We start from the raw sequence: 71,142 nt of genomic DNA, 5'->3' as shown, positions 1-71,142 counted from the left end.
AGAAGCATATTTGGCTCACACTTGGAGAAACCAAAGGAAGGTTTGTTGCAAGTGGGGCGCCTGAGCAGTTCAGTCGGCTAAGCGTCCGACCCTCGATTTTGGCTCAGGTCATGATCTATAGTTTGTGGCACCAAGCCCCTCCTCATCACATTATCAGCGAGGAGCCTGCTTGGGATTCTGTCTCTCCCTTTCCCTCTGCCCACCCCCCACTCTCTCTCTCTCTCTCTCTCTCTCTCTCTCTCTCTCTCTCTCAAAATAAACAAACATTTTAAAAAATAGGTTTGGTGCCAATAACAAAAGGACAAGGAATCGCCTAGACTGAGATGTTAATGTCAACTTGGTGATTTAACTTGCTGTCTACCCTGAGGGCAAAGTAAACTGTTTCTTTGCGCTGTCTTTGATTTCTTAACCTATAGGCTTAAAACAATAGCGTGGAAAGAGGTTAAGGGAACGAAGCTTAGCAAAGACCTCCAGCTTGGCTGCTTTCGGAGCTGCGAGGATATTGGAGCTAATGACTCAGAACGGTTTGGAACTCTCTGTGGGGTTCATGCCTCCACAGTTTGCCCTGCATTTGGCACAGATAATAACCAAGCATTGGCTGAAATAACCATTATGATAATATGGTGGAGAAGTCCCATGTCTTTCTAGTGTTTGCCCTTACGGTGAAATGGAGACAAAACCTTCGATTGGTGAACGCTCTGATGTGGATTTTAATGCATCTATAAATAATTAAATTGGACAAATTCCAAAGTTGAAAAGTCATAAATAGAATTTAAGATTTTTTCCCCTTCTTTTCTTTTCTCTTTTCTTTCTCTTTTTCTTTCTGTCTCTCTTTCCTCTCCTTGCTTACCTTACTTTACACTTCTCTTTCTCCTTCTTCTCCTTCCTCTTCTTCTTCCTCTCCCTCCTCTCCTCCTCCTCCTTGTCCTTCTTCTCCTTCATCTTCTTCTTCTTCTGTTATGCTGTTAAGGAAACACTATACGGATCTTTCATAACATTGAACTTTATTAAAGAAACTTATGAGCTATTTTCTCAAACCTTCCATTTGTGCTGTAGTCAAAAGACCTGGGGTAAAAAGGCCTGGATTGTAGTCTAAGTTCCACCACCTACTAGGCGTATATCCTGGGTGAATACATAATCTTTTTGAACCCCAGTTTTCTCATCTGTAAACTAGAACTCCTAGCCAGGAACAGAATTCAGCTCTGCTGACTCTCAGCTCAGTGCTTCATGGCTTTACCCCAGGATCCTATTGGTGCCTTCCTATTTGCCTCCATTATCCTCACCCAGGTGTCTTTCCTGAAGACCCCTTAATCTCCCTCCTTTGCATTGTCTGCATCCCCTGTGATGCCAGAGAGTAACAACTCAGATGCCAGAAAAAGCGCTGGAACTTAGTTCTTCCAAATTCACACCAATAAATATCCTGATCCTGCAAGAGCATGAAATGAAACACAACAGAACAGATACCCTTTCCCACATGCCGCTTCCGTGTCATGCTTCACTCTCCAAGTGGTCAGCTGCCATCCTTGCAACCTCAGCCACAATATGAGTCATCAGGAAGACCTCGTTAACTCTCTGGGAAGTGGAGTCCCCCGCTCTGTGACCTGATAAAGTATTGCCCTTCAGAACACCTGTCACAATTTGCCATCAAGAACGCATGGTCCCTAGGGGCGCCTCAGTGGCTCAGTCAGTTAAGCATCCAACTCTTGATTTCTGCTCAGGTCATGAGCTTGCAGTTTCATGAGTCCGAGCCCCACGTCTGGCTCTGCATTGACAGTGTAGAGCCTGCCTGGAATTCTTTCTCTCTTCCTCTGTCTCTGCCCCTCCCCTGCTCATACTGTCTCTGTCTTTCTCAAAATAAACAAATAAAACTTAAAAAAAAAAAAAAAGAAGGTATGGCCCCTATACCTGAAACTAATAAATACTGTATGTTAATTATAATTCAATAAAAAAAAAATTTAGGGGCGCCTGGGTGATTCAGTCGGTTAAGCATCCTACTTCGGCTCAGGTCATGATCTCACAGTTTATGGGTTCAAGCCCTATGTTGGGCTCTGTGCTGACAGCTCAGAGCCTGGAGCCTATGCTTCAGATTCTGTGTCTCCTTCTCTCTCTGCCCCTCCCACGCTCGTGCTCTCTCTCTCTCTCTCAAAAGTAAATAAACAAAATTTTTTAAAGAAGGGTATATAATATTAAAAAAATGCATGGTTCTGTTTGGCTGTGTCATTGCCTCCCAGCCATTCCCACTATCCTGCCCAGTTCAGAAAGTCAGGAAGCATATCTGTTTAGCTCATCACTGTATCACCAGGCCTTGCTTAGAGCTTGGCACAGGGTGTGTCCTCAATAAAAATGTGCTGAATGAGTGAATGAATAGATTTAACTTTCTGATGAATGCTCTAACAACATCCATCCTTTATTGAGTGTAATGTTTTCCAGGTACTATAGACTAATGGTTTGGGTCACCCCAAAGTTTATATATTGAAACCTACCCCTAAGGTGATGGTATTAGGAGGTGGGATCTTTGGAAGCTGATTAGGTCCTAAGAGTGGAACACTCCTGAATGGGATGAGTGTCTTTATAAAATAGACCCCAGAGAGCTCCTTCACCCCTTCCACCATATGAAGACACAGCAAAAAGACAGTCTTTTATGAACCAGGAAGTGGGCTCTCACCAGACACTGAGTCTGCTGGTGCCTTGATCATAGACTTCCCAGCCTCCTGAACTGTGAGAAATAAATGTCTGTTGTTTATGGCACTCTGTTATAATAGCCCAAATGTAGTAAGACCGAAGACACCAGGTTCTGAACTAGGCATTTTACATAACTTAGCTTGCTTAATTTTTAAAGCAACCGCTTGAGGAAGGTATCACTAACTGTATTTTACAGACAAGGAAATTGAGGCCAGTGAAAGCTCTAAGTAGGAACATCCAACCCTGCTTCCAGAATCATGGTGGCAATGATGACTTTCCGAAGGTGGCAATGCTGATACTCCATTTAATTCCTTCCAAGTCTGGCTAAAGCCAAATTTAAATGGCTGACCTTCTTGGGCAAGTTAGTATCTCAATAGGGAGAGTTAGATATCAGATAGATAGATCTATGGATCATATCTATCTGTCTGTCTAATCACACAATTGGTTTTTATCAAGGAAGGCTTTATTAATTATAGGAAATATCAGTAAATATGAAACATAACCATCTGGTATAGAGCTGGGCTAAGCTGGTTGACTCTGGAAGGTATGGGGATTTTGTCCCTTTGCTCCTCCACCCCCACCACACTCAGAACAGCCCCTTGGAAATCAGGAACTGTCCCCTTCTGGCTTTCTTAAGATACTGATGCCAATCTGTCAAGCACAGGTGTTGCTTTATTGCAGCCCAAAAGATGTGGATCTCTTCATTATCTCCCCTGTCATACAATGACATTGTAATGCCTGTTCTTTAATTGAATTACAAACAAAGCAACACTATGCCCTGATTTGAAAAGTCACATTTATTTTCATTCTGGACACTAGCTCTGTGGGATCATGCAAGTGAATGCTGCTGTCATCCCCACTCGGACTCAGTCAGCTGAGTTGGAAGAGATTTTGTGTTTGTGGTTTTCTTTCTTTCTTTCTTGTCTTTCTTTCTCTCTCTCTCTCTCTCTCTCTTTTTTTTAAGAAAAGAGATTAGTGAATGCATGTCTGTTTGAAAGCAAATTCCTTTTTGAGGAAAACACCAGCACAGTGCCCTGGTGATGAGCCCTTTCTCCTCATCTTGTGAGCCTTGACCTACTGATGAGAATATTAGATAATAAAAGGTTTCTTTAGAGAAGAATCAGAGATAAAACTCTACAATTCCCTCATCTCACAAATGCACATTTTTTCTTTTTCCTTTTATGCCCTTGTGTTACATCTTTTTGGAAGCTGTTTTCTCATTCAAACAACCCCTACTGGGCAAGCAAGTCTAGAAGAGCTGCAGGTGTCCCCTGGCCACTGCTTAAAAAGCCTACTTGTTAATCAGCCCCATCACGTGTCTTTTGACCCCTTTCCTGCCCTGCTCTCTCCATGGCTCTCTCTGCCAGCCACCACTGCCACTTCTAAAAGGGGAAAAAACTGAACAGTCAAAAGAGCTATTATCCTAAAGCCTCCTTAACAAGGCCTGGGGCTTTCCAGTAAATTAGTTGGAGGTTTTCTCCCCTTCCCCTTTCTAGACACGGGGTGGTCGGTGGTCCCCTTCCCCCATTCATTGGTCACTGCAAAGCTTGGTGACTTTGCTACCTTCTGTGACCACAGGACATTCTACCAAGCATCCTTCTGGGAGCCTCTCAGCCACCATTTCTAGATGTCAGAAACCAGTTAGGGCTGTAAATCCACAAGCAGGTTACCCTGACTCCACAAAGTACAGCAAGGGCGATATTGTGGGCAATGCTGTCTGGGAGTTTAAACAGGGCATCCGAAAAATAAATAAGCCACTCCCTGCCCCCCACCCCCAGTCTTCTATACTTGATTATTGACTGTTCTGACTATGCAAGTCTTCCCCACGTGAAAATGCTAATTCTAGGACATTATGACTTGGGGAGAAGTAATTTGCTAATAAGAGCCAGTGTTTGTAGGACGCCATGGGGTTGGATAGTTAAGTTATAGATAATCCACATCAATTACATATCGCAGGTCTGAAATTGAAGGAAGGGGGCACGTATCTACAGGTCCTAGATGAGAAGGTTTATTTGCTCCCCCTTGTCATGCCGTCCCACCCCACCCAGCACAGAAATCACGCACCATCTGTCCTGTCACTCAATTCATGCTCTCAGAAACATGAAAGGAGGAAGTGGGTAAAAGTATTTTTGGTCTCACCACGTGGTAGAACATGGAGAGAAATAAGATGTCCTCAGAGTTACATCTTATACAGTTGTGCTGTATCCAAATGGGATTTTACTCCTAGAAAGGGCCAATGCTGGTTGTTAGTAAAATGCATTAAGAGTCCAAAAAATTGGCTTTCAATCCTCTTAGGGTATGTTTCCTATGAGAACCATAAAAAAAAAGGGGGGGGGGTAGAGAAAAGACCACTTTAAGGGGAATCGGCAAAGGAAACATTTTGTTTTTCAACATGCTTATAAAACTTTATAGCAGGTGGCAAATGACGCGTCCTTTTTAGATAAATAGAAGCTTTTTTTTTTTTCCTTCCATTGAACATTCCTCAGGCAAATTTGATTCAGAGCACTGGCTTACCTTTGCAAGTGACAGCCCCTAAGATACGATCCGTGTAATGACATTCACATGGCTGGGTTTGGAGAATGATTACTGGGTCCCAGAGGTAATGTCACAAAAACAACGCAGAGGTCAGGACATTCACAAGCCTACTGACCTAGTAAAAGGCAAACCCAAAGCTGCCTTGGGCAAGGCAAGGGGAGAAGGATGTCCAACGGTGAGATGGTTGAACAGGAAAGCATGTGATGTTTTCTCATCCATGATTTATCAGGCAGCAATAGGCCTGGAGTTTCTGTGACTTCATAGAATTATGAATCGATCTCTTTCCTACAGGAGTTTAAAAACTGATGGTCTTCTGAATGACTAAGGCTCATTGACTTAAAGATAACATGAGATGTTTCAGACCTGTTTCATCTTTCAGAAACAGGCAGTTTGCTTACAGAGACATAGGCGTTTCTCTCAATCTCTCTCTCAATTGTATAAAATATACACAACATAAAAGGTGCCATTTTAACTTTTTTAAAATGTGCAGTTCCCTGGCACTAAGCACATTCACATTATGAATCCATCACACCATCCATTTCCAGAACTTTTTCATCTTCCCAAAGGGAAACTGCACCCTCTAAACAATACTTCCCCACTCGCACCACTCCCCTCCTCAGCAACCACCATTCTGCTTGCTGTCTCTATGGATTTGACTAGGGACCTCAGCTAAAGTAGAATCCAGCAATTTTCCTTTTGTGACTGGCTTATTCCACTTGGCATAATGTCCTGAAGGTTCATCCGTGGTGTAGCAGGTGTTAGACTTTCCATCACTTTTCAGGCTCAATGATATTCCATTCTTTCTCTTTTCATGAACAGCTTCATTGAGGTATAGTTTACATACCATAAAGTTCAACCATTTTAAGCATGTAATTCAACAATTTTTACTCAGTGTTTCAAGTTGTGCAATCATGATTTACAGTTTAGTTTCAGAACACTTGCGTCATTGGAGTAAGATCCCCCCATACCCATTGACAGTGATCCCTCGCGCCCGTACCCCATTCCCACCCCCCACCCCAGGCAGCCGCTAGTCTACTTTCTGTCTCTATCAAGTTATTTCTTCTGGATATTTCATATAAATGGAATCACAGTAAGTAATCTTTTGTCTGGCTTCTTTCAGTTAGCATAACCTTTCTGAGGTCCATCCGTGTTGGCACATGTATCAGCATTTAGATTTTTTTTTACTGAATAGTATTTCACCATATGGACAGATTGCATATTTATTCATTCACCAGTTGATGGACATCTGGGTTGTTTCTACTCTTTAGCTGTTATGCAGTGTGAACATTTGTGCACCAGTTTTCATGTGTACCTTGTTCTACTTCGAGGTAGATATCTAAGAGTGGAATTCCTGGGCCACGTGACAAATTTATGGTTAACTTTGTAGGAAACCGTTAACCTGTTTTCCATAGTAGCTGTATCATTAGGAGGTTTTAACTAAGCAGGTCTTTCAAATGGGCTTGTTTTTTCCTTTGTGACCCTTCCTAATGTAGAATATTCTGCTTCTTTCTAACCCTGGCTCCAGCTCAGTCAGAAAGAGAAGCAGTGGGAGTTATGAATTAATTCCTCAAATAGTTCTCATTTTCACATCCTTAACTCACAATCCACATTAAAACCAAGCAACCTAGGGACGCCTGGGTGGCTCAGTCGGTTAAGCGTCCGACTTCGGCTCAGGTCATGATCTCACAGTCTGTGGGTTCGAGCCCCACGTCGGGCTCTGTGCTGACAGCTCAGATCCTGGAGCCTGTTTCGGATTCTGTGTCTCCCTCTTTCTCTGACCCTTCCTGTTCATGTTCTCTCTCTCTCCGTCTCAAAAATAAATAAATGTTAAAAAAAATTTTTTTTAAACCAAACAACCTTGAAAGTTCAGAAGAACAGTATTATGAAATGTCTTAGGAGACCTTGGGCAAGTCATGTTAGTCATTTAGGACCTCTGTGCCTCCATTTATCCTTGAAGGATTAGACATGGATTATCTCTCCTGTCCATTAATGACATCTCTGGAAGTGTATGTGGACCCAAAACACCCCCCTGATGGGCTTTGAGGTACATCTTCATTCACACTCCCTGGGTGCAGAGGTAACGAGTTTCTTAACCATGCAAACGCCAGCTCGGGTAAGGAACCAGGACTTTCTCCTAACCATAGAACCTGAAACCGGAGAAAGAGGGAGCCATCAATGAAAGAATGACCACTCTCTTCACAGGGCAGGTTGAACGAAAGGACACTGACCTTAATACAGAGAACTGTCTGGCATTACATATGTAGTGGGCATTAATTACCATGTCTCCCGTGTGTCATGCTTTCTGGAGCTGATTTTTGAAAAATCTTTCTCTTCCGTCTGGAAGCAGTAGTGTCTATCGTTCGTTCAGGGGAACGTTTTCATTTTGGTAACCGTATTATTTTCCTCAGGCTCTTGTAACAAAGTACCAAAAACCTGGAGGCTTAAAACAACGGAAGTTTATTGCCTAGAGGCTAGAAGTCTGAGATCAAGGTGGAGGCAAGAGCCAGTCTCTCTCTGACGGCTCTGGGGAAAAACCTTCCCTTGTCTCTTTTAGCTTCTGTTGTATGTTGCCAGTTCTTGGCCTCCCTCAGCTTCCAGATTCATCAACGTGGTCACATGGTCTCTTCTCCCATTGTGTTTTCACACTATCTTCCTTTTTTGGGAGCCTGTCTCTTTCCTCCTTTTTGTAAGGACATCGGTTACTTTGGGTTGGGAACCACCCTAATGACCTCACTTTGACTTGGTTACCTCTTTACGGACCCTACTTCCAAATAAGGTCACATTCTGAGAAACTGGGGTTAGGACTTCAATACATCTTTTTGGGGGGTGTGGGGGAACACATTTCAATCTGTAAGTGACATTTTGAAAAACTGAGGCTTGCAATAAGGTATCCGTCAATGGATGCACATCTAACTGTATTTATGTTAAAAAAGGCAAACAATAAAGTGTTTTCCTACTTCAACACCTGACATCTGAGCTCTGTGGCACTTGGGCACAAAGGAAGATCATAACAATCTTGTACCCTTGGCTCCCAGTCCCATGTGGTTTGAGATTCTGACATCCTGCAGTTATTTAAATAATAGCTTTCAATTTGGGGGGGGGGGAATCTATTCAGTGCTTGGAATATGATACTGTAAATTATTTAGAATGTTTTATCCTGTGGAGAGTTGCCTAGGACATTAGTCGGGGGAGAATGGGATGTTGGAAAAGGTTTTTTGAAAAAGCTGGGACACAAGGATGTGATGCCATAATCATAGGACAGGGGTTAACTGATAAGATTACTTGGATTTCCGCACTTCAGAGAAGAAAGAGGTTAAGTTGGGATGGCAACCCAAAGAGCTAATTGTAAGTCAGGGAGAACCAAGGGGTGGAGTGGGGTTGTGTATGCTTGCTAGACCAACCTTCGACTGGCTTGCTGAGAATATCATTTTCCAGCAGGATGAAGAGAACTTAGATGAGCTCCTCACAGCAAATTTCCAGAAGACCTTTTCCTTGCCTCCTTACCTTCCCAGTCTCCTCCATGGTGGTTTTGGGACCCCAGATACCACCGAGGCAGGCCCAGCACGTGCCCATGGTTCCCAGGGATTCCTCCCTACCTCATCTGCGGCCACCTTCTTCCCCCCAGTCCAATGCCCTTTTCCCTACTCAACAGCCCTCTCAAGCCCACCTTTCCCATCTCATTTTCCTCCCACCCGATTTTCTCCTTCCATGGGGTCCACTGGAAACTCCTGCTGTGACTAAGAGTTTAAGCTGGTCTCAGACACTCTCCAGCTCACACAATTTCCCGCAACCTGAATTCCTTTCACGTCATCTCCCTGGCTGTTCTCTCCAGGAGACATCTCTTCACACTGCCCTTGGTTTAAGAAAGTCTCAAAGAGAGGGTCCTTACTCCTTTCCTCCATAGCCTCTTCTAGATTACTGTGTTTGCCCACCCTTCACCTTTTCTTTTCTTTTCTTTTTTTTTTTTTTTAACATTTATTCATTTTTTGAGAGACAGAGAGAGACAGAGCGCGAGCAGGGGGAGGGGCAGAGAGAGAGGGAGACACAGATTCCGAAGCAGGCGCCAGGCTCCGAGCTGTCTGCACAGAGCCCGACGCGGGGCTCAAACTCACCAACTGAGGGATCGTGACCTGAGCCAAAGTCAGACGCTTAACCGACCGAGCCACCCAGGCGCCCCAGCCCTTCACCTTTTCAGATCATCTCTTCATATTCCTCCAACCTCCTTCAATTTTCCTGTGGCTGCAAACACCACAGCTGGCAGGATACCTTCTTTCACTGGATGGCTGCCACACGTGCCAGGGTCAAGAGACGGCAAACTCAATGTCCTGACTTCCCTAGCTGTCCTAGTGCTACCATTGGTCTACCAGTCTCTGGAGGCTACACTTCTGCTGCTTATCTTTGATTCCTTCCTCTCCCTTATAGCAACTCCTACCTGGGAGTTTCTGTGAGGTTTACACAAGAGAAGGCATGTAAACCATTTAGCACCCAGCGCCTGACATAGAATGAGTACTCCACAGCGTAAGCTATTATTATCAGCTAATATCTTATCATTCACAGTGAATCAATAAGTAACCCGCTCCTGTATCTCCCTCTTCATGTCTTTCAGAACTGTCCACCCCACATCCCTGCTTTCCATTCTCACTGCTGCCTCCCTTATCCAGGCCCCTTACCTCCCATTTGGACCAGAGATGGAAACTCCAAGCCAGTCTCCTCATCTCCAGCCTCTAGTCCCACTTCCTAATTTATCTGGGATAGAAGATCCAGGTAGAGCTAATGAAAAGCTAACTTGGATGATATCATTCGGTTCCTCAGAAAAGTCAGTGCTCTCCTCCTGGCTGGCTTGCAGGCCAAGCCTTCCTGCCGGCCCCACCCTGCATTTCCAGCCTTGTCTCCCATAACCGTAACCGTGCTCCAGCCAGACTGGATAGGAGATCTCTGCAAAGTCTCCCGCCTCTCCCATGACCATCCCTTTGTGGATACCATTCTCTCAGTCTGGGAAGTCCCCACTGGCCACACATGGAAATCCTGCTCATCCTCCTAAGCCCCCTTCTTCCCTGAAGCCACTTTTTTTGTTTCTGTCTTTTCCTTCTTTGAGCCCCCACCGCCCCTGCATTCTCTCCCTCTCATAGACCTTGTATTTTCCTCATAGGACCTCATCCGGTGCTAAGTAGAGGGCACTCAATAAATGTTTGTTGAACACCTTTCTGAACACCTTTCTCCCGTTAAGGGGAGAGACACCTCTCTGTTGTGTGGGGCCTATTCTCTGGCAGGGGAGAGATCAGGCACAGGATTACTTTGGTCCAATCTTCACACTGTCTCACCCCTTAAATTCCCCAGCTAGCATCTTCTCAGTATAATTTGACGGTGTGCACTTCCTCATTCTGCCTTTTTCCTTCTCTAATTCCAAGCGACTTTCACTTACCTACCCCAAAGCACTACCTGTCCCCGCCTTTGTCATTTCCCCAAATTTAACTGCTCTCTTGTACAGAACGGTGCTCCTGGACTAAAACCTTGAAAGGAATTGCTCTTCTTCAAGGTCTGATGTGTCTCAGGGCACACAAGCAAGCTCTGCAGTTAAAAGTGTCATGAAATGGACTGATAAGTAGCCAGAAGCAGAATGCTGTGTATACACAAATGGCCCTGCATTGCAGGATGCAGTTTGGGAGTTCGAGCAAGAATTGTTTATTAAAATGCATGAGCTTACCGCAGCTTTACCGAGGAGATAACATACTTAACAGTCACTGGTAGAGCACTGCATCAGAGAATAGGAATTTTATGTGGATCTAAGTGAGTCTTTTGAAGTATTTTTTGATTCTTTTCATTAGGCAGTTTGAAGCCATCTTTAAGGCCGTGTCGCTGGCATTAAAAGATGCACATTATATGTCAGCAACTACAGTGTAATGCATTCATTTTGTGTGAGCACAGTGAAAACACTTTGGAACACAGTTTATTTTGCAGAAAGACTGAATTAACCCTTCAACTGCTGTCCCATGCCACAGAACCGCCAATCCCGTCTCACGCCATTGCGTTTGCTTATCATTATGTTCTTCCGCCTGTTTATGTACTAAGGATAAATTAAGTAAACAGAAGAAAATAAAGTGGGAAAGCGAGTGGCTTCTATGTGCACTCAAGCCTGTGAGGTGGGTGTCCCCACCCAGGCCTTACAGAGGAAGAAGGGAAATATCTAGCCTGAATCATGGGATCCAGAAGCTTCTCAAACCCCAGGGGTGTGCCATCTCCCTCTGTAACTGAATTGCTTGGCCGGCCTTGTGCTATTTTTGTATTTCTCCAGTGCAGACCACTTTGTACCTGTCTGCTTATCAACACCCCGCCCACGTCTTAGTCAAGAGAGGCCTGGACCCTTCAGTTTTGTTGACTGCTGCTGGAGGCTAACCAGAGTTTTCCTTCCCTGTCTGTTCCAGTGGTTTCCCCTCACTTTGGGAAGAAAGAAAAATAGGGCTGGACTACCTGTACTTGGGGACAAGGAGGTAGCATGGCAGCATGGAATCGTCCATCAGCAGGGCCAGACAGCCTTTGCTTCGGCTCCCAGCATTACCACTTTTCAGCAAATGGGCCCGGGCAAGTTACGTGGTACTTCGTGGGTCGGTTTTCTTCTCTATGAAATAGCGGTGATGTCCCCGTCCTGGGGTGGCATGGCGCACGGTAGGTACTTAACCAGTGTTGGTTCCATCCCACTACACCTTCCCCCAAATGCTATTCACACTCAGGAGGAATCCAGACATTTGAGCACGAGGAAGCGTTCTCTATATCCCTCTACCTTTCTCCTTTCCTCACCCCCAAGCCAAGCCTCACAAACGTGTCTTCTCCCTCTCTCCTCTCTGCCAACCTCCTCACCCTCTCAGGGCTAGATCTCAAGAAAGCCCAGGAATCTCCAGGGGAACCAGTCTTCCTCCTCTCGTCTGGTGGAGGCTCACAGGCTCATCCCTGTGGGCTGAGGGCCGAGGACCCAACTGGAGTTACAATACATTATTACCTCTCTGGAGAGCAGGAGGGGCAGAGAGAGGAGCCCACAGGTGTTTTTCCCAGTCTTCTGCCTATTCCATTTCACCACATTGCCCCCACCCAGGCATTCTCAAGGTGGTGACCTGGGTGCTAACGTCTTGAGGAACCACCCAGGTCAAGGTGCAGAGCCTGTCAGAGGCAGGTGGGGGAAGGGACTGACTAGGTGTGGGCTGTGTGGTACTCTTTGTTAAAAGATATTTATTTAGCCGGAGGACTATCTCGAACTCGGTCTATCTCAGTGAGTGAGTCACTTACTGGAAACTGTAAACACAGGTGTAATATTGGCCTGCGTAAGACCTGGATGTCCGAGGGAGGTGGAAGACCAGCTCTGTCCAGTTCAACCGTTCATTCTATATCCAGAACACCGAAGTTCCTAGAGGTTAAGCCATTGGCCTGAGTGAGGCTTAGTCCAGGGACCGAGGGGATCTGGAATCCGAGGTCGGGATTCCCAGCCCGGCTCCCTCGCGCCCCACCCTCCTCCCGCCCGCTACAGCGATGGACAATCCCGGTGCCCACGCAGCTTTCGGGACCGGTCTGGGATCCCGACCTCATTATTCCCCTCCTGACCCCTGGCTTTCTAGGCTCCCCCTCGCCGGCTCTCGTGCCTTCCCCGCCCCCCGAGTCTCGCAGAGCCGGCTGGATGAAGGGATGCCGGACACCTATGATACCTCTACAGACATTGTAGTAAGAGCCAGGCTGCCGGCACCGAGAGTCGCCGTGGCAGAGGCGCGCACCGCGGTCTCCGGGGAGAGGGCAAGCCGGGGCCCCGCTCGCGGGTCGGACGGCGCCCAGTCCCGGGCCAGGGGCGGGGCCTCGCGGCCGGGAGCGGACGGGCGGGTGGGCGCGGGTGGGAGGGGCGGGGCGGGGAGAGTTTGGACGACTCGGGGCTGAGAGCCTCAGCCCGCCGGCGGGGAGCCGGAGGCGCGCGGGCCCGGGTAGGGGGTGGGGGCGCGGGGAGGTGGCGGGGACTGCGGAGGTGCGGCGGGAGCCTGGGCGGGCGGCGTAACCGGAGGCGGAGGGGGCGGAGCCGCGCTCGCAGCTGCCACCCGGCCTCCGGGCCCAGGCAGAGGACACCCGCCCGCGGCCGGGCACGCACTGCGCGCGCTCACTCTCCAAACAATGCTCCGAGGCGCCCGGCCGGGCGGCTGGCTTCTCGGCGACCGACGGCGAGGCCGGGGGAGCGCGGCCCCGAGGTGAGCCCGCGACGCTTTCTCCAAATCCGGCCTCTTTTTGTCTGGCAAACGTGGCCGCAGAGGGGAGCTCCGGGGGAGCGCTGCGGTCGCCGAGAGGGCGATTCCCTGTCGGCGTCCCCCGGGGTGACAGGCGGCCGCTCGGGGAGGGTGGAGCGTCCGGACCGCGTGCGCCGGGGCTTGTGCTCCAGGTGCAGGCACGGAGCCCGGAGCACACGGGAGCCGGAGGGCTGTTTTCGATTCATTCGAGCATCGCGCTTTTTAAAACGGGGAAACTTTCCTTCGAGTTCGGGGACGGGACACTGACTGTTGTGCTGGTCTTGCTGGTCTTGCTGTTCAGTCTGGGGCAGGGGACCCGAGCGCTTTGCGAGTTGCTAGGGGGGACACTTCATTTCCGCGGCAGCCGTATTGTCAAAGGAGCAGAGGGAGAGGCCGTTCAGGGATCCCGGGGGTGATGGTTTGGGGCCGCAGGATAGCGGCCGCTGGCGCTGCCCCGGGTTAGATGCCAGCCTCCGAGTCTCCGGAGGGAAGGAGATGATGCCTCTCTCCCGAGCCTTCTGAAAGAGGGCGTACCGTGGGCACGTTCTTAACCTTTGCGTGTGCTGCTCGTGTTCCCAGCCGGACACACACACACACACACACACACACACACACACACAAGCACACCAGGAGAAAATAGAACCTCTCCACCTCTCCGCTTTCAGGTCCTGTAAATGGGAATGGAGGCAGGGCCCGTTGTGTTTATTTTTCTCAGGTAAAGCTCAGCCAGCAAGGACATGGCTTTGCAGAACTGGATAGGAAAGCCCAAAGGTCTAGGGGCCAGGAATTTTGCAATGCCATCAGTGCAGAGTCAGGTTCCACGGACCTTACTGATCACTGGCCTGATCCGTGGTAGCAACCTTTTCCCGTTTTGAGAGGGACATTTGACAGGAAGCCCTGGGGAATTGTGCAGTGACTTTGCCATCCCGTTGTCCTGTGGAATTCGGCCATCCTCCTTACTGGTTTAGACTGTAGTAGGTCTAACCCATGAAAATCACATTGCTACCGCTGAGATGAGATTGCGTACGTAGCATTGGAGACGGAAAAAATAAAATGAAAAGTTGGGCGAATATCACGACTTACCCTCTGAGGGGTGGGGGAAGGAGGGTGTTAAGAGTGTCACTTTGTTCTTTCTGCCTGGGCAACCCTTGCCAGTGGAGTATTGAAAACCAGACACTTTCCGTACCTACTTTTCTTTTCCACTGTTGCATTAATTTAACGGTATGTATACATTTATCAGGTGAGTGTTTTTGGAATTCTGTCACTTCGGGGTGAGGCATGAACAGCCTTTGATGCAAGCATGAAGGGGTATTTAGAGCCAAAAGGTTTAATTTTACAGATCTGGCCGTCATTCTTCAGATTCTTTTGGAAATGGGATGGGAGTGTGTCTGACAACTTCAGTCTTGCAAATTGCAGCCACAAATCTAGTGCAGAAGTTTGCAGAGGCAAAGATGTTTTATCACGACTTGGATCAGAAAGAATGCTGGGATCTTTTTCTAATCTTGCCCTGCTACCTCCCACTGAACTGGGGGAATTTGCATAATTCTGGGGGCCGCCTCCCTTCGGAGGTAAGGAACGTGGGCAGGAAGGTACCATTCCCAGGCTGTGGAGAGTTGGCACAGGGAGGCGAAGCGACGTTCCTGGTTTGTGAGCGCCACTTGAGTTTTTCACCATCTTTCACAGAAAACAAATAGGGGATAATTCCAGGCATGGAGCTCCCCAGACAGAACTGGGAAAGCATCTTTTCTGGCTTGACAGGATGGTAAATTCTGTTTGCTGTGACTGAGAAACCAGTTGTAACAGGATGCAGTGAGTCAGTGATGGTGGAAGGCTAGCACTTCATTCTGTTCTCTTCTTCAAAGACTGCCCCTAAAAACCTTTGCGTCTCTGAGCAGTCGTGTCGGTGAGAGTTGTGCCCACATCAGAGAATTTCAGAGCTGGGCCTGGGAGCGAAGAGAGGGTGCACAGGCTGTGGCCAGGGTTCTGAGGGAAGCTTCCCACTCATCAGTAATCCAGAGCCTACCCGAAGTCCCAGGGCGGTGGTGGGCCATCGGCGACAAGGAGTGGGGACCTCTGGCACCAAGCAGACATGACAAGTTTGTGCTCGCAGTTGCCTGTTGGGGAGGAAATGAAATGTGACCTCCCCGGACTGCCTCTTTGTGAATCTGTGGTAGCCCCGAGGAAGTGGTTGGACACCCACCTCCACAGTTAACTCAGCCTTATAAGGAGCTGCAGGAACGCAGAAGGGACCACAGAGAACTGGTCTTTAAGCTTTCTTCCCTACTGTCATCAGGGTGGGGGGGGGGCGGGGCTCGGGAGCCTCTGACTGTAGTAAACGGGAGACTGTTTTTCTCTGTGGCCAGGAAGCCTGTCGGCTCCCTAAGAAAGGACCAGCTCCTCACCTTGGGGCAGGGATCTGGAGACTTGCTCTCCGAACACCACTGTGCTTCCTCCCCTTTTTCCTCCTTGCAAGATTTAGCAGCTGAGCCTAAAGCTCTCGGTGGCTCAAAATTATGGGAGGAAGAAAAATCCTTGCTATCCTCCTCTGCTTGTTGAAGCTTAGTGACCTCTTCTGGGGAACTTGGTGAGGAATGAACCTGCTACTGGGGTGTATTTAGGGGAGGAGAAGAACCTAACCCACAATCATCTTAAAGAGAGGGATGCATAGGACCCACCAACAGTTGCTGAAAGACAAATACTTGTGTATTTCAGAGTGTTCATTTAGCTTAGTGAGGCAGTGGCTTTGCGGGGAACTTTGGAGGGAAAGGAGGTGAATTTAGCGCCAGTGCTTGCTGAATAAGCACCCCTGTCTGTGAGTGCGTGTGGGACAACAGAAAGAGAGCACTTTCCAAAACGATTCAGGAGTGGGCTCCTGGCTCAGTCTACCTGGTTAGTCCTGTTGATAGTTTAAGTTTGTTTGTTTGTTTGTTTGTTTGTTTATTTATTTATTTATTTATTTATTTTTGAGAGAGAGAGAGCATGCGAGAGAGCGCACAAGCAGGGGAGAGGCAGAGGGAGAGGGAAACAGAATCTGAAGCAGGCTCTGGGCTCTGAGCCTTCAGCCCAGAGCCTGACGCAGGGCTCAGACTCACAAAGCATGAGATCATGACCTGAGCCGAAATCAAGAGTCGGATGCTTAATCAACTGAGCCACCCAGGTGCCCCTAAAGCTTTTTTTATTAAAAAGAATTTTTTTGTTGTTTTTAATGTTTATTTTTGAGTAAGAGAGACAGAGGGTGAGCAGGGGAGGGGCAGAGAGAGAGGGAGACACAGAATCCGAAGCAGGCTCCAGGCTCTGAACTGTCAGCACAGAGCCCGACGCAGGGCTTGAACCCACAAACCACGGGATCATGACCTGAGCCGAAGTCGGACACCTAACTGACTGAGCCACTCAGGCACCCCTGTCTTGGTAGTTTAGAAGGTATCAGCCTCAAAGCAAGTTCTCACTGGAGGACAGTGGAGAGCAAACCCTAGGGTAAAACTCCCTATTGGATGAGAATCTGTTCACCTTCGATTTATGAGGATTATTTTCTCATGAACACCCTCCTTATGAGGAGCTCAGTTCATTTAAGTGAGCAGAGAAGAGCAATGAGCAGCAAACAGATAATGGCCAGCAACTCTGTCTGATGAAGGACATGATGAGGTGAGGGGTTGCCCACACAGTTGGCCTCGCTTTCCGAAACCACCAACCCCCCCTATGTCTATGGATGAATCTTAGTTTATGCCATTGCCATTGTTTTTTTTCCATCTGTTTACTTATTTATGTAAGTAATCTCTACACCCAATGTGGGGCTCGAACTCACGACCCTGAGATCAGGAGTCGAATGCTCTTCGGCTGAGCCAGCCAGGCTCCCCTCTATCCGTAAATAGGGATAACAGCTACCTGCGGGGTGTTATTCAAGCTAATTGGTTAATATCTGCAAACTTCTGAGCTCATCTTGAATGGGCGAATTTGCTAGGTGCTAGGGGCAAACTCTGTGCTCAGTTTGACTGTCAGAGACACCTCTCTCAACAAGCTGACTGCCTTACCTCCTAGGGCTGTCATAGGGAAAAATAACTGTGATAATCTCTTCCCTCTGTTCTGTTCTACCAGCGACCCTTAGACCACAGGGCTGTGGTGGTCAGGCATTTCTTTTTCTGTTTTCCCCCCCTTGACCTGCAGCCCCTGCTCTGTTGACCTCACTGAGCACTGGGTTGAATAACTTATATTTAGTAAGGAGAGGAGGGCAGATTCCCCAGATGCCAGACCTCCTGACACAGTTCCCCCGAGGGGCAGGCCGGCACCACACCTCTCCCCTTTCTCCTGCATTTAGTCTCCACCTGCCCAGAAGCACCATTAGAGCACTGGTCTCCGGGCGCAGGCCTGCCTGCTTGCTCAGTCCTTGGTTACAGATTGTGGCCTGTCCTCTGGAAGCCACCGTTTTTACTTGCAGAATTACTTTGTAGTTCTTGTCCCAAGCTCTAGACACCCCAGCAGCAGGGAATGCATGGAAGACAGGGCAGTTCCTCATCTAAAACCCTATGTGATTTCTTCCTGCCACAGTCCCCAAACCTCAGCGCTCGGGACTTCAGGGGACTGAAATGTCCACTATGCTCTGTACTCCTGTATCAGAGTTGCGTTTAGTTTTTACAGCTTCCGATAAGGCCGCACCACTGCAGAGTGACTACGAGCCTTAGGACAAATAGGTGAGGGTCTCAGAAGAAATGGAATGCTAATCTTGACCTTTTCTTCTCCCTTTTTCCTCTTCCCTCCCCTTCCTACTCCCCATTCAAATAATTAGACTCTAGGGTAATGCAGCCATCCTCTGGCCGCGTGGATCTCTGATCAGGCAGATCCCTGCCATTCCCGGGAGCCGCTCTGTGCCCCGCATCTGCCTCCCATAAGACCACGCCAGAGAGCTGGGCACAAGATGAGCCAGCACACTGTCTGCTCAAGATGCACCAGACCGTCCGACTGAGCCCCGCGAGCCCAAAAATGTCTGCGTGCAGTGACTTTGTGGAGCACATCTGGAAGCCCGGGTCCTGCAAGAACTGCTTCTGCCTGAGGAGTGACCACCAGCTGGCACCCGGCCATCCCCAGCCGCGATCAGGCAGCCTGCCCCCTCCACCTCGCCTGCCCCCCAGGGCGGAGACCTGCCGCCAGGAAGATGACGCTGTGAACAGCTCCCCCTACTCCAAGCCCACCATCGCCGTGAAGCCCACCATGATGAGCTCAGACACCTCTGACGTGTGGACAGAGGCGAACCTGAGCGCCGAAGTCTCACAGGTGAGGCTGACGAACCCATGTGGTATTTTTACAGGGGCCGCTCTTGTTGTAACGCTTGGTGACTGGCTGGCAGCCAGGGAGAGCTGTTGGAGCAAGACTTCTGCAGGACAGAATGGCTTCCCGTCAGCTCGCCCCATGACTGTCCCGTCCTGACTGCTGCCCTCCTTTCCAGCTGTCCCTTTAGGCCAAGAACCATCAATCCAGTCCCTCAAGTTTAAATGCAGACTGGGTTAATTATTTATCTGGGGACACACCAAAATGAAGCTTTTTTTTTTTTTTTTAAGTTAAAAAATGTTTTAATTGATAATTAAAAATATATACGCAAGTAGGGGTAATTGTATAACAAACGCCCTGCATCCCACTGTCCTTTACCATGAGTGTCAACAGACCAACTCATGACCGGGTCTGGTCTTGCTTCCTCTCCACCCCCACCTCCACCCTGCCTTCCCTGTGATTTTGAAGCAAATCCCAGATATCACATCATTTCCGTACATGTCTTAAAAGATAAAGTCTTCTTAAAAAATAGAACTGCAATACCAAGATCGCCCTTAAAATATTAGCAGTAGTTCCTTCATATCCAGTTCCCAGCCGGCGTTCAAATTTCCAGCTGCGAACGTTGGATTTTAGCAACTTTGACCTGGGATAACTAAAGATGGTCACATCCCTAGAGATTAGCCTGTTCTGCTCATCCCACAGGTCACCCTTACAAAGGTGTAGTTATTTAGAGGCCGTGCAGAGCCCGCTGCCTCTAGACGTGTCTAAGATGCTGTCAGTCAGTCTAGGACATTCTCAAACTGCTTGGGACTTGTTTGACCTTTCTGTCTAGTCTAGTTTTCCTAAACCATCATGGTGGGTGGATCAGGAAGGGTGCGCGAGCCTATGTAAAATCAGAGGTCAGTTTTATATTGGAGGTGGCTTAACTGAAGAGAGGCACTTCCTGTGGTTGCACGTAGCTCCATGTCCCTGCTCTATTTGTCGTAAGCCAGTCACACCCACTCGCCAGGCTACGTTCACTACCTTCAGCCTTCACAGACGTAAGCCAAGGACTCTTTCAGTTCAGAATCATCTTGGAAAGGAAGCAAATGCAAGCCCTACTTTGAGGCTGCTTCTAAAAGTTTGGGGGCAGGGAGAGACTTTTTTTTTTTAAGTTTATTTTTATTTATTTTTTTTGAGAAACAGGTAGAAAGCAAGCAGGGGAGGGGCAGAGAGAGAAGGAGACAGGATCCCAAACAGGCTCCACACTGTCAGCACAGAGTCCGATGCGGGGCTTGAACTCACGAACGTGAGATCATGACCTGAGCCTTAACCGACCGAGCCACCCAGGCACCCCAGGGCAGGGGGAGACTTTAGAAGGGAAGGACGAGGGGACCGTGACTTCAGGGATGGGAATGAGCAGTCCAAATCTCTGTCTCCTAGTTCAACTAGTCCGGCCACTTACGTAGGCTTGGGCCGAGGTCATTGGCAAAGCCCAGAGAGCAGCGAGGGGGCTGGGACCCAGCTCAGAAACCACCCCTCACTCTCTTGCCTCACCGCCCAGCCAAGGTATTTTAAAAAGCCTTAAGACTTCGGTTTCTTCGGGAATGTACTGTGGCATGGTTATCAAAAAACTAACAAACACGGAGCGAAAATTAAACTCAAAACTCTCTTTTCAAAGCTCTTAGGAGAACTTACCTCATCAGGCAATTTTGAGGGAGAAGGCAGAATGTTCCTTTTCAGGGTTTTTCCTTCCCCTACCTCACAGATTTAAGCCAAAAGAATGACAGCCCCCGGGGAGGGAAGCACGGCTGGGTGTCTGGGAAGTCCAGTGGCTTCGTGGGTGTGACAAGGAGGAGAGGCTGTGGGGTGATCAGAGGGGGAGGCGTGCTGGAGAGCTTCCTCGCCGCAGCACAGAAGACCGTTCACAATGTCATGGCACTTCCCTCTCACTTTTTCTCTCTTCCTTTTTTCTCTGACAAGGTCTAATGTAAGTCTTTTAACCTTGGGGCTGTGTAGGTCATCTGGAGACGAGCCCCCGGCAAGCTCCCCCTCCCGAAGCAGGACGACGTGCCGATAGTTTACCTGGGCAGCTTCCGTGGCGTCCAGAAGCCTGCCGGGCCCTCCGTCTCCGCAGATGGCCACTCTCGCTGCCCCCCTGCGTATGCCATGGTTGGTCTGCACAGCCTCGAGGCCCGGGGGGAGCGGAGCACTGCCTTCCACCCACTGAGTTTCCCCAATGAGAAGGGGGGGCGAGAAGATAAACCCGTGTTTCCCTACCAGGAGCTGACCTCCACTCAGGAGAGCTTCCGCCAGAAAGTGGCTGCCTTTGCCGGGATGACATCTGGCTGTCACAAGGGCGCCGGGCCCTGCCCCTCTCCACAGCCGCTGCGGGAGTCCCTGGCCTCGGAGGATGACAGCGATCAAAGGTGCTCGCCTTCAGGGGACAGCGAGGGTGGGGAATACTGCTCCATCCTGGATTGTTGCCCCGGGAGCCCCAGGGCCACGGCCACCTCACAGGCTGCGAGTTCTCGGTGCAGGCCTGGCGGAGGGGACTGCCCAGCAGTGTGCTGGGGGCAGGCAGTGTGTGAGGGGTCCACTGAGGAGCAGAAGCGGGTTGTGAGCTTCCCGAGGGAGTGCTGTAGCCAGGGCCCCGCGGAGAACCCTCCCCGCCTGGGTCCCAAGAAGCTGTCCCTGCCCTCAGAGGCGGCCGGTTCTTCAGACGGCCTCTCCTGTGGGAGTCCCAGCAGCGGGGCCAGCAGCCCCTTCGCCCCCCATCTTGAGAGTGATTACTGCTCCCTCATGAAGGAACCTGTGCCAGGGAAGCAGCAGGACGCTGGCTCGAACAGGTGCCTTGGACTGACTGGGGAGCCCCAGCCTCCAGCCCACCCCAGGGAGGCTGTACAGCCTGAACCCATCTATGCTGAGAGCACCAAGAGGAAGAAGGCGGTTCCAGCGCCTCCTAAGCCACAGGCCACAGCGGAACACGCAGCAGCAGCTGCTCGGGGCCAGGGCCAGGTACGGACAGCTAATGCCTGGGCTCCGAAAGCGCCATCTGGCTGGGGCCGGGACAGGGAAGGCCCAGATAAGGTTCCCCAGGTGGCAGCCACCATCACGGTCATGGCAGCCCATCCGGAAGAGGACCGCCGGACAATCTACCTGAGCAGCCCCGACTCTGCAGTGGGGGTGCAGTGGCCACGCGGGCCCCTGAGCCAGGACTCAGAGGCAGGTGAAGAGGAGACTTCAGCTGGCCAGGGGCTGAGCTCCAGAGAAAGCCACCGCCCCGACGCGAGTGAGAACACACCCAAGGGGAAGCCTGCCATTCCCCCCAAGCTGTCCAAGAGTAGCCCCGGAGGGTCCCCAGTGTCGCCATCTGCCTCCCCACTCTCTGACCTCAGCGAGGGGAGCGCTGGGGGTGGTCCTGGACCCCAGGCTTTAGCCGGGGGCCCCACTGACTCTGCCTCCTCCTGCCGGGCCAATGGCGTCGCCACCAATGACTCTGTCTGGTGCCACCCACCTGCCGCCACTGCCTCAGCCTTGGACCAGCGGCGGCCCCGGTACCAGACTGGGGCCTGGAGTCGTCAGTGCCGGATAGAGGAAGAGGAGGAGGTGGAGCAGGAGTTGTTGAGTCAAAGCTGGGGACGAGAGATGGAAAACGGTGCCACAGACCCCTCAAACTCCTCTGCCTGGCACCGTCTCCGCCCCACAGACGGCTCCTCTGGGCAGAGCAGCAAAGTCGGGACCGGGATGAGCAAATCGGCCTCTTTTGCCTTTGAGTTCCCCAAGGACAGAAGTGGGATTGAAGTGTTCTCACCGCCTCCACCGCCTCCTAAGTCGAGGTGAGTATGACTGTCTGTGTGTAAGTCGGGCTCGTTCCAGAGGACTGGGGGAGGGCTCTTCTAGAAACCTGTGCTGTTGCCCCCCTACTAGAAGCCCTCGGGCCCAAGCTCTGGGTCTGGCACTCTGGGCACCAAGTATCTGCCCAAAGGCCTTGTGCCTTTATGTAAATTTCTAAGTTGATGTTTGTGCTCAGCAAAAAGACCTACAGGCTGTACCCTGCCTGGGACTGGCTATTTGAAATAAATCTTTGCAAGAAGCACCGCTAGGCTGTCCCTCTTTTCTGATGCTTGTAGTTTTATAAGCTGGTACTCTTTTCCTCCCCATCTCTCTGGAGTGTCTTTAGCAGACTTTTCTAGGGAAAACCCTGAGATTCTCCGTTTATTTAAACATGCAGAAGAATGCCAAAGGAGGCTATGCTGCAGAATTTGGAGAGGCAAAGAGATGGGGAGGCCCATGGGCAATGCCAAATGTGTGCTCCAGAAACAGGCCTTGGAGCCAAGAGCCAAATAGTAGGTGGCTCTGTGCACGGTTGGTAACCTTTAGATGTGGGCTTTTATGGAGGGAAAAAAGTAGTTTCATTTTAGCGTGCTGAAACTCATAGCTTTGTCCACCGCTTTGCTGCTGTCTCCTGCCAGTTTAAAGTACCTTTCAAAGGCCTAAGGTAAATAAATGCCTTTTTAAAGGTATTGAGTTGTGCATGGAATTTAAATTCTGGAAGAAAAAAAAAAATGTCCTTCTTCGAGCAAAACTGATTCCTATCAGGGAAAGGAGAAGCCTGCTGTTTTTTAAAAAATGACAGCCTTTCCAAACAGACTTTCTCTAGCGGTGTCATTTCCAGGGATTCTGTTTTAGCTTACGTGCCTCCGGGTTGATGTCAGAAGCAGGGAAACTGACCACAGAGAGATGCAGCTGTGAATACTTGACTTTGAACATCAAGGCGTCTCAGGCTATGATGCTCTCTAACATGGGCTTTTTCAGTGACCACTACTTTGTTCTGGTATTGCGCTGGCCACCTGCCAGTGGTATAGACATCCTCAGGTGATTGCAGACTCTCTTTGGCTATAGTTTTAACTTCCTGAGTGAATAAGGGATCCAGCAGCTAAGAATAGCTCCCGTTTATATGGTACTTACTATGGGTCAGGCCTGGATGTAAGGGAATTAGACATATTAATTCATTTGATCCTCAGAACAGCCCTAGGAGATAAGGATTACCATCCCCAATTTACAGATGACAAAACAGAGATAGAAGGAGCTGAAGTCACCTGCCAAAATTACACAGCTGTACCTGCTCCTAAATACATAGGGTGCTTCAGCAGGTGTAGGAAGTGAACAAGACATCTGTCTGCCTCCGGCCTGGGTTGGTTAGTGAGAAGCATGGGCTTTGAACTTGATCAGAAAATCAAGTTTATAATGCATCTGTCTCATCTATGGGCTGAGTGATCTTGAGCAAGCCACTTGCCATGACTGAGCCTTCCTAAAATTGGATGGTAATAACAATACTTTTATAACACCCTGTTGCTGAAAGACTCAAATGAGATGAACAGAATCCAGTAGAGGGTATAGTTATGTAGGCAAAAGCCACCTGGAGCTCTTGACTGTGGCAGGGACACCCACACCCTATAGGAAACTTCTGGCCCAATCCCAGGCACCCACCTGAACACCCCCTCATTCCTCAGAGAAGAAAGTAAACCTTTCTCATGTAAGAATTAAGGGCTTGGAGGAATCCAGTCACCATAGCAACATAACTCAGGGTTTGCATTAGCATCTGGGTTGAGATCTGAGGTTTTTGGCCCAGTTTATAGGATAAAACCATTGGATTATACATAGCTCAAACCAGGTGGGAATCTCAGAGGTCCTGGGTTCCAGCTCTTAAAAACAAAAAACAAACAAAAAAAGTTGTTAGTTTAAGGGCTTTTAGGAAAAAAAAGTCTGGGAAATAAATTTGGCTTAAGGGAGCCCAGAAAAGAGAAAAGAGCATCTGGTACTATTTAAAATAAAACAAACTCGTATATATTTTCATTTGGGGAAGATTTTTTTAATCATTACTGACATGTCTTGAGTCATCACGTCTCCCTCATGAGGAGATAAGAGGACAGGCTTGGGACCATAAGCTGATTTTTAATTCTGGAACTCAGTACTTCCGAATCCTTCTGAGGAGGGTGCCAGAAACCCCCAGTCTTCAAATCTAGCAGGTCAGGGTGATGGCAAATTGGACCATTAATGAGAATACAGCCCACAGTTGATGCAGGACCAATACCAGTAGCACAGTGGAAACTATGTTAGGCTGATGTCAGTTTCCAAGATGGAAGATGTTAGAAGGTCTTTGAATGACATTCAAGGTTAACTTACTTTCTTTCCATGGGCCATTTGCTAATAGGTCCTATTTCTAAGAATCAGCCTCACTTTCAAGCAAAGAGAATGAATCTCATGAGGTGTATTAAATACACTCGACCCTCTAGAGAAAGGGGTTGTTTCATGCAGGACAGTGTTACTTTTCACTTATGTTTACTTAGTTCCTTCTGCTTTCTTGGACTATTCTGGAAGAACACAATCATTTTCTGGTTTGCCTGTGGTCCTGTTTTACAAAATTGTGGCTTGGAGGGGGAAAAAAAAAAAAAAAAAAAAGATGTTGAGAATGACCTGACTTTCCTGTGGTCTTATTTTGGATGTTTGGCCGTAGCTTGTCTGTCTGTCTGAGATATTGTCCTCCGTAAACTCCCATTAGGGTTCTGGAGAAAACTCTTGCTGTAATGTCATGTAGGACTTATTTCCCACAGGTTTGTCTCCTAACCAGAAGTACCTGTCAATCTTCACCTTTGAACTCTGCCCTAAACTGGGGCACTAAATCATTCCAGAGACTCAGTGAGGTCTGTCAGTCTAAGTAGGTGAGCCCGGATGTGCAGGTGGTTGCCTTGGCAACAGCAGGTACCCACGGACCCAGACTGTACCTCAACTACTGGGAGGAAAACTAGGTGCACTTCAACACCTCTAAAGGGCTCGCAGCATAGGACATGGGCATTGAGAACCTTTGTCCTACATGACATTACAGCTATTCTCATTAAACTTCTTAGTTTAAATGTCATGTTCAAGACTTAAGGCAGTTTAATGAGAATAGCAGTGCTTGGGGGAAATAATTAAGATGCAGAAGAATCAAATTTATTTCTGCCTTTTATTTCTTCGCAGTTGCAAACCTGGTTTTAAATGACATATGGCTTTTGAGTGACAAGGTCAGTTGAGGGAGGATCATCTGATTAGGGCAGATGGGAATTTCACGGAGAAACCCCAAATTAGGATGAGAGGCCTGAACTGAGAGGAGGAGTTGGAGCCCAGCAAGGGAATAAGAACTCAGACAAGGTTTATACGGTTTTAGTGTCCAAAGGTCTGGCACTAGGTGAGACTAATTGAAAGTAAAACATTTCTCCGAAAAAGTGAGAGACGTTTACTTTTGAAGTTATCACTCATGCTGATTGTAATTTTAACCCACTACTTAACTGCATTCTCCCCCTCCTCTGGGGGGGTGGGTTCTGGAGGGCAGAGACGGAGTCTGTCCTCGGGCCTTTGCTCACGCTTGACTCCCTCCTCTCCCTCCCACATTCTTCTCGGCAGACAGGTGATGACGGGGTCATGGATGGAGCACTTTTCTGTCCACAGAAGTGGCCACTTGGCTAACCAGAGGGATCAAAATGACTTCACTGTGTGGTCTCTTGGTAACATGGACTCTCAGTGTATGAGTACCATGGCCGGATTGGTATTTATCTCCAGACTCCATCTACAATCTGCGTAAAGCTCCAGATGCTTTATTCCTGCAATAGTTTCTGCTATAGTGGATTATGGTGGGATGGCAACTATTTACTAGGAAATCCCATAGTCCTGATGGCTTTTCTGTGTGGCATTTTGAAAATCACAGTTTGTATTAGAAAACACTGTATGTGCCTTGAGAATCTTCTCTGTGTTTAGCCTTTTTGACAAAGCTGAGATAAGTCGGCTGGAGGTCAATGTGGACCAGGGAAGAATGAATACTGGGGATACTTCAGGGAGAGAAACTGCCTGCACATATACTCACCAAGTTTGGCAAACAGAACAAAGCACATCCACAATGCAAGGTTAAGGTTAGATTCTGCTCCCAACCAGGGGCAAATTAATAGTCGGCTTCTTCCCATGAGTTTGTGGATAGAACCTAAAATCACTAGATATCTAATGATGCTGTCTGGACCGGGGACCATTAACATTGATTCCTAGATTTCTCTTCTGTAATTTAAAAAAATTACTGAGTTGAGCAGTAGTCTATATCAAATATTTTGGAGGTTTTCTCCAGTTTTAAGCATACATTCATGGCTAAGGCTAGGGATTAGCGATTCTTTAATTCATCAGATATCTACTAACCGCCTACTTTCTATTATGTTCTAAGGTGCTAAAAGTCAGTCACTGGGGTTCTGCTCTTTAAGGCCCCTAAGGGTTGAGTTGGTATACATCGAATCAGTAGGTGTGTAACATGACCACCAAGGGTTCTCCCTCTTCTTTGGTTTCCTTTGATGAGACTGGTCATCATAGCAACTGGATTCTCAGCACATTCTCATTATGTTGAGTAACACAGAGGTAAGCTCAGCTTGGCGTCCAAGAAGAATGAAAGAATAGTCCTTTCTTTAAGTGTCTTTTGACTCGATCCAAGACCAAGCATAGTACAGGTATATAGACAACCACTTATTTTTGAAAAGTCAGGGTTGGGGAAGATGCTCCTTGAAGGTCATGAGCATGCTTAGCCATCTGTAATAACACAGTGTCCTGTGTGGTGCCTGGCACATAATAGATGCTCAAGAAATACTGGGTAAATTGGAGGCAGAGACCATGCCCTGTTTATTTCAGTTTCTTCAAAAGCACTGTGCTTGAGAAAGAATCAAGTAGCTTTAAACACTTGTATCAGTATCTTTCTGAAACCCAGGTTTCTGGATTGCCCCAGTACTCTGTTCATGCCTCTGTTTTGGTAATTAACACAGTATTGTCTTGCACTGCATTACATTGGATCCATATTTGTATCTCCTCAAGAAATTGTAAACTCCTAGGAGTGCAAGCACCATGTTTCATACATTTTTCTTTGACTTTCCCATAGGCTACCTTGTAGCACAGTGCCTGGGACATAGTAGGTATTCAATAAAGGATTATTGAATTGGGGGAAAAAAGCCAGAGCGAACTACACATCTTAGCCCGATTTTTCACTGGACAGCCCACTAGAATTCTGTGCCTAGCCTTGCTCAGTAGAACATTGTAACCTTGAGTAAAAGAAGCTGAAGTTAATAATTATTAGTGCTTCAAGGTGGGCAAACACCATATAAGCACAATGCATCCTTTCATGGATTAATTTCCCTCTAATGATTATACATTTCAGTTTTGCAACTGGACTCATACTCTGCTGCCCTTTTTTTTTTTTTTTTTTTTTTTTTAAGCTGAGCAGGTGTGTGGAACCAGCCCTCTCCTCTTTCCACAAAAATGTTCCTTTCAGGTAGTAATCACCTAAGGACTTTTTTCCCCAGCAGTGAGTCTCAAGAAATTCTAAGTGTGGCTTCACTTCTCTTGGGAATATATTTTTTATGCTTTCTGAGGTGGGTTGGAAAACACAAGTGTGGGGCATATGATCGAGCCCCCTTTGTCCATCAAGTGATCAGAGGGACTTTTTTGTAAATTTGCCTGCCTACTTTTTGGGTGTAGAACTCACCAGTTGGTGAGAAATGATCACGATTTGTGGTGCGAGTAATTTGTTGTTATTTTGAGATCGTTGGTCTGCTCACGAAAGGACTTCCTTTTATCAGGGTTGATAAACCAACTGCAAAGAATACTCAGTGGCCCTTTCTGCAGCTGATAACTTTCAGAGTTTAAGATCAGGCTTCATCCTCTGTACTAGAATTGCTCATTCTTGCTTTATATTGACTTTGGGACACATCCCTAAAGATGCTGGCTGTTAAGGTGCTCATGCTGTTTCCATACAACTTTGTAAAGCCGCCTGCTTTGTGTAGCTGTTGTCTAATGCCTTGGATGGCTTATTCTCTGTGCTTCTCCAACAGGCTGACTCACAGACACAGCTGTTCTCCATGGGGGCAGGGGGCAGAAGGGGAACTTCCAGATTCTAGAGTGCTTGGAAAACTCCTTCCCTTTTTACTCATCTTACTCTCCAGTATCCATCGCTGTCAGATGATCCGCTGACTTCCTTGTTTGCTGTTGTTCAGCCACTTCATGCCCATTTATGCATCTGCTATAAAAACTTATCTGAAGTCTACAACCTAGGAGGTTAATTGGCATTGTTACCATGTATGTTCCTGGGTTGCAGAAAGCCCTTCAGAATGGGTCTTGCCCTTCAGGGAGCTCCAAATGGCAGTCAAAATGAATGAGAAAATACAGCTACCCTGGATAAATGCAAGAACAGTTGGGATAAATTGACATATCAGTAAGCAAAAGGACCTTGAAGATCAGGAAAAAAGGGAGGAAGTCTTTAGAATTTTAAAACGAGTCACAGTGGGGATGCACTTAAAGATAATTCTTATTAATATGTGCAGATCAAAAGGAAGGTTTTAGGAAGGAATGTTTTTGAACCATGAGGGCCATTAGGTTGCATCCTCCACACCAGTTCCAATCAATTGGAGTAGCAGCCTGGGAGCTCCACGTGGAAAACAGGGCGACCTGCGGGAAGGCTCCCCTTGATGTGGATGCCTGTGCTGGATATTTATCAATCCAAGTTTGGAATCTAAGATTGAGAATCTAAAATCTATAATGTAAAATCATTGGTGGTCAATAACTACTCCCTACACTAATTTAAGAGTTCCATACCTGGGAGACGATCTGTGTTCTGTACAACCCAAGCTGTCCTAAGTAGACTTTGGCAGACGGTGGTTGTCTCTTTGATTACAGCCTCAAAGTTCAGACTGTTAGTGTCAAAATGTTTTGTAGTCTCTTGATGAGCGGTTATGAATATTCCATGAATGTTAACCTTTTTGGAGATCTGTATTTGAGTAAATAAGAGTTAGCGTTATGTCTTTTACCCATTAAATAATGTGTGTTCACTTAGCCATACCCTCTTTTGTTTGTAGCAATGGTTTTCTTTTCTATACCCTCGACAGGTGAATGAGGGAGTAGGGGCAGGAAGTACGTCAAATCTTTCAGGGGGATAGTTTGAAAGTGAAAATTTAGTGCTATAATATAAATTTAAATTTGGGAGATAAAAAACAAAACCATCGTTTTCATACACATAGAACATATAATTTTCTGAGTCTTCTTGGCTGGTGATGAGTTAGATTATCTGTTTCATAGAGATGTTCAGTGTGGGGACAGAGCATGTCTCTTGAGGAGGAAGTACAAGAAAACAAAAGAACTGGGATAAGAATATTCACTGATCTGTTACATTTACTTGGTGACCTCCCATCAAATCTCTCAAAGTGTCTTTTGTATATTCACGTCCTCTCCAAAACCTGAAACAGAAATCGCCTCTACCGGTGAATCCTAAATCCAGCCCCTTGACCCTACTTCTTTTCTACTTTCAGTGCTGGTCCAAATTTCTTATAAAAGCAGAGAAACGTGGGGCGCCTGGGTGGCGCAGTCGGTTAAGCGTCCGACTTCAGCCAGGTCACGATCTCGCGGTCCGTGAGTTCGAGCCCCGCGTCAGGCTCTGGGCTGATGGCTCGGAGCTTGGAGCCTGTTTCCGATGCTGTATCTCCCTCTCTCTCTGCCCCTCCCCCGTTCATGCTCTGTTTCTCTCTGTCCCAAAAATAAAATAAAAAACGTTGAAAAAAAAAAAAAAAAAAAGCAGAGAAACGTAATGAAAGAGACTCCTCACCGTTCAGAGTCTGAAGTTTCCTTGGTCTTGACAGTCATTTAGTCACTAAATATTGAGGACTTGGTATAGGTGGACCTAATATGAATTATTGAGTCAAATTAAGTATACATTCTGCCCCTACAATCTTCATTCCTCAGTGTTAGGCCTCAGAGAAACGCATAGGTCAATAAGGGAACGTATATGATGAAGGTCATTACAACATCCTTCACAGTGGCAGGCGGTTGGTACAAGCCCACATATTCCTTTCTAGGAAAACAGAAGAGTAAAATGTCATGATTGTGAAATGAAATACTTAACAGCAGTCAGAAGCTGTGGGCTGGAGTATAATCAGAAACATGGATGAACCTTGAACTAGTATCAAGTGAAATAACAGAGAGGCAGAACAAGATCTGTAACACAATGTAATGAATATAAATTGAAAACATGTAAAGTAACCCCATATCTTTTTAAAAGATAAATCCAAGGGTATATATCCAAGGAAACCCAGTGAGTACCTGGAAGTGGGAAATTGGGAAAGTGGAGAATTAGTGTAGAGATGGGGATGAAGGGAAAAACTAAAATAACACAGATCAATGTGAAGGTGTTTCATTAATCGAAGCATACGATGATCTCACCTCTCTACACTTGAAGTAAACAGGACATAAGAAAGACTGAATCATGAGAGAGAGAGAGAGAGAGAGGACTTATTTGCCAGAGATAAGGATGGCAACAAAGAATATAAAGAATAATGAATGTTTGGAAGAGCTTGTCATAGCTGCTTTGGAGAATGGGAGGTCAAGTGCAAGGATTCCCAGGAAGCCCCCAGAGCTAGCTGAAGGCAGGGAACGTGAATCAATTGTGGCCCCAGGCTGCACGGTTATGCACTTTCCTGGAGAAGCACTGGCCGACTGACCGGTGCAGGAGTGAAGATGGCGGATGATTGTCGTTACCCAGTGTGATGTCCTGATTTGTAATAAGAAATAAATCGTTGGTCTTCGTTCCTGTTTCTAGTACAGAGCTCCTAAAACTCGCCCGACTCCACGAGTTTCCTAGGAGCCATAAAGGTGTGTTTTATTATGTTAATGAGGTGACTTTTGGACCCACCTAAGGATGGGGGCTGGTTGCCAGGAAATCAGCCAGGTGATTACAGGGTTAGAACTTTCAGTCCCACCCCCTAGCCCCTGGGGAGGCGTGAGGGGCTGGAGGTTGACTCAGTCTTCTGTGGCCAGTGATTTGATCCACCGTGCCAATGTAACGAGGCTTCCATTAGACCCCGAAAGGATGGCGTTTGGAGAGTTACAAGGTTGGTAAACCTGTGGAGATGTGGGCAGAGCGGTGCACCGGCAGAGGTCACGGAGGCTCCGCGCCCGTTCTCGATACCTTATCCTATGTGTCTCTTCTGTCTGGCTGCTCCCGGGTTACCTTCTGTTAGTGAAATGTTCCTCTGAGTTCTGTGAGCTGCTCTAGCAAATGAATCGGACCCATGGAAGAGACTGTGGGAACCTCCGATCTATAGCCTGTTGGTCAGGAGCACAGGTGGCGTCATGAACCTGTGATTTTCCTGGGCGGTTTAGCGGGGCTGAGCCCTTAACCTGGAGAATCTGATGCTGTCTCCGGGTTAGCTCATGTCAGAATTGAGTTGAATGGTAGGACACCCACCTGGTGAGAATCAGTGGGGTAGGGAAACCCTACCACCATGGTGGAATTGGGTGACCACAACCCTTACTTAGGTTGGGGAGGTGCCAGCCAGGACGGAGGCCAGGGTGATGGAGCTGTTGAGAAGCAGCTAACGGGGCTGAAGAAGTGACCTGTGAGTGGGAAAGGAACCTCATCCTTTTTGGGCAACAGACTGGGCTGGAGTGGGGCGTGGAGAAGCAGATCATGTAGGGGCTTTGTTGCAAATAGTCTGACTCTCCCAAGCCAGCAGGGTAGGACCAAAGTCTAATTTAAATACACACAGAGGTCTTAAGCCAATAGTTGGGCTCAGAAACTGGGTTGACCAAGTGGATCTGGAGCACTTGCTGAGTCAAGAGAAAGAGGGAAAGAGAATTCTGAAAGCGTGGTTGCCAAAACCAGTCGTCTACAAACAGGAAGATTCTGGTCAGGCACAGATCATATTGGTGGCTGGATTCCAACAGGAATAGGTCAGGAGTAGAACAGTAATTCCCGAGTGGGTGAGTAAGAATTCCCTACTCCTATGGTTTACTCAACCACCAGAGTCCGTCAGTGGGGGCGGAGAGGGGCTGTGAACAAGGAAGGAATCCTGGGAGGTTCTGTTTTGCAGGTGGGAGGCAGGCTAATGTAACAAAAGAGGTTCTTGCATTGCTAAATGTGTGTATAATGGAGCTCAGCAACCTGGTCAGATGTGGGCTTTGTCAGCCCCTGAGCCTGGGGCTACACTACAAATTACCAAGGTCTTGAATACGAACATTCAAACTGAGGTCTGGTTGATAGAAAGAGAAGTTTTTCCTACTTATTTTAGAATAATGCATGCCTTCGGAGCCTCATCCTGATGGAACCACAACGAAAGTAGAGGTAACGAGAGTGACGTCCGCAACCCATTGCTGTTTTCCGCATCTCTCCAGTTAGAACCCCCCAGTTTACTGGAGACGGCGGAGTCTCCCTGTGTGTCTGTCTCTGTCTGTCTCCCCATCCCATCCATTCACCTTTCTGTATAAGTAACACCCTCTGTGTATCTGGTGCTGTTTTTACCACTTAGTATTAACTCCTTGACACTTCCTAACAGCCCCATGAGATAAGTATTATTGTTACCCCCTTTAGGATGGATGGGATAGATGAGAGGCTGAAGCACTGAGAGATCAGATGCCCTTTCCAAGGCACCCAGCCCGGAAGCAGTGGAGCCGGGATCCAAACCGGGCAGCAGAGCCCGTGTGTTCACGGTCTTAACCACCACATCGGAGGCCTTCCTAGGTGACTCTGAAACCCATCGGAGAAGTTATGCAAATGCCTGTGTGGCTGCTCTTCCTAATGGCTCCTGAGGGTCCTCCCACGCTGCGCTGGCCTGTAGGTGGGGCGGGCAGCGGGCGGTGCCCCTCTGTGGATTGCAGCTGCTTGGTGGTCCACTCCTTACTCATCTTTTCATCTCTTCCTTTCTGCCCCTGTGTGAACGGATGGAAGACCGTCCTCCTTGACTTTCCAGGCCGGGACGTGAGGCCTCTGTTCTTAGATGATCATATTGGAGATGAAAGTGTAGCGCACTGGTGACGGGGTGTCTCCTAGTCTGCCCCTTAGCGGCTCCTCGTCTGCCCTTAGCCTCAGCTTCCCATGCCAGGTACCTCCAAACCTCTGCCTTCTTCACTCCTTCACCTGGCAGCCCAGAGCTTCTCTAGGAAAGTACACAAAAATTACCCCGCAGACGGGGGCTGCAGATTAAGGAACTTTTTTTTCTCCTGAGACCTGAAAAGTCATCTTTTAAAAATATTTGTATCTCTCAATGCCAAAGTATGTCTGCATATAGTCAGGGCAAATGCCTGCAAATTTCCGTTTGACCAATTTAAGCATTTTTATCCTTCTCTAAAACCAACTACTGACCTAAATGTGTGTGTTCCTGTGTGTGTGTGTGTATACGTCCCTATCTTTAAAAATAAATATGGCTTTATTCCTGTTTTTAAATGGTTTTCCACTGAACCAAAGGGTGTTTCAGCTTGTGGACTGTGGAAGTCACTAGTGCATTAACTGTAGATGCAAATGAACAGGCCTGCACCATGGGGAACATTGAGGTCACCTGACCGAAAATGAAACTGATTTCCTATCTTTATACACGCTAATAAATCTGTGGGGAAACGTGCCCCCAGAGGAGACTGGACTTATTAGCCCTTGCAGGTGGCTCATAGATACTTGGAAAATAACCCCCTTCACATCTTCATCAAAGAGAATCAATGATAAAAACAATACAAACTTTCTGGCATAGTTATCTGCCTTTCTCATCCCATCTCTTGAAGAAAAAAATTTTTTTAACCACAAGATTTGTGAAAATTCAGGATATTTGGGGACTGTTGTATTTTGTAAATATGAGAAAGTTTCAGCTGTCGAATCCAGCTTTATGGAGGGGTTCTCGCACAGTGTTCCTGCCTTTTGCAAGTTTTGCTGGACAAGTGTAATTCTTTTCTAAAAGGAAACTTTTTTCCTCCCAGATGCTACCGAGTTACTGAAACAGAGGCAGATAAACTTAATCAAGAACTATTTAATAATTCCTCTGGGTTCCAGTATATTCTGACTATGATACAACTCCTCAAACAGTTTATAATTTGGGTGTGGTAACAAGCCCATTTCACATGAAACAATTAGAATAATCTAACCAGGATTATAACCTAATGCCCAGTGATGTGAATCAGATTCAGTTGGGTGTGAGGTCCAGCAGAAGCAGAAGAGCCAGAAAAGACTGCAGTGGTTTGGGAGGGATTTGTAGGTAAGTGATACTGATGCTGGGTCTTGAGGAATGTAAAGGTTTGAAAGGGAGAGACAGTGGTTTCCCCAGAGCCAGGGTGGGGAGGGGACAGTTAAATGTAGAGTGCTTTGGGGACAATGGGAGACTAGCCCAATCAGAGCAAAGGATTTAGGAGGGAAAGTAGTAGTATATTAATCAAAATGGTAATTTTTTTTTTTTCAAACAAGGAGTCCAGTCAGATGTTCTAATATATAAACAGTGTGTGTGTGGGGGGGGAGGAATATTTGAAATTGAGATTGGCAAAGAATATCTGGGGTGTGTGTTTCAGTTACCACAGAGGACCCGAGATCTAATGGGGTGTCCCGGGTTACGAATACTTACAAGAGCTCTGTGTAGGGCTCATCAGGGTCAGCCATCATTATGGGAGCAGTATTTTAGAAAGATTTTGAGTCAGGATGCTCAACCCCAAGGCTGCAGATCTATTCTGAAGGTTTGGATTGAACCCCCTATATACTGTCTTAGAGGAGCTTGGTAAATATTTATCTCCCGGTTGTAGGTTTGTTGAAGCAGGGATGGCATCACCTCTACTCACTGTTGTATCTGTAACACCTAACACAGTGCTCACCATGAGTAGGCAGTCAAAATTTATTTCTTGAAAACCTTGGGAATGGTATTCAGGATAGACAGGACAGGGGTCACACTGCGGATGATACAGGCATAAGAGAAGTAAATTCGGGTGCTCTTATTTACTGAGCAAACCCAGTGTTTCAGCTTGAATCATTCAATGATTTTGACCTTAGGATGTGGCTAAATAGTAGAGAATAAGTGGGGTGAAGCTTGCCGTGTTTCAGAGTGCATTTGAATTGCCTCAAACTTGGAGCCCAACAAGACAATTGGAGATTGAAAGCCTCAGGTCAGAGGCAGCGCCGTCCCCACTTTCCTGTGCTTTAGCAGGAAGTGCATTTTATAGAAAAGTCAGAGAGGAACTGAGGGGAAAGGAGGGCTCTGAGCGGTGAATTCACAGCAGGCTGACGAGGCGTTCTGCCACCCGCTGCCGAAGCTGGCCCTCTTCCTCAGGGCTGCTCCATGGGACCCCGCAGTCACTGGCCCAGCCTGTCCCCGGGCTCTGGGAGGCCATGCCGATGAGGACGGCACCACAGGCCAGAGTCTAGGATGGTAAGAGGTTCTCATTCTTTTATCTGGGCATGACTTATTTGCATCTAAAACTCGTCTGTTTTCACTTCTTCTTAGCAATTTAAAAAAAAAAATGTGTATCGAATCTTCTACCCTGTTCGTGCTTTCAGAGCTAGCTCACGGGTCTTCCCCGAGTCATCACCAGACTTAGCAGTGAATGTGACCCATCCGAGGACTTGGTGCTTGTGTACCAGGGTCTGGAGACCCGGTCTAAAACTGCACGCTGGTGTTACTTGGGTTTTCCCAGCTCCTGCCCCAGAGGCAGAGAACTCTTCCCCCAAATGCAGGTGAACTGAACACAAATGAGGGCAGTGACAGCGAGCCTTTGCCGCAGTCACACTTTGAACTGTGCTGTCCTATGAGGAGCCTCGCGGCCATGCAGAGTTGGGGATGCAGTCTCCACTACGTTGTAAAGGGCCCGGCATCCGTTAAGGATTTCGGACGTCCTAAAAGCTTGGGGGTATTTTTAGATGAGACTGGTTCCTATGAATGAGGAAGTCTGGCAGATGGCTCTTCCGCCTGGATGATTTTTTTTTTCCAGCTTTCTACCAATACGGTACGGAGAAAACCCTGGCAGGGCTGGATTCTCTGAGGACAATGGGGGGAAAAGCCATTCTAAAAACACCGGGCAGCAGCTGCAGGGCTCGTTCTCTAAGGACACTGTGCCACTGGCCGTGTATTTCATCCGACTCTCCTGTGACTGTGTCTAATCAACGGGAGGCAGGAAAGGAAGTCTGAGCAAGAACAAATCGTTTATCACACTGCGCGAGCAAAGACATCTGTGCGGACCGCGCTCGCCCTGCAGCTGATAAGAATGTTATTTACCACCCAGAGAGGAAAGACTGGAGTGTGTGGTTTCGGCCCGTTGAAGCCACTTCCTTAAATCACATGACATCAGATTTCATCTTATAGGTGGTTTGCACCCGTTTTCTGAAAGACAAACTATCATTAACGAGGGGAAAGTGCCTTTAAAAACAATCAGTAGAGTCTTGCTGTGCGTTGTTGACTGTGGTCATTTGGCCTTATGTCTGATAGACCAATCCAGGAGGGCTCAGAATAGTCACCTTCAGAATATTAAGCCTTTTCCAGGGATCCTTGAGAAATCTGTTGCATACATAGGACACACAGAAACAACTTGATTGCCAGTCTCCGCTTTGATGGCAAGCCTCCCTTTCATTTTGAAATCTGATGTAGTTTTGCTTATTCCCTCACCGAAGTGGCAATTCTTTTAAGAAGGCAGATGACACAGGCTTCCAGGATGTTTTGATGCAATTCATAGAGATGAGTCATCAGTCCCAAGATTTCGCTAGTAAGAGAAAGGGTTACCCCTTTCCTTCCCCATTTACACCAGAGCATTTCAAATGCCTACTGAGTTTTTGTGACCTGGAGGGAGCCTGTGCTTCTTAAGCTTTTTTAGTAGAGAAACAGTAGTAATATTCCCAGAAGCCATTCCCAGAAACCTGAAAATTCCACTTATGCTTAGATATTTAGATTTACCGAGGTCTACTTTTGGAAGCTCCCCACTTCTGTGTACACACACACACACACACGCACGCACACACGCACGCACATGCAACACACACACGTGCACACTGCAGAAGGTTTACCCTGCAACCAAAGAATAATCTTATTTCGTCTGCCTTCACTTGGTGAGTTCCAAGACTGTGACTTCCCCCTCACTGTGACTAGATTTGGAAGTACTAATTTCTGAAGTCTCAGAAGAATGGTTCAGTCTGAGAAGTAACTTTTTCCACCTGTAAGGCTATTCTGGGGTACAACTAACCTTCACTGAATCTACCTGTCCCGCTGTGGGGCCTGCTGGGTCATCCTTCCTGTTCCTTGCCTTTTCAGACAGTCAGCAACAGGTGAACAAGAAAGCTGACCTGGGCTCATGCAGGTCCTAGGGACTTCCTTTCCTCCTAGAAATGCTCATTTTCAACTTATTGAATATTTCAAGCACACAGTGAAGTTCAAACAATAACTTTCCTATGTGTCCTCCAAAGATTTTTCAAGCATTATTAACATTTTGCCATTTTAGAAAAATAAAACATCACAGGCACAGCGGAAGATCACTTTGTATCCAGTTTTTGTTTCAGTCTCCCGTTGTTTCCCAGAGTGTTCACTTTCTTGAACTTGAGGAGTATTACTCTACATTTTACTCTCTATATATGATTAAAAAAAATTATAGCATCATTATGTACTTTTAAAATGTATTTAAATGGCATCACGTACCCGAGGCCTTTTGCAAGCTACTTTTTTTTTGTTTTTTTGCAGAAATTTCTTTCATTGAAGCATAATTGACATACAATATTACATTAGTTGTAGGTTTATAAACATAGCAATTCAACAATTACGTACATTATGAAATGCTCACCATGTGTAGTTACTGTCTGTCACCATACAAAGTTATTACAATATGATCAACCATATTCCCTATGCTGTACTTTTCATCCCTGTGACGTATTTATTTTATAACTGGAAGTTTGAACCTCTTGATCCCCTTCACCTCTTTCAACCGTCCACCCCCCACCCCCTCACCACTTCCTTCCCTTCTGGCAATCACTTTTTTTGTTCTCTGCATTTATGAGTCTATTTCTTTTGTTTGTTTGTTTACTTTGCTTTTTAGATCCCACATATAAGTGGACTCATATGGTATTTGTCTTTCTCTAATTTCACTTAGCATAATACCCCCCTAGGTACATCCATGTTGTTACAGAAGGCAAGTTATCATTCTTTTTTATGACAGAGTAATATTCTATGGTGTGTATATACACCTGTTCCTTATTCCTTTATCTGCCCATCTATCAGTAGACACTTGGATTGCTTCCATGTGTTGGCTATTGTAAATATGCTGCAGTAAACATAGGGGTGCTTGTATCTTTTCAAATTAGTATTCTTTTTTTAGGTAAATACCCAGACATTGCTGGGTCATATGGTTTTCCTATTTTTAATTTTTTGAGGAACCTCCATACTGGTTTCCACAGTGGCTACACCAGTTAGCATTCCTACCAACAGTGCAAGATGGTTCCTTTCTCTACACAGCCTTGCCGACAGTTGTTATTTCTTGTCTTTTTGATGCTAGCCATTCTGACTGGTGTGAGATGACCATCTCATTGTGGTTTTGCTTTGCAGCAAGCTACTTTTAACATTAACATTTAAGGATCACTTCAATATCAGTACCTCAAAATCAAGTTCGTTTATTTTTGAATGCTTTCTCATCTTCCATCTTAAGACTGTACCACAATGTATCCATTCCTTTATTGATGGACACCCGACTGTTTATGATTCTGTTCTTGCTGTTAGGAACACCGAGGATAACCTTGTCCGTGTGTGAGAATTTCTCTAGATCAGCAATGTACAGTACAGTAGCCAATAGCTTAAAAAGCAGCTAGTCTAAATTGCACTGTGCTGTAAGTGTAAAATACACACCAGATTTTGAAGACTTAGACTGAAAAAAAAAGTAAAATATCTCATTAATGATTTTTATCCCCATTGCATAGTAAGATGACAATATTTTTTACATATCTTGTTAAATAAATATATCGTTAAAATAATTTCACCTATAATTTGGCTACTGAAAAGTTTAAAATTATATGTATGACTTGCTTTATAATTTTATTGGACAAGACTGTTCTAGATCAGGAGTTAGCAATCTACCATCCATAGTGTGGTCATCTGTGTCTGTGAATAAAGTTTTACTGGAAAGCATCCCATTTACTTACACGAAGTCTATGACTGCTTTCCTGCTTCAACGGCAGAGTTGAGTAGTTGTAACAGAGATCGTATGATCCATAAGCCTAAAATATCTACCATCTGGCCCTTTAAGGAAATGTTTGTTGACTCCTTTTCTAGAGCAATGGTTTTTAGCCTTTATCATGATCCAACAAGCACACACCTGAAACAAAAGTTTCACAAAACATTTCAAAAATCCTTACTATAACATGTTCATATTTTCTGGTCACATAGCATATTTCGTTAAAATAAACTGCTGGTAAGGTGCCGTGACTCACTAAATTGACTTAGCCATTCATTCACTACTAGTGAGTTAAATAACATTGTTCAAAGATATAGATCCAAAGTGTGTGTGTGTGTGTGTGTGTGTGTGTGTGTGTGTGTACACACCAATCTACAGTCCCACACAGTGCGAGAAAGTTCTCATTTTCCCACGTCCTTGACAAAACCTGATATTGCCAGACTGATCTGATAGATATGAAATGGAATCTCATTTTATGTATTTATAATCTGATTACAGTTGATCATCTTTTCATATGTCAATTGATCTTTCATATTTTTTCTTTTGTGAATTACCTGTTCATACCCATTGCCCTTTTTTTAATAGCATCATTTGTCTGTTGATTTTTTTTAACATTCTGAATACCAATACTTTATTAGTTATATAGATTGCAAATGTGTGTACATTTGGGTACAAATGGGTACCAGTCCCAGGTTTGGCTTTTTTCCTTTTATGGTGTCTTTATTTTATCAGAGAGGATTTTTACATTTTAACGTTTATTTTTATTTAATTATTTCTCTTGAGAGAGGGGGAGAGGGGCCGAGAGAGGGAGAGAGAATCGCAAGCAGCCTCCATGCTCAGCACAAAGCCCTATCTGGGGCTTGATCCCACAACTATGAGATTATGACCTGAGCCAAAATCAAGATTAGGACGCTTACCCTACTGAGCCACCCAGGCTCCCCAGGAGCTGTACTTTTTTTTTTTAATCTTTAAAAAAAAATTTTTTTTTAATGTTTATTTATTTTTGAGAGAGACAGAGAGAGGGCATGAGAGGCAGAGGGGCAGAGAGAGAAGGAGACACAGAATCTGAAGCAGGCTCCAGGCTCCAAGCTGTCACCACAGAGCCTGACGTGGGGCTTGAACTCACAAGTGCAAGATCTTGACCTGAGCCGAAGTCAGCGGCTTAACCAGCTGAGCCACCCAGGAGCCCCAGGAGTTTTACATTTTAAAGAATCAAGTTGATCTATCTTTTCCTTTATGGTTACTACTTTTTAAAAAATTTTCATTTAACAGATCCTTCCTATCCCAAGGTCATAAACTTTTTCTTCTAACAGATTTTAAATCTTGGGTTTTGGCCTGTTACAAATAGCTAGTGTGTAAGTACCATGAACTGACATGTTTGTTCTTCAATCACTGATACAACACTACATTTGCACACAGCAAGTTCCTGTACATGGATCTGCTTCTTGGATCTCTGTCCTCAAAACATAATTGCAAGTTTATCAGAAACACATATGTACTGACCCACTTAGAGTGCAACCAGGTCTAGATGGTTTTACAGGCAAGTTTCAGTAATCTTTCAAGGAGCACACAATCCCTATCTTCTATAAACTACGCAAGGTGATTGAGAAAAACAGTTACCCAATTCATTTTATGATTCTAAGCTAACCTTTATACTTTTGTACTAGTTACGAACAGTATAGGAAAGAAAAATTATGAGCTAACCTCACATTTGAATGTAAGTTTAAAAATCCTAAGTGAAATATTTGTAAAAAGAATCCAGCAATGTGTACTAAAATAAGTTTATACAAAGTGTGCAAGCGTGGGTTCATTTAAGAAGAGCTGTTAATGTAAATCATCACATTAACAGAATAAAGGAGGGAAACAGTATGCCTTTTTTATCCATGTAGAAAAAGCATTTGCTAAAATCTGATAACTGTAAATGATTTAGAATATAAAACTTTAGATAACTTGGAAGAGAAATACACTTCCTTAACCTCATAAAGAGCATCTTCCAGAACCTACAGCAAACGCACTTTGTTGAAGTATCCCTTGCACTGTTCTGGTATTGAGTTCCCTCTTTGATCTGGCACCCCAGCATTTTTCTTCTCGGTGCTTTGCTATAAATAACTGTGTGTGTGTGTGTGTGTGTGTGTACTCACACATTTATCTATTTTTTAGTTTTATCTCTATATACATTTCATTCAGTGTTTTTCTAAGTTTGTAGAATGGGGAGCTTTGCCAGCTCAGCAGCTCTGGTGCTGGAATTTCTCCCTTGGCAATTCTCTGGGTCTGAGAACCGAGGGACTCCAGAGGCCATTTTGGAAGGGAGCAGGGTAGTTGTGTTGCCACCTACTCGGCTTCACTCTTAGACTGAGGAGTTGTCATTAATCACAACTTTGTATCTAGGCATCATCTGCAAAAGTCATTGTTGAGATTTGATGAGAATAGAAATAATTTACAAAACTTTTCTATGATTTTGTTTTGCCAGAGGGTAAAATAAAGATAATCTACTGGCACAGCCTTCCTAAAGATCTGATATTTCCCAGATCCCTACAGTGACATTAAAATGTAAGCAATATTATTAGTTGCAACCTTTGCCATCACTGTCACAACTACACTTGACAGGGGTGCCTGGGTGGCTCAGTTGGTTAAGCGTCTGACTTCGGCCCAGATCATGATCTCGTGGTTTGTGGGTTTGAGACCCACGTCAGGCTCTGTGCTGACAGCTCGGAGCCTGGAGCCTGCTTCCGATTCTGGGTCTCCTTCTCTCTCTTCTCCTCCCCAGCTCATGCTCTGTTTCTCTGTCTCTCTGTATCTCAAAAATAAACACTAAAAAAAAAAAAAAAACACAAAAGCAAAACAACTACACTTGACAGCTTTAAAAAGGTTTTTACTGTGGCTCTAGGAATTGGAGGTGTGGAGAAGGACATGTTCCTGGCGAGTATTTTCATGGTGGCTAACAGACTTTCTCTAAACTTTCTGGTAATAAGCAAGGGATCCCAGTGACTGTGAAGACTAATTCAGGGCCTGGCGATGTTGAGCACAAAGAACAATCGATAAATTCTTGACTGTAAGGTCATGTGCATGAAATAAGGCGGTTCTGATGCCAAATCAATACTGCATTATATATTTCCTGCAGCAGATATCGAGATATAGATCTGCCGGAGTGGGAACAGGAATGTCATCAGGAAATACCAGTTCAGACAAATCTGGGTTACCACCTACAGGGAAAGAGCCGGATTGATTGTGGCCTGCCTCACTTTGTGGCGAAAATGTCAGGTCAGAGTGAATATTCATGTAGTCCTTGGAAAAGGGGGAAGGAGAAATCAATAAGGTACACCGCTCTATCTGATAATGGCATTGTTTTCTCCGAGGCAAGTAATTTTTTTCTTGGACTTGGTGTTCCTGTCCCTGATTTGTTGGTCACGGTGTCTTTAGAGATGCAACAAAAGATTTCATAGAAAGCCTAAGGGCAGATTCTGTACTTCAGGAAGAAAGGTTATGTTAACATGTTTCTGAGGATCACACTAGAGGTCTGGTTACATTGATATAAAGTTTTCCTTGATTCCAAGGAACAAACTAGACCCTTTGAAGCTATGTCAGGAGAGCACCAGGCAGAAAGAAATCCCACGTCGTTAATCCCAATTTGCAATTCGCTTATCCTGTGATCTTGCACAAACTATCCAATCTCAGTATATCTCCAGACATTGATTTGTGTGATCGTGTTCGGTTTTTTTCTCTGTAGAGATGTTATACACCGTACAGTAGGTGACATAAATGTTTTGGTAGGCGGGGTCAAGAATATGATGGCAGTTCCTCCCAAATCATGATTTTGGCATTTGTCTCAATTTCATAGACTCACTCCTCCTAACTACACTGGAGAAATCTCCTACCATTCATGCGCGTAAAGTTCCAAAAGGGTCCATGTTCTCCCTTCCCAGAATCATTTTTTCAAAGCTTGCTGGTATTATCAGGCTTCAGGAACATAGTAGGCTCATGATCCATCGGCCTGGTTTTTGAACGGAAACCAAACTAATTGCTTTTACTGTGTGTTCTTGCCTCTTCCAGGCATCTTTTAAAGATGAACAAGAGTAGCTCTGATTTGGAAAAAGTGAGCCAGGGCTCCGCAGAGAGCCTCAGCCCTCCCTGCAGGGGCGTCCACGTCGGCTTCACCACAGGTTCCACGGACAGCCTGGCCTCGGACTCCAGGACCTGCAGCGATGGAGGTAACAGACTCGACCTTGCTGGGGAGGCTTAGATTCTCCCAAGTCTGGAAGGCTAGCCCTCAGCTTGCTGCCAGGATTTGGAATGGCTGAACTAGACCCACTGTCTCGGTCCTGTTTTCCCCACGAGGTAGACTCCACCGAGGAGCAGTGGGCATTAATTCTCTCTTGAATACAGGACAAGGTGCCTCGTCCCGTGCTGCCCTTTCTACTTACGTACATTGCGTCCCTGTGGAACGAGGCGGAGGAAGCTCAAGGTGAAAGCATATTGAAAGACTCCTGATTCCTTGGGTGATAAGCCATTTATATATAGGTCTGCTCTCCATTTCTGTCCTCGGGATTGCTTCTCAGGGGATTAGGTACATGCCAACCACAAGTTTTCACCCTCTGTGCTTCTCTGTCCTTCTTTCTCCCCCTCCCGCAGCTCGTTTGCCCTTTTACGTGCGTGATTGCACACACACATGCACACGCTTACTTGGACACAGCAGGTGCTTGCATAAATGTTTGTTGTATTAAAGCACGGAGGCTTCATTAGTCTACTGTCCATCCCACTCCCTGGATAAAGCTCTTAGGCATAGTAATGTGGGTATGTCCCGATTGGGCATATTCCTCAGAAGGAAGTCTTGTGTTTCTGTAGTTGGGACAGGTAATAGTAAAACCTCTCATTATTTCGACATTGTGTGTGTGTGTGTGTGTGTGTCCTCTGCTGCATTTCTCTTAAACTCCCTTTAGCGTGTGACGTTTCGACATGTGCTAACACGACGGGCTTTCTCGCTCCTGTGGACACATTTCTTCCCAGTAGGCAATTTTGGAGTCGAGGTTTCCATCATGAATTCACGATCACTAACAATTTTCCATCTGAGAGATGAGTACTGCTAACACTGAAGCATGTGTCATAAGTCAGCCTGTGGTGTGTTCTTATGGGAAACTTCTGAAAGCTCAGACTTAAAAATAGGAAATATATTAATCTTGATTAGGTGGGACATAGCAAAAGAGGCTTTCCTTTTTCTGCAGATTTTCCTGGGATTTCATCTTTTCCCTTTTCCCATCCCATTGTGCAAAAATTCTACGAGGTGGATTATTCCACAGAGGGCTGGGTGGGGCACGTGAACCATTGGACCCTGTGCCCTGACGTGCTTTCTGGGGGACGATGGGTGATTCTGAGGGAGCAGTGTATGTTGGAGCCCCCCGCTGGCCATCAGCCAGCTCGCCTTGATGTGAACTCTCCCGAACTACCTGAGTACGTGGCTTCTCAGAACCAGCAAATCATGACTCTTGCTCTCAGGACTCTGAAGGTCTAGCTAGGGAGACAAGACTAAAACACATGACACATGGGTGGCTTGTCTAAGCTAGGAGATTGGGCTTCCCAGAACATGAATGCTATCAAGGCTTCCAGAAGAGAAAGGAGTCAGTGAGGGTTGAGGAAGCGTTCAGGGAAGTTGCTTGGAGAAGATGGCACTTGAACTCATGTCTCAAGTGCGATTAGAACTGACGAGGGAGAGGGAGGAAAGAGCTTTGTAGGTTAAGGAAGAAGTGGGAAATACGGAGCCATTGGGGATTAGGAATACAGTGGCGACACCTAACTCGGGCATTTTCTAATCCAAATGAATGTATTTTCTTGGTTCTTCTTTTATCATGAACCTGTTCTGCAATGGAAATGCACTTCAAAACTTGGATTCCTAGATCAACGAAAAGTATATACCTTGTTACCAGACTCTGGGTCCTTAGAGTGAACCATTTCTATTTGCTGCTCCTGCGGATGGCTCTGTACCCCAGACCATGCTTTGCAGCTGGCAAGAGACCAACACCTTCTCTCTCTATTCTTTCTCTCTCTCTCTTCTTTCTGTGTCTCTCTGTCTCTCTGGTCATGAAATGTAAGAAGCTCTCAGTCTGCTTCTCCTCGTTAACCAAGGCAGCTTGCTGTAGATCTGTTCCTGGACAGTCATCTTTCAGTCCCATGAATTCTTACTCACTTTTACCTTATAAAACTAATATTGAAATATTTACCCATCACGCCTTTTGTGACTAATATTGCAGCTGAAAGAGGGGAGCTGAATAAGAGAGGTAGAGTTCGTTCAAGCTGAAGTTCCTGGAGACCAGAATGTAGTGTCTACTTCTCTAATATTATATATGAAGTCAAAAGATATCATTAGACTATTTGGTTTGTCAGGAAGAATTCGCTAATGAAAAAGATGCATTCCGCAGGCTATTTATATCTGCAGTAAAGTGAGTTGAGGACAAAGTCATTCCAGAGTGTATCCTAACAGTTTATGTAAATTTCTCAGAAGCTTATCAGAGTTAGTGGTTAAAGTTAGTTTTCGACTATTTGGGTTTTGTGGCAAATAATAATAATAGATTTTATAAGAAGAGCAAACATAGCTGGAATCTATAACTTTGTTGCATTTTGGAAACCAGTTTGTCTAAATTGTATATTTTTATATCAAGATTCATTTCACCTCTTTGTGCTTCTGAGGCATCTCATACTCCTCAAAGCACATCTGTTATCCCATTTGTCCATATGGGCAATTCAGTTGAACAGTGAGTCAACTCAGTGGCAGGAAAAATCCATCTAAGCAGTTGTTTGGTTTATGCTCAGTTTGGGAGGGACAAACTGCATGTGTCAGGACAGATCCATGGATGTTGCCAAGAGGTCATCTGTAGTGAATAGATGGGAGGCAAAATGCTCAGCTAGACAGTCATCACAAATGGTCATCAGAAAGTGAAAGAAAGAAAGAAAGAAAGAAAGAAAGAAAGAAAGAAAGAAAGAAAGAAAGAAAGAAAGAAAGAAAGAAAGATAGAAGAGAGAAAGAAAGAAAGTCATCGGAAGACTCTTGGGCTTTAAATGATTCCTGTTAATTTTTTTTTAATGTTTATTTAGTTTTGAGAGAGACAGACAGAGCACAAATGGGGGGGGGGGGGGGCGAGGGGCAGAGAGAGAGGGAGACACAGAATCTGAAGCAGGCTCCAGGCTCTAAGCTGTCAGCACAGAGCTCAACGCAGGGCTCGAACCCCTGAACTGTGAGATCATGACCTGAGCTGAAGTCGGACGCTTAACCGACTGCCCCCAAATGCTCCCTTTTAAATAGACAAACCCAATGGCACATTAAGATTATTTAACTTTTTGATTTAGGATAACATTATAATTCGGTTGCACAGTTTAAGAGGCATCACGGAGGCCAGGTCCCCACAGTATGGGAGATTAGAGAGTGCTCTCTTGGATTGAAACTGTTGGCACAAGCAATAGATAAGAGGTCTACAGCGAATATAGGTGTAAATTCACATGAAGATATGTGCCAGGTCAGTGTTGGTATTTTTATAACTGGCAAACCAGAGATATAGCCAAGTTAACGAAATACAGGAAAGCCTTGGATTGTGGGTAACTTGTTCTGTGAGTGTTCTGCAAGATGAGCAAACATTTTGAAAAATTTTTAACTTGATAGACAAGTGATGTCTTGCAATACAAGTAGTACGGGACGCCGAACATCACATGATCACAAGGGAGCCAGTGGTTCTTGAGATCCGCTTTGATATCCGAGTGCTTTGGATTATAAGCACGTTTTCTGAACAAATTACGCTTGCAAACCAAGGTTTTACTATAATCTTGACAGTAGTCAGCTTGTTTTTCTTAGTAATGATGCCAAGAGGATTTTTTAAATATACCCATTAATCGCGTCCTTGATTTGGTAGATATTTGTCAAATCCAAGGCTTGTGCTGCTGGGCACAGCTTTAGATGTTGAACATACCGCAGTCACCAAACCTGCCCAGTTCTTTCTGTCACATTCCAGTGGGGAGAGATGGACAATGAGGAAGATAAAAGGCTACAGTAGCCGGCATGTCAGATGGCAGGAAGTGCTGTGGGGACAAATCAAGCCGGGGAAGTGGGCGGGGAGGGGAGGGCGGATCTGTCAGGAGGAGAGGCAGTAAGTCCACAAAGATCAGACATCAGTCAGAAGGAGTGACAGCCTGACCTTCACCGAGCATTTGCCCCCCTACTCAGGCGGTTACCTGAGTCTCTGAAAGAAGAAAAAAGCAGCCCTGAAAAGGCATCTAAAACTCCCCAGCTGAAAATAGTGTCTTCTGGCTATTATTGTTTCTGGCTGCCAGAACACTGGATCCTAAACTAGTGGGTTCGGTCTGATATATTACATTTGGTGTTTTGCCCTCACACGGTTAGGCCCTCCTCATCCCCCACGCCCCTGGAGACAGACTGAGTCACGGGTTCTGTTCAGGGAGATTTGTTAGTGAAGGACGAAGAAGCTATCCCAAAGGAAAAGATCCTCCGTTTTTAAGATTGTCTGTGGCCTGAGCCCATACAATATCACGAAAGTGAAGCTTTGTTTTAAACTATTTCTTGTAAACGGAATTAAAAAAAATTTTTTTTTAGTGCTTATTTATTTATTTTGAGAGAGAGCTAGAGAGCCAGTAGAGGACGGGCTGAGAGAGAGGGAGCGAGAGGGAGAGAGAGAACCCCAAGCAGGCTCTGCGATGTCAGCTCATTGATCCCGTGAATCATGAGATCATGACCTGAGCCAAAATTAAGAGTCGGACTCTTTTTTTTTTTTTTTTAATTTTTTTTTTAAACGTTTATTTATTTTTGAGACAGAGAGAGACAGAGCATGAATGGGGGAGGGTCACAGAGAGAGGGAGACACAGAATCTGAAACAGGCTCCAGGCTCTGAGCTGTCAGCACAGAGCCCGATGCGGGGCTCAAACTCACAGACTGCGAGGTCATGACCTGAGCCGAAGTCGGATGCTTAACCGACCAAGCCACCCAGGCACCCCAAGAGTCGGACTCTTAACTGACTGAGCCACCCAGGTGCCCCAAACTGAATTTTAAAATATATATTATTATTTCACTAAAGTCAGTATGTGTCTATGATAAAAATTCACACGCCAGGGAAAGATGTGACAGGCAAAGTCAAAGTCATCAGACGCCTCCTGTCCCAGCTCCCACCTTTGACATGCTTTGAGCATATTTTTCTATGTCCTCTCAGAAATTTTTATCCGTATTTTTAAAATATCATAAACTTCAATTTGACACATTGTTATACTTAATGTATCTTGAAGTCTTTCCAATCAGAACCTCTAAATTTACCTCATTTTTTTTAAATGCTGTATATTTTGTCCTTGTGTGAATTCGTTAAACCCCTCTCTTAACAATGCATATTTAGGTGATTTTCATGACCAGTCTCCAGTAAGATCCCGTGACATACTTTGGTGAGATAATTTGGTGAACATATCTGAAAGATAAATTCTTAGAAGAAGAAGGGGCATCTGGGTGGCTCAGTTGGTGAAGGGTCTGACTCTTGACTTCAGCTCAGGTCCTGATCTCAGGGTCATGGGATCGAGTCTCACACTGGATTCGGTGCTGAGTGTGGAGTCTCCTTGGGATTCTCTCTCTCCCCATCTTTATGCCCCTCCCCCACTTGCACATGCATGCACACACGCACTCTCTCTCACACACAAAATAAATAAATAAGCTTTAAAAAAAAAAGAAGTGGAATTGATAAGTCAAAACCTATATGCATTTTAAATAGATGTTCCCAAATTATCCTGTAAAATGTCAATTTATGCTTCCATCAACAGCACGTGAAAGTGGTTTGAACTAACTTCTAATTTTACTGTTAATTTGGAAGACAACCCCAAATGATTGTGTTCTCACAGGAGACCTGAAGGCAGGGTTCTGGAGCCACGCTTGGGCTGTTGGCACGGAACGTTTTCCATGGGCCCGTTTTCCAAGCTGAGAGACAGTGCTTCTCCTGTTTTACGTGTAAATCGCATTCACATCTTGATTATTGTTTCTCGGGATGATCAAGTGTTCCAGAGAGGCTCCTCACCAATGCCACGTTTTCCTTCCAGTTGTGGAATGTTGAGAATCTGTTTCCATTTTCAGGCCACGTTTACCTTCTTGAGAGAGCCAGGGTTCCTTCTGAAGGAATACTTTGCTGCCTTTTTTTTTTTTTTTTTTAAACATTTAATGTTGAGCCTGTCTGATTGTGTGATCAAACAAGAGTTTGCACAGTTTTTCTTTGGAGGAAAAAGCTACATGTGAGGCTAGAACATCCCCTCTGCCACCCACCTCATGTCTCCTGGGGTAAGAAGAGGGGGTTTGGCAGAAATCTGAAAGGGTGCCACTTCCTGGGCACCAGTGGCAAGGTGTCCACATAGATGGCTTTCTTTGAACAAGGCCACGGGCTGTAGGAGAGGTTTTTTCCATCTGCTTTGTTCCCTATGCCTTGCAGTTAGTAGGTGCTCAGGAAATATTGACTGACTGAATGGATAACTCTGTACAGCCATTTCCAGCCAATAATCTATATCCTCATTTAAAAAAAAAAAAAGATCCATAGAACACTCCATGTTTTTCAAACAAAAGAAAATTCCATTTGTTTTACCTTACCCTCAGTGGGAGAAGAGCCAGACCCAAAAGCTAAGAATTTGGAGCTCGGTGGGGTATTCCCCTCCCCGTGACTCTGCCCTCCGAGCCACATTTGCTCTGGCCGGCTGCTGTCAGAAGGCAGAGCCGTGCACTAAGGGAGCCAAACAGCCTCATTCACACAGCTCAAAACTGGACTGACCACTTCCTCCATAAGCTTACCTCTCATTTTGGCCGTGGAGAACAATGAAAGTGCCTATTAAAAGCCAGCAAAAAGAGAGGACTCTATAATAAAGAAAACGTCACAGTGCTACATTTGAACTTCTGGCCTGCGTTTCTGCCTGGGCTGTTTATCCTGACCATTGAAATCCTGATTTCTTCTCTGCTTTCTAAATATAATGGCAGCAAACTGGTATACTTTCTCCTCGGTCTTTTTAAGATCCCACCCAGTGTACCATATGCGATGTGTAGTTTCCCCACCAGAAACGCTTTCTCTTCTCTGAAACACACACTGAAGAGAGACAGAGGTGTTCTGCTCTATGATGGGCTCCGGGCTTTATATGCAGAATTGGCAATTGGAAGAAAAACTTAGGAACTGGGGTTTGGAGCTCTCTGGCCCTATTAGCACGAAAAGTCATTTAAAAACCTACCAATGATGTAACTACGATGGAGGCAAACTTCCCAGAAAAGTATTTTCCATTCTCACCCTTTTTTACACTCTTAATTGTAAGCCAGAATTTGGAAACAGGGTGATCTAATACCAGCATAAAACCAGGATATATTTGAATTCTTCTCACTGCTGTTGAATCTAAGTCCTGAGAATATGGGCTGTTGGCCAGAGTTTTTCAGCATTTTCTTGAGGCACATTTTTCTGAACCAGTGGTTTGCCTGTGGATTTTGCAACTATTTTAGGTGTCAAGACATATTTTTTCCCTCTTCTTTCTGGCTCTTCTTCCAAATGCAGAGTGTGGCGGCTGCTACAAATACAGTTGACCCTGGGAAAAACAGAGGGGTTGGGTCACCAGCCCCCTCCGCACAGGCAACAATCCACGGTTTTAGTAGCTTCTATTAGAAACGTAACTGATGGGGCACCTGGGTAGCTCAGTCGGTTAAGCGTCTGACTTCGGCTCAGGTGGTGATCTTGCGGTCCGTGAGTTTGAGCCCCGCGTTGGGCTCTGTGCTGACAGCTCAGAACCTGGAGCCTGTTTCAGATTCTGTGTCTCCCTCTCTCTGACCCTCCCCCATTCATGCTCTGTCTCTCTCTGTCTCAAAAATAAATAAAGGTTAAAAAAAAAAATTAAAGAAACGTAACTGCTAATAGTTGACCAGAAGCCTGATAACATAGGCTGATTTTGTACTCTGTGTATTATATACTGCGTTCTTACCACAAGGTGAGCTAGAGAAAAGAAAATCATAAGGAAGAGAAAATACCCTTATAGTACTGTATTTATCAGAAAAAAAACAAAACACAAAAACCACCTATAAATGGACCTACACATTCTGAGCCCATGTTCAAGGGTCAACTGTAGTGAGAATCTAGCTGCTGTGTTACCTCCAGCCATGTTTCGGAGGAAGTGCTCCATGTAAGAGTAAAGAAAACGGTAGAATCAGAGTGGGGCTTTAGGGGTGCCCTCTGGTCCCATAGAAAGGAGGTACCTCTTGTCCCATGGTGGAGAAATCACAGTTTCATTGACAAGGACCACATGTTGACCCCTTTCAGAGTAGCCCTAAGAATATGACGGGCTGAGCTGTTATGTGATCCTGAGGTGCCCAGAGGCTATCAGAGTGAAGTTTGGTCTCCTCACCAGCTGTGGTTCCGAATTGAAAGAAACATTTTAAGAAACTAAGTTAAAAAGGACGCCTCAGGTCGGAAGGAGGTGTGCCCGTTACAGAACTAGGCATTTTTTTTTTTTTTTACCTCAGAATCACAATATGTGTACATAAGGCCCAATTATATGCGTAAAGTGCACATTTGAGGTGAGCCTCACTTCCCTGGGTGAGGTTTGGGTAACTGTAGCCCTTCCTGCTGGGGATGGGTGGGGTGGGGGAGCCCTCTCAGGCCCTGCTGTCCTCTAATTAGGACGGGCTTTGTGCAGTGATTGTTGGGTGACCAAACACACAGCAGCTAAGAAATAAAGGGGAAGGAACCACACTCCACCTAATACCCAGAACTCCTTGCCAGATTTACCTACAGATCTGATCAAAGCCGCTGACTAACAAAGTTCCCACAGGAAAGCAAGAGAACACCCATTGGATAAAGGAGAAAATCACTTCCTTCCAACTGCCTGAACACACACACAAGTTATTTTTGGTGTGAGAGCAGAACCTCCTGATTCCCTCTGGTGATCTAGGGAATCAGAAGTGTTACAGATTTTTTTTTTTTTTTTTTAAATTCCTGCTACCCTTATAAGTTGGAAAGTTAACCAGGGGCAGCTGAGGGAGCTAGAGCGAGAGAAGCAGGAGAGCTATCTGCCTAGAGGTATTTTTATTTGAGGGGCAGCTTTGAGACAAAATGCCTGCTGGAAGAAGTTGAAAATGGAGAGAGTAGCTGAAATTGTAGACTATTCATGCTGGAAGGGACCTTCACTGTGGTACGATCTGGTCAATTTTTAAAATTTTTTTTTTTTTCAACGTTTATTTATTTTTGGGACAGAGAGAGACAGAGCATGAACGGGGGAGGGGCAGAGAGAGAGGGAGACACAGAATCGGAAACAGGCTCCAGGCTCTGAGCCATCAGCCCAGAGCCTGACGCTGGGCTTGAACTCACGGACCGCGAGATCGTGACCTGGCTGAAGTCGGACGCTTAACCGACTGCGCCACCCAGGCGCCCCGATCTGGTCAATTTTTAAATGAGGAAACTCAGCCCGGTGAGGGCAACAGCTAGTTAGGGGTTCATCCCGCTGTCCACCCCTAGGTCACAGGTAGAGGCAGAAAAGGACATGTTGCAGGCGTCATGGAGAGCCATACAGGGAAGGCAAACCAGTAAGAATGGGGAAGTAAGCACAAGGCTTAAAGAGGCGACTAGCCAAAAAACTGATTTGTCGGAAACTACCCGGGGACTGGGGACTGGAAGGAGTCCTCACTGTAGGCAGGCTGTCCCTGTCACTGGAGGCACTGATTAAAGCATTGACCAGAATGGTGCCTGGGTGGCTCAGTCAGCTGAGTGTCCAACTCTTGTTTCGGCTCAGCTCATGATCTCACGTTTTATGAGTTCGAGCCCTGCATCGGGCTCTGTGCTGACAGGAGCCTTCTCTCTCTCTCTGCCCCTCCCCTGCGTGTTCTCTCTCTCTCTGTTTCTCATGCAATAAATAAATAAAGTTAGAAATAGAAGGAGCATTGACCAGAGACTCTGATCACACTCCCCTGCCTCCCCTCGTTTTCCATCTTCTGCCTGTTGATAACAAATGGAGAATCAGATTGATGGTCGCAGACTTCTGCCGTCCAAAATGCAGAAAGGTCGGGAAATGGACCTGTTTCCACTCAGTCACCCTCTTGCTCATCCCCTGGGTACTTGGTGGCTGAGGCTTAGTGTCCTTTGAGAGCCCCGTATACAAGGGGTCTTATTCCTCCGTTTTGCAGTCCAGCAGCTGGTCACCGGTGCTCCCCGTTCTCTCAGCCTCTGCTAAAGGGAGGATGGAGACGAAGTGACTGTGCAGCCCCAGCCTTCATCCGCCCCCACTGCTGACTGCACCCTTGGGAGCAGAAAAGCCTCTTGGGGAGAGTGGGGGGGAACCCATAGACCCCAGGGATCCAGAACCTGCTGCAATCAGGGTCTCCCGTCCTCCGGCTGGCTGGCTTTCGCCAGTCCCCTTGCAGACCATGAGGGGAAAATACACGGGTGTGTAAAGTTGCCTGGCCCGACTGTGCCGCTGCTGCTTGGTTTATAATCAGTCTGGCCTGGAAGGGTATAAATCCCTCATTCAGCCTTGCTGGCAGGGGCCCCGCCCGTCATTAGCAATGCAGGGGTGAGGTGGGAGGGAAAACTTAACTGCGATCTTGGAAAACCACTGGGAAGCAAGAGAGCTTGCCTCCTGCAGATGTGGGAGCGTGAGCAGCATTGTGCTTTCTCCCGGGTCCCATGAGAGCGATAGTGGAGCCAGGGGAGGAAGGTGTCGGTGTGGGGCCCAACCGCCTTGCCGTGTACTAGACAGGAGGCCCCTGCGGTCACTCACGGACACTGCTCTCGTCAGTGAGGCTGGGCCTGGATGTCAGTGGGCAAGGTGAGCCCTGATGACGTGGTCTGTCACCTTGCTCGCGAGAGGGAGCCTCCTCCCTAGGGGATACCCCAAAGTAAGGAGACCCCATGTTGGTCTGTGGGGCTTGGTGCCCGTGTTTGTTCCTTGGGGGTCCATTCTGGAAGTCCGCACTTTGGTTGGAGAAAGCAGAGGGCAACTCTGTGTGGGCAAAGAAAATCGTTAACTATTCAGGAGCCGCGCCAGAAAGATCGTGTGCATCAACACAAAACTAACACTTTGCTTTCCTTTGGGGCCTTTTGCTATTTGCCTGGGACCTATGTGTTTGTTGTAGCTCTTGCGTTCCAGTCATGCTGCTGAGGTGGGGAGAGGCACAGAGGGACACTGCATGCCCTGCTCTTAGGATGACATAGCTCGATGAACTCAGTGAGCGGCAGTTGTCATTAGTGCCTAGGTCCTTGAATGTCAGACCCGTAGTTCTCTCACATTTTAACCCTTGGGATACTAGGATGCATTTTAGGACCTGTGAAGACAGTTAACGCTCCTGTTATTTCCCTAGAAGCTTTTATCAAAATAGTGGGGACATCCTCCAGTCAGTTCTCAGAATGAAAGAAATGAGTTCTATTTCAGTTTGCTGTTTTCTGTCCCCAGTGGCCATGCCTTCTTCCCTGAATATTTTTACCCAAACTCTTGTTTCATTGGTTTGAAACCTCCATTTCATACGTTGATACAAAGAGTGAAGTCCAGTCATTGCCCTGTCTAGACTGGCCCTCAGCTCACTGTCTATGACATTTCTGAATGTCCCCATGTTCTGTGCAGTTTGGGGTGGGGGGCTGAGGCCATCCCCGTCCCTCACCCCCGTCAGGTTCAGCATTCACGTGCCCCACTCTGGGAACTGGCGTCTAGGAAAGACTTGCTTTCCCTTAAGATCTGTTTCTTCATTTATAAAATCACATACCAGCCCCCCAAGGCAACCAGGGTGTTTTTATTGTTTTTATTGTGGGTCACTTGTACTCTCTATAAACCTGACTTTTAAAAAATCCATTCAAAATACGTGTTCAAATTTGTTGTTGCAGGCATTGTTTGCAAAATATTGGAAACAAGCTAAGTGTCCATCAGGAGGGGACTGGTTAAATAAATCCTGATACTTGCACATGATGGTATATGATGGGATTGCTATTAAAAAGAATTAGATAGATCTGCACATCTGATGTAAAATATCTCCTTTGTGTAAACGTGTGCATGTGCATTTGTCTGGGTTGTTTGGCAAATCTTCAGAAGGATCCCTGGAAATTGCCAGCGTGGCTTCCTCTGATGAGGGGGACTGGGTGCTAAGGTAGGTAGGAAGCTGACTTCAAAGGCGCCGGATACCCTTTTTGCATTTTGAATTGTGTTCACTGTGCATATATTATCTCTTAGAAATAAATAACAAGTAAAATCAATTTCTGTGACCGCAGGGCCCTGGAACTGAGTGGCATAGGCCTCTTAGCCTGATTGTTGCTGTTTCTCAATTTCAGGCCCTTCCTCCGAGCCAGCGCACTCCCCCACCAGCAGCGGGAAGAAACTCTTTGCTCCTGTTCCATTTCCTTCGGGCTCCACTGAGGATGTGTCCCCCAGCGGCCCCCTACAGCCCCCGCCTCTCCCCCAGAAGAAGTTAGTGAGCCGAGCGGCCTCTTCGCCTGATGGCTTCTTCTGGACCCAAGGCTCCCCCAAGCCAAGAACAGCAAGTCCCAAGCTGAACCTCAGCCACTCGGAAACCAACGTCTGTGCCCACGAAGAGTCCCACTTCAGCTACTCCTCGAGCCCCGGGAGCCGCCACCATCATATCTTCTCCTCTTCTGAGCCCCTGGAGAAAACTTTCAAAGGCAACGGCCACTGGGTGCCGGCACCAGGGCTGGCGGGCGGCCAGAGCGGCTTCGGGGGCCCCAGCCTCCAGTGCAAAGGGGTCCCCTCGGCCTCCCAGCTGAGCGTGTCCAGCCAGGCCTCCACCGGCAGCACCCAGCTGCAGCTCCACAGCCTCCTGGGCAGCATCAGCAGCAAGGAGGGCACCTATGCCAAGTTGGGGGGCCTCTATGCCCAGTCCCTGGTCCGCCTCGCAGCCAAGTGTGAGGACCTCTTCATGGGCGGCCAGAAAAAGGAGCTGCACTTCAACGAGAATAACTGGTCACTCTTCAAACTGACCTGTAACAGGCCCTGTTGTGACTCGGGGGACGCCATCTATTATTGCGCCACCTGCTCCGAGGACCCTGGCAGCACCTACGCGGTGAAAGTAGGTACCGCCCCGCCCCCTTGCTGTGAAAGTAGGTATCGCCCCGCCCCCTGCTGTGAAAGTAGGAACCGCCCCGCCCCCTGCTGTGAAGGTAGGTATTGCCCCATCTCCTGCTGTGAACGTAGGTGTCGCCCCACCCCCTGCTCCTAGTCTGCAGTGCAACCAGCTGGTCCTGGTTGTGGCAGGACAGCCTTTGCAGCAAGTCCTTTCACCTGTCCGGGCTTCAGGCGCAGGCTTGGTGCCTGAGTTTACTGTGAGCACCCGTGCTCACCGATTTCACCCTCAGCCTGGCCCGGGACATAAGGTTCCTTATGGAGCTTATGATCCAGTCAGAGGGACGGACAATGAAGATACTGTTCTTCAAATGCTAGATAGCTGGAGAGGGAGGTGGACCTAGGCATGATCTTGAACACAGAGTAACTGCATCGATGAAGCATTCAGTATGCAACAAGACTCTCGGGTGCATTAACTACATGACCTCACATCCTCACAGGGCAGATAGGTTTTACAGGTGGGGAATCTGGGGCGCAAAATGATTTAGCTGCCCACAGCTGGCGGTGGCGGGTGGCTGCGATGGATCAGAATGCTGCTTTGGCTTGCCTGCTACACCTCTACTACCATCCTGTCCCTTAAGGGAAATGGAGTTCAGAGAAGTGAAGTGACTAGTTCAAGTAACACAGCTCTTTAATTTTTGCCACCAGCTCAGGGCCGTTGCTACCATCCCTCACCGCTCTCTCAAGGTGCAGCTCCCTGCAAGCTGGTCGAGCCGTCTGCACCCACATTCTGTTCCTTCCATGTGGCCTTTTTTCTCATCTTTTGGTGTCCCCTGAATACCTGGCGGTCCTGTAGCTCTTCTATAAATGCAAGCTTTTGCGGGTAGTGAGGAGGGGAACAATGAGCTCTTTTTTTTTTTTTTTTTTTTTTTTTGTGCCATCACCTGTCCCAAGATCTTTTATTTCCAGTCAGAAAAAAATGCAAATACTGATCTAACATGAAATGGCCTGGGGAGGCAGGGTGCCTTCCTGCTTACCAGTGGAGTTTTTAAAAATATTATGATAATTAGGGACGCCTGGGTGACTCAGTCGGTTAAGCATCCGACTTCAGCTCAGGTCATGATCTCATGGTTTGTGAGTTCGGGCCCCGCATCGGGCTCTGCGCTGACGGCTCAGAGCCTGGAGCCTGCTTTGGGTTCTGTGTCTCCCTCTCTCTCTCTCTCTCTGCCCCTCCCCCACTCGCACTCTGTCTCTCTGTCTCTCAAAAATAAATAAAAATTTAAAAAAAAAGTTTTTAATATTATGACTATTAACCAAGGAAAATTGCAATGAATTTTGTACTTTGAGATTTTTCTTTTAACAACTTGGTGATAGCACCATAAAAAATAGATTAGTAACCCCTGATTTATAGGTTCAGGGGGCCATATATAATTATTTGCTGCCTTACGATGAAAAAACTGGGGGTGAAGAGGCCAGTACGGCTATAAGAATACAATCAATTATCCAGAATCAAGGTCCCAAAAGACTAGGGGGGGTTGTGGCTAAGATGGCAAGCACCAGATGGAAGAAAATACAAACATGCTGAACTGAGAGTCTGTCGATTTCTTCAACTTCACTGTCTCTTTCTATCAAAACCCATCTTAGTAAGTGATCCTGCTCTGCCACTCCCCAAGCACAGTGAAAAACAAAAAAGAAACAATCCCAGTGTTCCCCTTCCTGTTCGGATGGTGCTGTATCCATCCAGTAGAGGGAAAGTGAGTACACTCTCCAGTGAGCTGAACTTGAGAAGCCAGGCTTTCTGGTCGTCTTTGTTGGCCCAGATCCAGGGTGTGGACCCAAACAATGAAAGGAATGGAAATGTGAGCTCCTCAAAGCCTGAGGGCTGGAGGTGTCTTACAGGAGGTTCTTTGCTTCTGCTAGCCCCAGGGAACCTGAGGAGGTAATCAGTGAGCCAGCCTTCCCTTGCCCTCCCTGAGGTCAAGGGCATCAGCCACTGTCACCTGGCTCCTGGGGCTGGAACTGGGTTCATTCAGTGCCTCTCCATTTTGAGGAAGGAAGGACCTGGTGGAAGCAGCTTGCTCCCTCCTGCCTTGGGGTGGAAAGTGATGTCATCCTGCTCTGGGAACTAAGGAGCTAGGTGGCCACTGATCAGAACCTTGGGGTAAAGGGTTCTGGTTTTCACATATATTTTTTAGTTTATTTATTTATTTTGAGAGAGAGAGAGAGAGTGACAGAGCACACACGAGAGACAGAGAGCAGGGGAGGGGCAGAGGGAGAGAGAGTTCTCTGCTGTCAGCACAGAGCCCAATGCGGGGCTCGAACTCTCAAACCGTGAGACCATGACCTGAGCCCAAACCAAGAGTGGATACCTAACTGACTGAGCCACCCAGGCGCCCGTGGTTTTTATATTTTTAAGTGATTGTCATGTGCAGCTTGGATCTAGGACCTCCTGGAACAATGAAGAATTAGCCACATTCTCTGAAGAACAATGCAGAAAATCTGGCTTTCCTGGCGGAGGTTAAAAACAAGCATTGTTCCTCATTTCATTAGAAATGTAAGCTATGAGGACGTGGGGACACGAGGCCCCAGCCCTCTAAGGAAGAGAGTCCCAGGTGTCCTATTTGACTCTGCCGGAGACATGGCAGCCCAAGGACCATCTCTGTAACATATGAAAAGGAAATCTGGAGAAGAGCATCCAGTGTTCAGAATCTGGGGAACAACAATACCGATTCGCAAGTGTGCCTGGCCCCGGTAATTGTGGGGCGGGGGCTCTCGGAACATCGTTTCCCACGTGCAGCTGTTGTACTTCATTAGCGCTGCAGTCTAGACGGAATACAGTCATCTGGAATCCGAGGGACGGAGCGGTCTCCCCGCCCACGCCACCGCTCCGGCGCTGAGCTCATGTCATCTGTGCCTGGTAAGCGCGAGCCTTGCTCGCGAGTCCCCATTAACAAAAGCAGGCTCGCACCTGCTCGCACTAAATGCCAGGCCCTCCGTTTATGGGCTCAGCGCCCTGCAGCAGCCAGGAGATTAAAGCCAGCTCTTGTAGCCCTGCTCCGTGACTGTGGTGGGGGGGAAAAATCATCAGCTGTGTGTGAGTTTTAGAAGCTGCTTTATTCCTCGGTCAACTAGGACTCCAGTTCGGTAATTAGGGACTTGTGTTAAGCCAGCTGGGCCTTCTTTATTTAAAGAACGTGACTTAGCCCAGATTTTTAACCATGAACGAGGCTGTGGCTCCAAAGTTGAAAGTGAGACTTGGCTCAGCAAAACGTTTGAAATTTGAGCTGAACCAAAGGTTTGTGTGGTCTTGCACCAGATCCCAAGCTCAGACTCCCTGAAAATGAAATGGAGGGGGTGAGGGTGGAGAAGCCTCCCTGTCCTCCCCCCTTCCTCTACCCGCACCCACCATCCCGCACTGTGAAACGACCACAGGGGGCACCCCCACCTTTGCACTATACTGACTCTCAGATCGGGGGCAGGGGGGTCCCGACAGAGGACTAGCTCGCCGATTTTAAAATGCACCCAGCCCTGTCCCCGTTTATTCTGCTCCTTCATTTACATCTCTGTGCAAACTGTCAGTGGTATTTGCTGGGCCTAGGCCTTTGACACCCTTGAGAAAAGGAATCCTTGGAAACCCTTCCCAGGCCCTGGACAGCTGCAGCCCCCAGGTTTGTACAGTAACTGGCAAGCCAGCTCTGGATTGCCTCACCACATGGCTACAGCCAGACCAGCAGAGCGGTCACCATAGCAACCTTCTCCAGCTCACTGTGGGCTAGTCACTGTGTTGAGAGCCACACCTGTGTTGTGTCCCTGGCTGCTCACAGTGGCCCCGGGAGAAAGGACCTATCGCTGCCCGGACTGCAGAGGAGAAAATAGACTGAGATAAATAAGGTGGATCCTTGCTATTTGTGGATTCCGTATTTTTGAATTCACTTGTTAACATTCATTTGTAACCCCAAATCATAATTTGTGGCCCTTTTGTGGTCCCTGGAAATGCACAGAGTAGGGGGAGACTTGGGTCACCAGACATGCGAATTCCCCGCCAAGGTAGAACAAGGCAAGGCTCTGGCTTCTTGTTTCTGTTCTCCCCTGTCAACAGGTGTCCTTTTTGTGGTCTCTTCGTTGTCTCGTTCTTCACATTTTTGTGCCTTGTGTTGATGATTTCACTGTTGGAAATGACCGAGCTGAGCGCTGAAGTCCTGCCTAGTGGTCGTGAGCACAAGAAGGCTGTCATGTGCCTTTGGGGGAGTGTTAGGTGAGCTTCGTTTAGGCGGGAGTTCTGTGTTCATGAATCCACAGTATCTACTAATAAGGCGTCTTTAAACAGAAACACACACAAAGCGAGGTTATGTGTTGGCCAGTTGGTAAAAAATGTTACTAACAGACGCTTGCAAGAACTTCGCCCTATATTTCCCCTAGGAGCAGTGGTTCAGTATTCGCTCATTCTGTGTTTGTGGCTACTTAACAGAACTACTGCAAATAACAAGAATCGATTGTAACTTGCCAGGGTTTGCCGAGTTTGAGTTCGTATTTAAGCCAGGGTCTTTTTCACTTCCAAGCCCATACTTTTGACTCCTGGAGACTTCTCCCTTGTACAATCTTGGGCAAATAATTTAACCCCTCGAAGCCTCTGTTTCCTCTTCTGTAGAAGCATCTACCTCATCCTGTCTCATCGGGTTGTCTGAGATTTAATGAGACACTGTGTGAAAAATGATTAGTAGGCAGTGCCTCACACGTGCAAGAGTTTGGTAGGTGTGTGTTGTGGTGGAGAAGCTCTCACGGGGAAGGGAGTGACCCCGACCTCAGCAATGCATGGCCCACATAGCCACAGAGGGCACAGCAGACAGTGCCATAAACAGTGGCTGGCATCTATACGTGAGACTACATTTTGAAGGCTACACATTCCCTTTCGTTTAATAGTGTTTCAGAAGACTGCCATGTAAAAAACAAATACAGTTGGGTGGGCTACAGTGGGGAGTCCACAACAATGCCCTTTAGATGCGTGTTCCAGAATCATTTTTGTTAGTGTATTAGGAAGCAATGTCTGGGGGAAAATGCACTTACGTTTTTCTTCTGTTTTACCTCTGTAATGGAGAGATTACTAATGTGTTGCCTCCCTTCACCCCCTAATTATCATTTTAAAAGTTTCCTCAGAGGCTGGACTCTCTTATTTCAGGTTTCAGGCTGAGAAGAAGGTTTGTATAGCTGCAATCTAAATAAATGCCTGTGAAAAGATGCTTGCAGCGGAACTCCTGAAAACGTCACCTGTTAGCAATGTGGCGCTTTGTAAACGCTGCTGTAATCACTCGAGTGTGGCACTGTGGCAGCCTGAAGGGTTATTTTGGATTGCTCGCGGGATGATATGTTCTAGGCAGATGCGAGGTGCCTTTCTTTGCAGGATTACTACACCGATCCTCACCTTCCTATAACGCATGGCTGAGGATGCACTGTATCCTTTTGAGAGGGGAGACCACAGCCCATCTTCTGTCCCTTTCCTTGTAATTACGGGGAAAATGAGGCCTGACAGAGGGCCATTACGTCTGGCTTGAGCAGCTGCGTGGCAGCCAGAAGAGGATTACCATGGCTAAAGATCCTCGGTGGCTGGTGCTGTCTTAATACAACATGTTGAAGAGGCCGGAGAGCGATGGTCGTGGGGATTCCCCAGAGGAGCTCCAACTCACCTGCTTGTTTATTCCTACAATAATAGGGTGTTCAGAGGGTGCCATGGGTTGGCATCCCTCGCCCTGGAGAGCCCTCTGTTTTCTCTCTGACTCATCCTCGGAAGGAGGTACGTGACTTCCATGTAGCAGCTCCAATAAAACGGCTGGCTCGCCAAGCTCTGCCAGCAACCAACATTGCACCTTTACCTGGATCTGGAAACTAGGGCAGTCTCAGGGAGTTTGGCCACAGCCTAGAAGGACCCGCTTCTGTCCCTGAGATTCCCCAAGAAGGGAGCAAAGCGCCCCAGCGGCCAAACACGTCCGCGGTCAGGTGGCTGCTGTAGGGCGCAAGGAATGAGGATTAAGGTTGACTGCCTGTGTAAACGCTTGTCTGGTTTCCTGAGAATTTCTCTAGCACACACTAGGGGCAGACAGATGTGTTCCTACTGATAGGGTGCCACGTTGTCCTGCAGGAGCCCCACTCCTGCTGGATCATGTCGTCATGTTATGTTTAACTCTTAAAGAAATTGCCAAACTGTGTTCCAAAGTGATGGCACCATTTTATACGCCACCAACAATGTAGGAGGGCTCCCATTTCTCTGCATCCTCATGGACACTTGTTACTGTCTGTCATTCTTGTTATAGACGTTCGAGTGGGCGTCAAGCAATACCTCACTGTGGCTTTGATTTGCATCTCCCCAGTGACTACTTTAAAAAAAAAAAAAAATTTAGTTTTGAGAGAGAGAAAGCACAAGCAGGGGAGGGGCAGAGAGTTGGGGGGTACAGAGGATCTGAGGCGGGCTCTGTGCTGAGAGCAGCAAGCCCGACTCGGGGCTCGAACTCACAAACTGATGGATCATGACCAGAGCCGAAGTCGGACGCTCAACCGAATGAGCCACCCAGGCTCCCCTCCCCAGTGACTACTGTGCTTGTGGCCATTTACGTATTTCTTTGGTAAAATTCCTATTAATATAGTTTGTCCACTTTTGATTGGGTAGTTTATCATTCTCTTACTGCGTTGTAAGAGTTTTTTGTTAAATTTTACTTAAAAATTATTCATCAGATAGGTGTTTTGTAAATATTTTCTCCAGCCTATGACTTGTCTTTTCCTTTTCTTAATGGTATCTTAGGAATTTTGATAATTACCGACTTTTTTTTCCCTTATGGACCATGCTTTTGGTGTGGCATCTGGGAAATCTTTGCCCAGCCCAAAGTCTCAAACACTCTGCCCTGGGTTTTCTTCTAAAACGTATATTCGGGGCTCTTACACCTAAGCGTGATCCACGTTGAGGCAATTTGTGTGTCTGGTGTAAGGGTTTACTTCTCCTTTTTGCAAGCGGCTATCCGAAATGTCCCAACACCGTTTGTTGAGGATGATGGATTCCACCATTGACCTGACTTTGCCTTTCGCCCGCAGATCTGCAAGACCCCTGAGCCCAAAGCAGCCCCTTACTGCAGCCCTTCTGTGCCCGTGCACTTCAACATCCAGCAGGACTGCGGCCACTTTGTTGCCTCGGTGCCCTCCAGCATGCTCACCTCTCCTGACGCACCCAAGGACCCTCAGCCTGCACCCCCATCACACCCGCCTGCCCAGGAGCAGGACTGCGTGGTGGTCATCACCCCCGAGGTGCCCCACCAGACGGCTTCTGACTTTGTGCGGGACTCCGCCTCCAGCCATCAGTCCGAGCCTGAGGTTTACGAGCGGCGCGTGTGCTTCCTGCTCCTGCAGCTTTGCAACGGGCTGGAGCATCTGAAGGAGCACGGGATCATCCACCGGGACCTGTGCCTGGAGAACCTGCTGCTGGTGCACTGCTCCCCCCAGGCCTCCCCCGGCGCCTCCCCCGCCGCCCCATCCCCTTCCCCGGCTGGGGCTCCCGCAGCGTGCCCCTCTGCCTCTCTCGCGGCTGCCACCCCCGTCCCCGCCCCCGCCCCCGCCTGCCAGGGGGTGCCCAGTGAGAAGTACCTGCCGCGGCTCATCATCAGCAACTTCCTGAAGGCCAAGCAGAAGCCAGGCGGCACCACCAACCTGCAGCAGAAGAAGAGCCAGGCCCGGCTGGCCCCCGAGATCGTGTCTGCCTCGCAGTACCGCAAGTTCGATGAGTTCCAGACGGGCATCCTCATTTATGAGCTGCTCCACCAGCCCAACCCGTTCGAGGTGCGGGCGCGGCTGCGGGAACAGGACTACCGGCAGGAGGACCTGCCCCCGCTGCCCGCGCTGTCCCTCTACTCGCCCGGCCTGCAGCAGCTCGCGCACCTGCTGCTGGAGGCCGACCCCATCAAGCGCATCCGCATCGGCGAGGCCAAGCGGGTGCTGCAGTGCCTGCTGTGGGGGCCGCGGCGGGAGCTGGTGGAGCAGCCGGGCACGTCGGAGGAGGTGCTGTGCGGCACGCTGCACAACTGGATCGACATGAAGCGCGCCCTGATGATGATGAAGTTTGCCGAGCGGGCGGCGGACCGCAGGCGCGGGGTAGAGCTGGAGGACTGGCTGTGCTGCCAGTATCTGGCGGCGGCCGAGCCGGGGGCGCTCCTCCAGTCCCTGAAGCTCCTGCAGCTTCTGTGAGCGCGGCCCCCCAGCCCCGCCCTTCAGCCGCCCGCTCCCCTGCCCGCGCCTCCTCCTCCCCCCCCCCCTTGCACCCTGCCTGGCCTTGGGAACATCTGTCTCCCCTGGGAAATGGTACACGACTGTCATACTTGGATGTAATATATATATAAAATATCTAAATAAGAAAGACTGCGGCTGTCATTGCCCACGCCGTCCCCCCCCCCCCCCCCCCCCCCCCCCCCCCCCCCCGTCCTCCTTAAGTCCTCCAGGTTTCTTCCTGTAGTCAGTACATTCCTGGCCCCGCGCCCCGGCCTGGGGACAGTTCTGCGGATGCAGTGAAGTCTGGACTCCGACTTCACTACGTCACCATGGGATCACTTTACCCCTTTGTCAAATGGCTGTTAAAAAAAAAAAAATCCAGCAGACCTTCACTCAATATTTTTTGCTTTTAAAGTTTATTTTGAAAGAGAGCATGAGCGGGGGAGGGGCAGAGGGGGGGGAGAGAGAGGGGGGGGAGAGGGGGGGGGAGAGAGGGGGGGGAGAGAGAGAGAGAGAGAGAGAGAGAGAGAGAGAGAGAGAGAGAGAGAGAGAATCTCAAGCAGGCTCCACTCTGTGAACACAGAGCAGATGTGGGGCTTGAACTCAGGAACTGTAAGACCATGACCTGAGGGGAAACCAAGAGTCGAGGCTTTGCCGACCTAGCCACCCAGGTGCCCCAACAGACCTTCATTTAAAAAAAATTGGGGTTGAGCTCTTTTATCCCCAAGTGTTCACATGTGTTAATATGTTTGGTGGTTAAATTGAATATAAGCCTCTGAGCAGTAGCTCCAAGACCACTTGAGGTGTCCTTGACCTCACACTGCTGGTGAGCTAGAGGAGTGGGCCACTAGGCCCCGGGGCCTGTGGGCATCACTTAACCTCCCCTCGCAGCAGTGTCTTAGAATCCAGACTCAACTCCGAGGCCAGCAGAGGTTCAGAATTCAGCCCCACTGCTCCAAATCCATTTCCAGGTGGCTAAAGCTGGCTGCCATTTGTATCCGTCAGAGGCCTGGCTGAAATGGAATCCACCCCAGATGGTTCAGACGAAGAAACTGTAAGGGTCCCACTTAGGGGTGGAAAGGGTCAAGAGAAAACAGGAGGGACGATGAGGCAAAAGCAGGAGCTGAGGTGCGCGAACTAACCATCCACCTTCCATTTCCCACCTGCCATCCCCAGGCCGAGCCCACGGGGGGGGGGGGGGGGGGGCTTGGGTGATGCAGTTAACGGGTTCAGCCTCCTGGGGCAGGGAATGGGTAAGGGTGGAGGTGGCGGCCGGTGGCCTGCTGTCACCTGCCTCCACTGTGCTAGGGATCGGCAGCGGCAGGAGGAAACAGGGGTTGTTCCTGCTCCCAGACCGGCAATCTCCCTGCCGTCCTAAGCTCCTTCCAGTTTCTGTTTGTAAAACTCATTCATTTAACATGTTTGCTGTCACCTGGTACCCACTGCAGTCGATATTTGTCACCATACCTTTCAAGTGCAAAGAATTAGGTAGCACCAGACCTTTCCTCCTCAAACTAGACACACCAAATGTTACTAATTACTCATGCGAAAGGAGACAGCCCCCAAGACCCTTGTATTTCTACCTAAAGCGTGATCTCCCAACTTGTGACCTAACTTCTATAACCTTGTTAATAGTTCTGGACAGTCATAAAACAAATGCAGAGATCTTCATGGATGTTCTAGAAATCTGGGAATGTGCTTCGTGACCAGGACGGGGAAATCTCTCAGGTCCCCTTCTGCATATTAATTTCACTGCTTTTGGACTACAGGTGAACACATCCCCGTCTCCATGCGTCGGCTGTGAAGACAGTGCCTGAGCAGTGCATTTGTCGTGTTAACTGTGACTTGAGAACCGAGGAAGGGACAGAATAAACCAGCTTCCAACTTTGTGCAAGAAAAAGAGTCTTTGAACATGGAAATCATTGTCTTCCCTAGGACCTATCTGTTTTGGGGGTGACAGCTTGTCAGTTGTTTATTCCTGGGAATTTTCCAGGCACACCCTCCGCCCTCCATTTGCTGTCTTTTGCTTTCTTTCTCACTTAAGTAAATAAGCAATGGGGAGGGAGGAAGCAGACATTCTGCCAAGGGAATGCAGTGCCACTTGGAAACACGTCTCTGGAGGCACACTTTAAATCTTTGTATTAGTGACACCTTTTGTATATGCCACCCACTTTCAGGAAAAAAAAATTGAGATTGTAGAAAAGGTTTTAAAACCAAAATGAACCCCAAAGTAAAGGTGAGAAGAAATTACAGCAGTAAATTCCAATGGAGAGGAATGATAAACATGAAACTTCCTTCTCAGCGGTCCAGCAACCTAGAAAAAGTAAAAACAGTGGGTTGCAGAATTCTTTGTGTGTAATCTTAGGGGATGCCTCAGTTCATCATGAGGAACAAGCCTTTTCCCAGTGCATGGTTCTGAAGGGAATTTGTCAAGGATTTCCTTGCTTTAAAATATTGGATAATGGCCCCAATAGTGGTGTTATTGGTTTTGCGGTTTTTTTAAGACATTTTCCTAGACAGGGCAGTTTCTTACATTCACCATGGGTGAAATCCAATTGGTAACATTCAAGCCTATTTTCATCAGGGTGGTTTTACAGGGTATTTGCTACCCATTCATCTCGATGGGTTGTTGGCCTTTTCCGTCAATGGTAAGTGACTACATACCATTCCGTAAATGCCCATGACTACATATAGTAGGTTGGGCAAACAGCTTTAGCCTCTCTAAATTCAAGGGCTCAATATAACTAGTTGTTTGTTTGTTTGTTGCCTCAAAATACACCTGCAATGCACAGCTTTATCTCACAGAAAGCTCAAGCACTAAAAAGATGAAGTCCAGAAACAATAGTTTGGACTGAGGTTCAGAAACAAACCGGGGCTTTTGTAAAATGCCAGGCTCCTAACATTTGTTTATTCAATACTCCTGGCGTCCGTGGATTCATCTTTTTGCTTGGCTTTAGACCCAATTACTGGTATTTACATCTCCAGATCTTTTTTCTCTCCAGCTCTGAGTCAGGTCGCCCCCGTATACTTTTTGCATTGGTAATCTTGGTTATTAATGGGAACTTTCCCTTTCTCATCCCAAGACGTGGAAGCTTTTCTTCTCCTAAACTTTCCTGTAGGCATTATGGAGCCGTACATCTAAATTGTCATATCCTTGCCAGAAGCAAGATAACATACTTCAGGGGATTATTTATTTATCATAACACATGGCTCAGATCTCAAAAGACGGGGCCCTGGGGAGCTGTGGTTACCACTCTTTGTAACACTTCCTGGTTTTCAAGAGCTTGGGGCTGGAGAAAGCTCTTTTGTGATGTGCACATGCACACAATTATAAAGATTCTGAAGAGGGAAGACGCATGTCACTTTAATGACTTCTCTGAAATCCATTCTTTAAATATATACAGCCAATAAATGAGGCAGGCCTTTCCCACTTTGCTGAATAGCTATAAATCTTTGAAGATCTAAGGATAAGCTTATTAATCTCATTAAAAGTAGGAGATTTGTAACATAAAATCTGCTTGGCATTTAATAGAGGGTGGTGTGAATGGAATGATTCATTAGAAACCAAAATGTAGCCCAACTGATGTCATTGCTAAAAATAGAAGACAAGTATAAAATGTCTGCGGCAAATTCCATGGGGTGAATATCTTAACAAAATACGCTTCTCTTTTCCGATGCTAATTAATGCAGAGTTAAGGGACAGCCAAGGAGACCTTCTCCAGACTTAAAGATGTCCTGGGAGGACTTATGCCCTGGGAGGTTAGTTAGAAGGTAGCCAGAGGGGTTGTAGGGCTCCAAGAAAGGAGTCTAAATTAGCCCAGGAATGGTATCATTTATTTGGAAAGAATTGGGGCTGAACCAGAATTTCCATGATGAATTATAACCTTACTGAGCCCTGGATATTCAGTCTTCTCCGATCCACATCTTTCCTCCTAGGGCTTGACTACATCCATTCCTGGAATGGGGGAAGCAAAGTCAAGTTTACTTAGGAGTCTTCTGCATGCCAACAAGCTAGCTTAGTGTTGAACTATACCAGTGAGAATTTGAACCTACACTTTTATCCTATGTTATAAATGCTGGGTTCGAATCTTTATAGATCTTTTACCAGAAGTGAGTACAGCTATTTCAAAAACAAACAAACAACAACAGAAACAATAAAAACCACGGTCCTGAACACTGGATGTGCTGAGACCATGAAAAGTTTGTGTTCTGTATTAGGACTTCCTAAAGGTTATTCTTCAGACTTCTGACTTACTGCCTCATCGGAGATAATCGGGCATGGAGATAGATTGAGAGAACCAAGCATGGAGATCTAAGGAGGGCAGAGAAGAGAGGAAATGAGAAAGCAAGATTCAGAGACAAATCACCTGCTTTACTACCTGCCTGGAACCAGCCCCAATAACTTCCCACAACCCTAGAAGGGCATTCATGAATCTTAGTCTGCTCAGGCTGCTACAAAAAAATGGCATAGACTGGGTGGCTTGTAAATCATGGAAATTTATTTCTCATAGTTCTGGAAGCTAGGAAGAACGAGATCAAGGTGCCAATGGATTTGATTCTGATGAGGATCCACTTCCTAGTCATAGATGGCCATGTTCTTGTGTCCTCACATGGTGGAAAGGGCAAAGGAGCTTCTTGGGATCCCTTTATTAAGGGCACTAGTCCAACTGTGTGAGGCTTCCACACTAATGACCTAAGCACCTCCCAAAGACCCCACCACCTAATCCATCACCTTGAGAATTAGACATCAATGTATGAATTTGGGGGGAACAAACATTCAGTCTATGGTATCCCTCTTCCCAGCCCTTTCCTGGAATCATACAGACATTTATATGTCTATTCTATTCTTAAAGATCTCCAGGGATGTGGAACTTTTATAGAATTCTAGGTGGTATAGAGTTCAAGTTCAGAGTTTGTAACAGATTCCTTAACAAGTCAGAAAGACTTTAATAATTGTGCCTTTTATATATGCCCTTTCTTTACTGACCATTCCCATAACCATGATAATGGAGACAATTTTCCATTTTCCTAAGGGAGTAACCGATTCCCTCTCCCCTACCCCTCAATCTTACCGGCTTTATTTATTTTGAGTATGCAAAACTTGACATGGCACTGAAAGCTAAAACTATTCGACAAGATCTGTTCAGAGAAGCGTCCCTCCCCCAACCCTGTCCCCGTCTTTCCATTCTCTCCACCAATCTACCGTAGTAACCAAGCTCACTAATTTCTTATCTTCTTTGTGGGTTTTTTGCCCAAATGAGCCGATATAAGACTCTTCTCTTTTACACGCGTGTTAGTATATCACAACTGCCAGAGCACTTTGCTTTCCTCTCTTAGCAGTGTGTCAGCAAAAACTTTTCTAAAGCAAGGAGGTGACTGGACCTCTCCCTTGATCCAGAGAATTAACCTAGTCCATCATCTTCCACCAAGGTGGTGAAAGAGTCATTTGCACTGCTTGGGGAGCATTAATTCACCAAACTTTGAATGATCCCTCTCTGGTATTGCCCCTTGGTTCTTAGGACAACCCATATTATTTTCTCTGGGGACTATGGACTGCTTTTCCTCCTACACAGAAACCGTGAGACTCACCCCCAACCGCAGTCAGCATCGACAGCAGATGCCCGAGTAAAATGGTGAGATTTGTTCTCAGGTGCTTCCTCCTCTCTGGAGTGACTCTGTTCGTCCTTGCCCTTGGAACCTAACACTTCTTTGATAAACTTCTCATTGATCCCTTGCAGCAAACCCCACCTGAAGACTATGACCAGGTCTTCGAGGAAAATCCTTCCCAGAAAGAGTGTCTAGGGAAGAAAGAGATTGTGCGACTCTCTGTGGCTCAGCTTTTCTGTGGCTCCAGTGTGGTGCTCACCTCTTTCCCTGAGTCCTGAGCGCTGCAATGGAATCAACGAGGTTCCGCTCATTGAAGTCCTTTGTGGAACTGAGACTTAACTCTTACACAGAAGAGGCCTGATGATGTTGGTCTTAGCAGAGCCCAACATGAGTCATGCGCTGTTTCAAGTACCTGATTAACGATGGATAGAATGAAGGAACTTGCTGGGCATTTTGTCCCATGGACCGGTTTCTTGGGAAGGCAGGGTGGGGGAGGGGCGTTGGGGGGTGCTGGGTAGGAGCTGTGCTCCTGGCGCAGAAGGCACCCAGGGGCGCAGGG

General features: G+C 47.0%; 1 protein-coding gene across 2 annotated transcripts; it reads left to right on the top strand.

Annotated features, from left to right (window-relative positions):
* The first annotated feature begins 13,252 nt into the window (after positions 1-13,252).
* PRAG1 (PEAK1 related, kinase-activating pseudokinase 1) lies at positions 13,253-65,124 on the top strand. 2 transcript variants are annotated; one of them, XM_086703334.1, is made up of 6 exons: positions 13,253-13,433; positions 18,250-18,734; positions 20,727-22,546; positions 43,752-43,909; positions 55,991-56,742; positions 63,813-65,124. In XM_086703334.1, exons 2-6 carry the CDS (start codon positions 18,405-18,407, stop codon positions 64,953-64,955), a joined length of 4,203 nt encoding a protein of 1,400 aa, XP_086559460.1. In that variant the 5' UTR covers positions 13,253-13,433; positions 18,250-18,404; the 3' UTR covers positions 64,956-65,124. The 2 variants fall into 2 exon arrangements, with proteins under 2 accessions (XP_086559460.1, XP_086559461.1); XM_086703335.1 differs by lacking the exon at positions 13,253-13,433 and having other exon boundaries at positions 18,621-18,734; positions 20,691-22,546.
* The last annotated feature ends 6,018 nt before the right edge of the window (positions 65,125-71,142 follow it).

Source organism: Puma concolor, chromosome B1 (genome assembly GCF_028749965.1).
Source record: "Puma concolor isolate L17-30 chromosome B1, mPumCon1.1.hap2, whole genome shotgun sequence".
Lineage (NCBI taxonomy): Eukaryota > Metazoa > Chordata > Mammalia > Carnivora > Felidae > Puma > Puma concolor.
This window is presented reverse-complemented; position numbering and strand designations above follow the sequence as displayed.

What these genes read in the sequence shown, in the direction of transcription:
- PRAG1 (XM_086703334.1), top strand. Translation starts at nt 18,405, where the DNA reads ATGCACCAGACCGTCCGACTGAGCCCCGCGAGCCCAAAAATGTCTGCG. An exon ending in CAGGACCTGCAGCGATGGAG is followed by an intron (nt 43,910 to 55,990) that starts GTAACAGACTCG and finishes TCTCAATTTCAG; the next exon opens with GCCCTTCCTCCGAGCCAGCG. An exon ending in GCAGCACCTACGCGGTGAAA is followed by an intron (nt 56,743 to 63,812) that starts GTAGGTACCGCC and finishes TTTCGCCCGCAG; the next exon opens with ATCTGCAAGACCCCTGAGCC.